We start from the raw sequence: 72,089 nt of genomic DNA, 5'->3' as shown, positions 1-72,089 counted from the left end.
GCCACGCAACGGGGACCAACAGACCTACATTTGTTTATTTCCTCCCTGATCCTTTCCCCACTATTACGTGCGGCGCCCATTAGATTTGCAAACCTCGCGTGTTTCCTTGTGTGGCACCGAGCTGAATTTCAAGCACTAAATAGTACAGGCTTAAAACAAAACAACAATAATGCAGCACAGGCAGGAGAGCAGATGCCAGGGGGAGCGGGGACCGGCGGCTTTCACGCAGGAGGAAGCAGAAGAATAAGGAAGGGGGGGTGCAGCTGGGCACAGCCATGGGGGGGGGGGATAAAGGCGGCCAATGCGGAGAGGGGCTATGACTGGGGGGGGGGGGAAACCTAGAGATGCGAGGGGAATCGGGGTGGGGGGGGGAAGAGGATGGAATCCCCATGAAAGGGGGCGGGGCAGGCGCCAGAAGGGGGCGGGGCTTGCCTGTGCGGCTCCGTCTACCCGCCCCCATTTCAAACCCCAACCCACCGGCCACCCCTTATTCCCCGTTACCTGCTTCAGGTGGGGCCCTCCCCTTTTTCCGGGCCCGGCAAGGTGTGCGTGTGTGTCTCTATCGATGTGGGAGGCCGAGCCTTTTCCGTGCCTGCCCACAGGGCCGGAGGCCGCCTCCGCCACGGGCCCCCCCCTATCTCGGGCCGCGTCTGGGCCCCCGCTGGGCCATGGCGGCCGCCGTCGCCACCACAGCCGTCGCCTCTTCTGGGCGAAAGAGAGAGAGGGGGGGGGTAAAGGAGGAGAGAAGGTGGCAGAGGCCCGCGCGCCCGTACGCAGGCGCTCTGAGGAGGAGGAGGAGGAGGGGGGGGAGGAAGGGAGGCGGTGCGGGGCCACTCACGCGCTGACTGGCTGGCTGGCTGGCGCGCGGGGCCCAAGCTGCCCGCTCCCCCCCTCCCCTCTGTCACTCCAGCCAGCCTAGCCTAGCCGGGCGCTTTGTTTGTGTCCCACAATGCAACGCGGCGTCGGCTGGGAACGGAGGGAGGGAGTGGGAATGAAGTGGGCGGGGCCGCGCTCTGGGCAGGTGGGCGGGCACAAAGCGGAGGGGGGGGAGGGGGGCGAGTGAACGGGCCGTTGGCGCGCGTGCGCGTTGGCCGAGGCGCGCGGGCGGGGGGGGGGAAACGTCGATCCTGAGGTGAACGTTGAGTCGGTTGGATGACAGCCTTCGCGGGGTTCCCCCCCCCTCCCTGACAGGCGCATGCGCACACCTCTGACTCATCTCCCACAACGTCCCATCCCCAGTTGGAGCGCTTCACCTCGATGCAAAAAAATTAAATAACAATAGCCATCTTCCTTGTGGTATTGTCGTGAGAAAATGAGGATTAACAAATAGGGTTGCCAGCTCGTGGTTGGGAAATACCTGGAGATTTTTGGGGGCGGAGGCTGAGGAGGGCGGGGTTTGGGGAGGGGAGGGGCTTCAGTGCCATAGAATCCAATGCCCAGTGTGGCCTTTTTCTCCAGGTGAGCCGATCTCCAACTGCTGGAGGTAGAGTTGCCAGGTCCCTCTTCACCACCGGCAGGGCATTTTTGAAGGGTTGCCAACCTCCAGGGTTGCCAACACAATTGACTCAATCCAACCTTATGTTTGCTCTTCAGCAATGTTGGGTCTTATGAATAAGATTGACAGTATCCCCCCCACTACTTTTACAATCTGGATATCCCTATCCTCCGTAGAGCATCCTCTCTTGCTAGGGTCAATGCCTTTCCGTCAAGGATGCTGTATGGAAGGTGCCACCAAATCCCAATACAGGAACGGATTTGTCCCTGTGGTTCCAACTCCCTGGATACAATTGAGCACATACTGTTGGACTGTTCTCTATACAAAACATCCCGTGGGAAATGGTTAAAAACTTGTTTATATTCAAAACATCATCTGTCTAATATTCAAAACATCACCTGTCTAATATTCAAAACATCACCTGTCTAATAAAGTAAAATGTCAATTTTTATTGAATGATTCAGTACCGGAGATTACTGAGGGTGTTGCCAGTTTTCTAGTGGATGTGATGAAAGTGCAAAAACTTGCAAGCTCTGATATTTGATTATATTGTTCTTTGTTTTATTTCACTGATTTTATGTTTTATGATCCCTTTTTGTAACGATTGTAATAATTTTTATGCCATTAAAGGTTTATGATTATGACAATTGACTCAGAGAACTTTAGGTTCCCTCCAACATCTGCACATGTTATGGAGCTGTCGATGTTGTCCCCTGAGGAAGACGTCGAAACAGGGCTATATCCGGATCCCCTGCAGTGCACTGGATGAGCTCAGGATGCCGCACTTCTGCTGGCTCCTATGAAGAGCTGGGGATGCTGAATTTTCACTGAAGATATTAGGCACAACCTTTTGCACTTTAAGAGGACATTGTCTTCATTGTTGCTCCAGAAGACCATCGGTTTGATTGGAACTCTATGACCATTGAACTATTGGAATGTTTGTTTATGTAATTATTACATGTATAGTGGTTGTGTATGTTGACATTTTCTGTCTTCTTGTATTGTTAGATATTGTCCTGGTATGTTACATGTGAGTACACTGCAAGTTTAAGATATTGATTTGGCATGTTTTTGACTGCTGTTTATTGTGTTGAGCTTACAATACAGCAGGCTAACCTTATTATTTGTAACCTCCAGGTACTAGCTGGAGATCTCCTGCTGTTACAACTGATCTCCAGCCGATAGAAAATGGCTGCTTTGGCAATTGGACTCTGTGGCATTGAAGTTCCTCCTCTCCCCAAACCCCGCCCTCCTCAGGCTTCTCCCCCAAAATCTCCAGGTATTTCCTAACCATGAACTGGCAACCCTATTTATTATCCTCATCTTCTAATCCCTGTTTAAAACCGTCTAAGCCAGCAGCTACGATAGTATTTTAGAACAGTGAATTCAATAATTTAATAATGTGATTGTGGCAATCTCTTGAGTAAATGAAGTAAGAGATGTATAGCAATTTGTATGCTGAAAAGGTCAATAAGAACACTTACCAAAGTGTTCTACAAACATATAATGTACCATGACAAATAAATAAAAAGGACTAAACCAAAGTAGACTTGTAGAGGAAGGCCTAGATTTAGCAACATAAACCTGTGCTTTTTATATTCTTCTGACATCAATAATGATGATTAGATCCTGGCAAGCCAAAAGCTACATCTTTCTTGATTCTCCTTCAAAGAAAACATTCATAGCTCTGTTTGCATCAATACAATTCTTTTTTTTTCTTTCCAGCTTCAAATTTACTGATGAACAACCTTGGTGATATATCTGTTTGTTCTTACGTCCAAGATGTATCAATTCCAAATGTAGTTTCCTTTATGGACGATGGGACTTGCAGTTCTAAAACATATTTATATGGAAGAAAACTCAGCTAAAATTATTGAGACAAATGAGGTCTGCATGTTTCCTTTTAGGTAGAAAATAAATTCCTGTGTTAACCTAGTTTCACTTAGGAACCATTGCAAGGAACTGAGGAGCAGTTATTAAAGGACCGGTCCTGTACAAAAACAACCCCTGAAGCCATTTCAGTTAAATAAAAAATAATACTAACAAATTAGGACTAAGAATGTGGAGATTTAATTTAATTTATTTAAAACATTTCTCTATCCTCATTCTGATTAAAATAATGGTTGTGGCGGCTTACATTAAGTAAGATAATAAAACCAACAATAAAGCACATTAAAACACAGCAGCAAAAATTCTAAAAGCTTGTTAAAACACTCAAAAGCCAGCAAATCCCAAGACTGGTGCTTGAGAAGAACGGGATGCAACCATCCACCCATAGACTTTGTTCAGTGGGACTTCCCTGCTTCTCCCTCATGTTGTTGCCAACTGAGCCACCTAAAATTTTGTTCCTGGAAGTTGGTGTAACCTCAGGGAGAACGTACGGTAGAAAATGGGGGTCTGCAATAGGAAGGGGAAACCGGCAGAAATTGCCACCCCTCCACCCCACTTCTGCAAATGGAAATGCTGTTCTGCCAGAGAAACCGCATGGTTGGCTACACCTGAGCATGTCCCTGGAATGCGAATGCAATGCCAGACAAATAGACTACACTTTTCCTGAAGAATTGGATGGATTTCTATTGATAAACCTCTTCTGAGACATTGTTGCATAACATGGGGGCTACAGCTGTGAAGGCCTCATTCCATACTGCAGATATTTGGACTGCCCATACCAAGGGAACACAGAACACAATCTTGATAGGTAATTGAACAGCAGCTGGATGTGTGTGCGTGTGAACACACATGTAGATAGGTGTTCTCTGGGGCATGCAGGTCCCTGGACACAAAAGGCTGTAGAGATGAAAACCAGCTTTTTGCTTGAATTAACACCACTCTCATATGTGGAGACACTTGTTTTCTCCCCTAGGATTACCAAGAAGCTGATTTCATTGGTGCGTGCACATGTATATGAGCTCAGCAGCTGCCTTAACACGACCAACTGTGTCAGCTACTCGGAGGGGATGCCAAGTCGATTTCACTGGCCTATTGATACAACACAGTTCCGAAGGAGCAGCCAGTTCCCCAAACCACTCCTCCCATTTTCGGCTGCATTTCTCAACCTCCGTTCCCAGCTCATCCATTACTGTTTCGTTTGCTTGGAATTTGGCAGCTGCTTTGGAGTGAAGTCAATAGCTGAATATGCATGTGGATTCCATTCTGCACAGATTCGGCAGAAAGACACAGTCGCGGTTGTGTTGGGACGTGACGGTTGCTGTATGTACTCATTTATATGCCCTGTTCGACAGATGTGCCCAAAGCCCCTGCAGTGAGAGGCGAGAGTCAATTCACAGCCTAGTGACTGAGAATATCTACTTTGCAGGAGGAATCTGCAGCTCTCCGATTGCTTTGACCTGTTCCGTGATTCACTCAGAATAAAATTACCAGGCTCATTGGTTAACAGGGTCAAGTCATCAACCACAACACAACAGAAGGAATATGGTAACCTTAAAAGCATACAGTCAGTGGTGAAAACAGGCATTACATTTAATTAATTTTTTAAAAAAAACCTAGAACACATATAAAATGTTATATAATATTTCACATAACTCTGGCGTTAAGACTTTAATATACAGCCCAATCCATAGTCAAATAAATACATACTTGGGATCTTAAGAGCAGTTACAATATATTCTTCATGCTCTATGGGTTTCTTGTATTTCAAGTATGTGTGTGTGTGTAAAGTGCCCTCAAGTCGCAGTTGACTTATGGCGATCCTTTTTTGGGGTTTTCATGGCAAGAGACTAACAGAGGTGGTTTGCCAGTGCCTTCCTCTGCACAGCAACCCTGGTATTCCTTGATGGTCTCCCATCCAAATACTAACCAGGGCTGACCCTGCTTAGCTTCTGAGATCTGACGAGATCAGGCTAGCCTGGGCCATCCAGGTCAGGTTATACCTTGCAAAAATTAACTATCTGGATTAACTATCGGTTCTGCCTCTCTCAAGCAGGCTGAACATTTTTTTTAAACAATCCATGTATGTTTATTCAATTTCTATGTTTATCCTTCACCTTATCCCCCATTACAAACATGTTAAAGACTCTTAGCAAAGCTATTGTGGGATTGTGCTAACCCCAGAAGGTCAGACCAGAACCAACGGGTTGAAATTAAATCAAAAGAGTTTCTGTCTAGACATTAGGAAGAATTTTCTAACAGAGTGGTTTAGTGAAATAGGCTTCCTCGGGAGGTGGTAAATTTTCCTTCCCTGGAGGTTTTTAAGAAGAGGCTAGATGGCCATCAGTCAGCAAGGCTGATTCTATGACCTTAGGCAGACCATGAGAGGGAGGTCATCTTGGCCATCTTCTGGGTGTGCAGTAGGGGTCACTGGGGTTGTGGGGGGGCAGGAAGTAGTTGTGAATTTCCTGCATTGTGCAGAGGGTTGGACTAGATGACCCTGGTGGTCCCTTCCAACTCTATGATTCTATGGCATATGAGCTAGCCAATTGGCACCTTTCCCCTTATTCAAGCTGGCTATATCAACTTTCCCCTTATTCAAACTGGCCGTACTGAAAACATGGAGAAACAGTGTTTCAGCATTTACCCTGGGAGAAAACACACACATACATTTAAATATTTGGTATATCTGAACATTTCAAACTACCACCTGCTGCTCTATGTATGCCCTCAGCCTTAACCGACAGTGAGTTTAGCTTGGAAAACCACCGTCCCCTTTCCGATTTCTCCTTCTTCGCACTGTTTCATCGTCAGTTTCTCTTTATTTCTCGTGCAGAGGATGCTCTGAAATATGTGGAGCTCAAAACCATTCCCATCAACTTCAGACTACTTTTTCAAGCATTGTATTAAAAAAACAAAGGCGTTTTTAAAAAAAAGCACTTTTCCAGGTTTAATCTCTTGTTCTTAGCAACACCAAATGGCACACCTGTTCCCCAGATCCTGACCGAAGCCTCCATTTGCCTCATTAGGCTTTTCGCTGACAACAGATCATTTTTGGTTCGGAATGAAGAGTTGGAAGCGGCTAATGAGCCGTACTCCATGGTACCCTTTTCTCTGTGTATTATACATCACTGTAGAGTACTTGAAAGAACTAGTTGTGTAAGCCTTGCCCAGTAATTGCAAGTAAACACCGCAGCTGCACTGCATATGTTCCAGCTGAGCTTGTCATCTTTGTGTCCAAGAACTTTTAATTGTGAGAGGCCTCGTTTTGCTCTTAAACAGCCAACATCCCTCCCCTCCCCACAGCAACAGAAGGTGGCATCTAGAATTAATTTACCCTGAATCCTTCGATTCCTTAGCATCTGGCACAAACTGACATAACAATTGATAGAACTTGGAGCTGTGCCTCTTTATGCCAGCTGGGAGTTTCATTTCCTGTTTCCTTAGATACAGGGTCATCTTTTCTCATTTCAGTCAAGCCCCGTTCTACAAACCATGGGAACTCTTCAGCCAGAGCTAAGCATTTCTGAGTTCCATTGATTTAAATGGCAAAATTAAACAGCACTTAAATATCTCTCAAGGTAAAAAATTAGAAGAAGAAGAGTTGGTTTTTATATGCCGACTTTCTCTACCACTTAAGGAAGAATCAAATCGGCTTACAATCACCTTGTCTTCCCCTCCACACAACAGACACCCTGTAAGGTAGGTGAGGCTGAGAGAGCTGTGACTAGCCCAAGGTTACCCAGCTGGCTTCATGTGTAGGAGAGGAGAAACAAATCTCGTTCACCAGATTAGCCTCCACCACTCGTGGAGGAGTAGGGAATCAAACCTGGTTCTCCAGATCAGAGTCCACCGCTCCAAACCACTGTTCTTAACCACTACGCCACGCTGGCTCTATAAGTCGGCATATGGTCTGAAGGTACAGCATGCAGTAGGTATTTGTCTGCTCAGCTGTTGGTAGGGTTACCAACTTCCAGGTACTAGCTGGAGATCTCCTGCTATTACAACTGATCTCCAGCTGATTGGCAATTGGACTCTATGGCATTGAAGCCCCTCCCCAAACCCCACCCTCATCAGGCTCCACCCCCAAAACCTCCTGCCAGTGGCAAAGAGGGACCTGGCAACCCTAGCTGTTGGATAGGAGGCTTCTTGAGAACCCTGGGCACGCTGCATTGAATTCCACAGAATAAAGTCAGGAATCACATTAAATAAATAAAGTTGGCTTTTGATGGATCCCAGTTGATTCCTCGAAACTCCTAATCCTCTCTCTCTCTGTGTAAAGTGCCTTCAAGTCGCAGCCAACTTATGGCGACCCCTTTTTGGGTTTTCATGGCAAGAGACTAACAGAGGTGGTTTGCCAGTGCCTTCCTCTGCACAGCAACCCTGGTATTCCTTGGTGGTCTCCCATCCAAATACTAACCAAGGCTGACCCTGCTTAGCTTCTGAGATCTGACGAGATCAGGCTAGCCTGGCCCATCCAGGTCAGGGCCCTAATCCTCTGCACATCACTAAATGCCCCCTGTGCATGGGATCTGAAGGTCCGGGTTTAGTCAGATGTAAATGGTAAATGTGTGCATTTATCTGGTTGCTTTTCAGATTCATATATGTTGTTTGGATATAATTTCAGAGGGTAGCTGTGTTGGTCTGCAGTAGAACAGCTAGATTTGAGTCTGGTAGCACCTTAGAGACCAACAAGATTTTGGGGGTATGAGCTTTCAAGGGTCATCCTTTCCAGTTGCTACTGGACTCAAATCAAATTGTTCTACTGCAGTAACATCTGTGTTGCCTATGAAAATGCTGCTGAACAAGATATTTTAGCTTTCCCCTTTATAGCTGGGACAGGCATGAGTTGCCCTTTATCTTTCTCCCTCTCTTGGAGTCTTTATCCGGAGTTGTCACATCAGTTGTGAGAACACTTGTTGGGTTTTTTTTGGAAGCCATTTCCCGACTCTGCCATTGCTTATCGGAACTGTTTTGTATCACTCTTCACAGCTTGTAGCACTTTACTACGGCTTCCTGTGAAATGCATCGAGCTTTGGCTCACGAGGAACACTTTGTACCCCAGCTCCGAGAAATTCCCTGGAGCATTTAATTAGATGTATATATCTCAATGGGAATTATTCCATCCACAGTTCCCGCCAAAGCAATTCACCAGACTTGAACAAAGGGAAATCTGGATGCAAAAATTTCTCGTTTCCTGTCTGTGCAAGACGGACGCCCAGTTCTATCTCTTGGCTTCACGATTGCTGTCATGTGCAATTGCCCTTCTGATATCGTAGTTTGGAGGAGATGACTAGTTTTCTCATGATGAATGCTGACGAGCCAGATCTGTGATTGATTGATCCCATGCATTCTTACCATTCCGCTCTCCACCCAGGCTGCTTCCTTTCATGGCGGATTTTGCTCTTCCTGCCATGGAGGCTTCTAAGACAGGGATTTATTTTTTACTTTGGGCATGTGGAGTCTTCAGGCGCCATGAGGACAATGGCAGGAATCATCCCTTGCCAGAAAATCATTTTTCTTATCTTTGCTCTTGTTGTGTCTTCCATCTTTATAACCCCCCCCTTTTTGCAAATTCTTCAGCTTCATGGAATTTTTTCCACATTGACTTGTCTGCTGAGGAACCCCTACGTGTCTGCAATGAGTCCCCTGTGCATTGAAGAAGATTCTGGAAACCATCCAAAAGAGTATACATTGAGGGAAAAACTATACAAGACACTGGGAGTTTTATGTTTTGGAGCTCCCAAGCATCTTTCTTGGAAAACAGCAGCTATACAGAGACTTGATTTGGAAAATGTATGGCCACTCTGGATATTCCTGGATCTTTTTCCTGATGGGGGAAAAAAAAAATCAGGAAAATGGCACAGGGGGAAAGTTTTAACTTCTCTCCACCCCAACCACAATCTGCATCTGAATTGGGTCACTGAACAGCTGTCATTTATGATATAAAAATACCCAGAAGCGCCAAAAAGTGGAACTCCCAGGACCTAGCCAAATTTGACCTGTAGCTGAGATGGGTCCCTGGCTGTGCCTGCAGAGCCTCCCTGTTACCTGCATGGACTAAGAACATGCCCTGGAGCAGGGGTGTTAAACATACGGCCTGTGGGCCGGATCTGGCCCTTTGAAAGCTCTTATCCGACCCCGCGAGCCAGCCATCCCCCTAGTTCTGAACTGGGCTGCTGAGCCTACTGCAGGCCCACCAGCTGAGGCAACTCCCAAACTGGGCTGGTGAGAGATGACCTGGCAGTAGGGTTGCCAGGTCCCTCTATGCTACAAGCGGGAAGTTTGGGGGGCAGAGCCTGAGGAGGGTGGGGTTTGTGGAGGGGAGGGACTTCAATGTCATAGAGTCCAATTGCCAAAGTGGCCATTTTCTCCAGGTGAACTGATTTCTATCGGCTGGAGATCAGTTGTAATAGCAGGAGATCTCCAGCTAGTACCTGGAGGTTGGCAACCCTATAAGTAGTGGTTAAGGTGTCTTTCATGGAACCTCATCTGCCATTACTGGCTGTGAGGGGAATTGTGTACAGGCTTACAGTACAGCCAGGGACTTGGTCTTCTGTGTTATGGTTTATTTGCAGAATGACAGTCATGTTGTGATGAAAAACTGATGGCTTGTTCCTTCTCTCTGCCCCCTGGGACCTTACTATAATACAAAGGCTGCTTTCACACATGCTGGATAATGCACTTTCAAAGCAATTTAGCAATCGTTTGCCACTTGCAAAGGATTGTTAAAGTGCGTTGGACAGGCACTATTGTACATGTGTGAAAGCAATTTTACCCTTGTTTATTGTCATCATCAATAAAAATATCTTTATCCTTTACCTCTCCCAGTCATCATCTCTCTGTGTGGTCTCCTCCATCCCATGTGCTTACTAAGGGCCTTATACTCGGAAAGTGTCATATAAATCCTAAATTATAAACAAAAGCGAAAAAGAAGAGTTGGTTTTTATATGCCGACTTGCTTTATCACTTAAGGGAGACTCAAACCGGCTTACAATCACCTTCCCTTCCCCTCCCCGTAACAGACACCCTGTGAGGTAGGTGGGGCTGAGAGAGCTCTAAGAGAGCTGTGACTAGCCCAAGGTCACCCAGCCAGCTTCATGTCTAGGAGTGGGGAAACCAATCCAGTTCACCAGATTACCGTCCGCCACTCATGTGGAGGAGTGGGGAATCCAACCCGGTTCTCCAGATCAGAGTCCACCGCTCCAAACCACTGCTCTTAACCACTACACTACACTGGCTCTCCACCACTACACCACGTTGTGCTTCTGGTACCAGGACTGCATGTATTGTATGGATTGTCAGCCAAGACAGCAACCGGTGACTTTTTTTTTCATACTGTACAAAAGTATTCGTGCTCTCCCTGCACATCTTTCCTGTTCCTGAGATCATCCAGGAACACTGCAGTATTGGAACAGGCCATTCCCTCTCTGATACCAGAGCATCTGCCACACTTTACTCTCTTTAAAACCATGGTGTTATGAATCGGATCTAACAGTTGTTAATGTCAAAGGCTTCTAAATTGAGGGATGAAGTTCTATTCCAATTTGAGTTCAGAGTCTCTTAGACCGTACATCACCCTTTAGCAAAAAAATAAATCCTGCTTCTTCCTAGGTGCAGTCTCAGCTTTTCCCAGTGCCCTCTCCATCATAACGAACAGCCTCCCTCGCTGGAGACTTCTGCAAGGATTACTGCTTTTTACTGCTCCCTTTAAGGAATGTTTCGCTGCTCCTGTGATTTATTCTGGAAGCTTTAGAGTCACCACACAACCATGCCCTAGATCACATTCTTGAAGGAAGATGAACTAACTTCAGACCAACTTTTCTGGTCTGGTTGGCACATGCATCTTCACTGATGGATGCCTTAGCGACATCGAGAAATACCTTGCATATGTGAGCACGCCATCATAGCACTTCATGCCAGAGGTGGGACTTTCATACCAGCCTCAACCACAATGTTTTTCAATGGCAACAGTTCATACACTTGTAGGTTCAATCCCTGGCATCTCCAGCAGAAAAGACCAGGTAGGAGGTGATGTGAAAGACCTCTGCCTGAGACCCTGGAGAGCCGCAGCTGGTCTGAGTAGACAATATTGACTTTGATGGACCAGGAGTCTGATTCAGTATAAGGCAGCTTCATGTTTTCATGTATTTAATGAGTTATCACACTATGTGTGTCTATGTGCCATATGATTACATTCTCTCTCTCTCTCTGCACCGTAATCCATCTTGAGGCTATAAATACGTTACATAAATAAATATCCTTAAATGAACAGTGTTTTTAAATCATCAGCATAGTCTGTAGTACTCACAGCCAAATCTCATCTCTGCTATGAGCTCAACGAATGGCCTCTGGTATGCAGCTCTTTCTCCATGTTAGCCTCCTGTCTGCAGTATGGGTTCATAAAACTGTTCTACCTTACAGGGCTGTTGTCAAAGATTACTGAGATACTGTGAAGCATCGTGAACACCTAGGAAAAGCATTACTAAGGTTCAAAACACAGCCAATTAAAATATAAGTAAATCTCAAGTGGATGTGGATTGGGACTATGCAGAGAAGGAAAAGGCCATTTAATCCTTCCCTGCATGGTTTTTACCAGCTAAGTTCTCCCCACATTCCCCAGCCTTGAAGCTAATAAGAACGTTGGGGGTGATGGTGGTTTCAATAGGCAAAACCACACAGGGTATGGGAGGATTGCAGGGCCCCAATCCAAATGGTGGCCATGTATACCTCAAATTTACTTTTAAAGTAATGCTGGGAAGATCTGAGCTCAGATCTCTCAGAATCTTATCTTTTTAGATTCTAGGGCTGCAATCCTATATACATTTATTTTGAACTCTGTGGGACTTGCTTCTGAGTAAATACACCTGGGCTGCCCTGAATTATTATTAATGATACTATATCTATAGAGAAGAGTTTACTGGCTGTGTGTCAGAGACCTCGTGTGGGTCAGTTCACCTTTGGAAAGAGAATATCCTGTTCATGTTCTCTTTTAATTGTCCAGCTCTGTGGCTCTCGATTAGTTCTCTGAAGAAGATGCAGCCTTGAAGAGAGACAGGTTTTCAGGAAGAAATGCGTTTCCATGTATTGTATATGCTAGTTATGTTTTTATGTTGCTCCAACGGAATGCCAGAAATCTCTCTGGCTCAGGATCAGGGTATAAATAGTATAAAATAGATTGGCAATCATGTAATGGTCCGAAAATAAAATGTAGCCACTGGATGACCTGAATAAGTGTGGGGCAATTGTGGAGACAGCTGTATTACAGAAGCAGAGCTCATGTGATCTGAAACGCCAACGCTGATATGTCCAGCGAGCCAATTCTGGCAAAGGATAACTCTGCGTAAAGGTTGAAAGTATAGGCTGGAATACACTAATATGTGTGCAAGAGTTAACAGCCACAATTTTTGCCAAGTCGAGGTTTGTCAGCATTATCCACTCATGTGCTTTCCGCATGCGTGGCTCTTCCTAGCTGGTTAATAATTTGTGAATTGCAATAGATGGTGCTAAAGCATCAGTTCCTTTTGCTCTTTTCCTGCTCTTATGTGTGTGTGTAAAATGCCATCAAGTTGCAACCGACTTATGGCAACACCAGCAAGGGGCTTTCAAGGAAAGTGAGAAGCAGAGGTGGTTTGCCATTGCCTTCCTCTGCAGACTCTTCCTTTGTGGTCTCCCTCCCAAGTATCTGTTACTCCTTAACAGTTTAGGGGAGGGGCTGTGGCTCACTGGTAGAGCATCTGCTTGAGGGCTGTTGAAAAAAACAATTCGGTAAAATTCGGATTCGGCAAAATTTGGCCCGTTTTTATTCAGGAAATGCCAAAGTCCGAACTCCCCCGCTTCGGGTCCGTGCAATTCGGCATGAGATCCGGAGTTCAGGGAAAAATTCGGCCGAATAAAGCCATTAAAAACACAATCGCCCCTTTCCGCAGCTCCGGGGGGGCATTTTTGTGGGTAGAGGTCCCAAACTTTCAGCGTAGCTTGAGGGGACCCTTCTTGCAAGAACCCCCAAGTTTTGTGAAGATTGGGTCAGGGGGGCCTGAGATATGGGCCCCGAAAGGGGTCCCCCCTCCTTAATGTGCATCTCTGACAATGGGGGTTTGCAATTAGCAGAGCTTGCCACCCACTCCTGAAGCTCCCAGCCCCTACAAACAGCTGAGCTGGGGGAGCAAGGGCCAGGCAGGTGCGAAGAAGTTTGCAAACCATGCAAAGCAACACATTTGCAACCATGCAAATCATGCAAACAATGCAAAGCAACACATTTGCAACCATGCAAAGCAACACCTGACGCCTGGGAGTTTGCAAACCTTGGAAAGGGACAGAGGCAGGCTAGCTATGCATAAGGAGCAGGAGGGGTGGAATTTCCCCTTTTGCATCGGACTCGGGACCAGGAAAATGCATTCTTTAAGTCACCATTTGAAAACCAGTTTTGAGCAAGCATCAAAATAGACCTAACCGATCTTATGAATGAGGGAAAACCTGAGGACACACTGGAGGGGGCACACCCAAAGCCCCCTTTGGCTTCCCCCCCACCCACAGAAACTGCTCCCTCCCCACACACACACACTGCTTCCCCCCCACACACACAGGAGAAAAATTATAGAGAAAAACCCCAAAATGGGTCTTACTGTGGATATCTTCTGTTCCATCTTCTTCGCACCTCCCCGGCCCTTGCTCCCCGCAGCTCAGCTGTTTGTTGGGCTGGGAGCTTTGGGCGTGGGAGGCAAGCTCTGCTAATTGCAAACCCCCATTGTCAGAGATGCACATTAAGGGTGGGGGGACCCCTTCCCGGCCCCATATTTCGCCCCCCATCCAATTTTTACAAAACTTGGGGGTTCTTGCAAGAAGGGTCCTCTGAAGCTGTGCTGAAAGTTTGGGGGCTCTACCCCCAAATATGCACCCCCTGCAGCCACAGAATGGTGCGAATGTGTGCTGTAAATGGAATAAAAATGCATATTAAGGGCGACCCCTTCTGGGGCCCATATTTCGCCCCCCGATCCAATCTTTACAAAACTTGGGGGTTCTTGCAAGAAGGGTCCTCTGAAGCTATGCATAAAGTTTGGGGGCTCTACCCCAAAAAATGTGCCCCCTGCAGCCATGGAATGGCTTGAATGTGCACACGCACCCCCTCCCCCCAAGGGGGATCTCTCTCACACAGGCGCGCAGCAGCTGGGCTCATGCACTCAATCAAGACTGATTGGCCAGAAGAAAACCCAGCTTGGCCACTGATTGGCCACGGGAGAATGCTGCTTACTAAATGCTTACTAGCTGACGGTTATGCTGCTGCGCCGAACCCCGAATTTGCCGAATTTATTTGCCGAACACCCCATACTTGCTGAATTCGGCTCCCCATTTTCCCACCTTTTTTGAGTTTGGTTCCATCCAAACTAAAAACCGCTGAATCAGGGGAAATTCGGCTATTTTTCGGTTCAGGACGATCTGAATCGACAGCCCTATCCCCAGCATCTCCAGTTAAAGGGACTAGCCAAGAAGGTGATGTGAAAGACCTCTGCCTGAGATCCTGAAGACCGGCTGCTGGTCTGAGTAGACAATACTGACTTTGATGGACCGAGGATCTGATTCAGTATAAGGCAGCTTCATGTGTGTACCAATCCTGCTTAGCTTCCTAGATATGATGATATCGGGCTATACCATGCTGCCTTCCCTCCTCTTTTGTCTCATAGATGTTCATCTCATCCATGCTTTGCACATAGAAAGTCTGCTGGTTCCAACTTTGGCATCTGCTCACCCAGGAAGCGCCTGAGGACAGTGTAACATGTAGTTTGGCCCTCTGTTAGCATTGCTGGGAAAGATTTCTGCCTGGTGCATCTTGAACAACCACTGCTGATCAGAGCAGACAGCACTGGGCTAGATGAACCAGCAATTGGTTTCATCTCAAATTTCTACAAAGTGTTTGGGGGAAAGGCAAGTGGAGATGGATGGCTTGCAGAGAGGAAGTGACAGGTGGGGGAAGGATTAAGAGGGCCGCTTTGTCACCCTGGCAACTTGCATTCGGTCAGTGGCAACCAGGTTTCTAAGGCTGGAGTCGAACACTGTACATCTAGCTTTGCCCTAAACAAGTAAGGTACCGACAATCGGATGTGGTGGGAGACAGTGTGTTATGTGCCATACAGTTGCTTTTGACTTATGGTGACCCTATGAATCAATGACCTCCAAAACATCCTAGCATTGATAGCCTTGCTCTGTGGCTTCCTTAACTAAGTCAATCCAACTCATGTTGGGTCTTCCTCTTTTTCTGCCGCCTTCAACTTTTCCTAGCATTATTGTCTTTTCCAGTGAGTCTGGTGTTCCCATGATGCAACCAATGTTCGACATCCCCCAAATATGCTTCTCCCCCCCTCCACAAAAAGGAAACAAAGTGCTCTTAACTGAGGAAGTCTTTATTCACAGCTAAAGGCTAGCGTTACAATTGTTTCTAAAGATTAAAGGAAAAAAAGATAAAAGTTTTTATTGAAAAATAAAATTTAGAACATTTATTTTTTGGTCAGCAAAAGCTGGACTGGAAATCGCTTTCCGGTTGCCATGCCAGACTGTACTGATATACTGGCTGTACAATTAAGCAATGTGGAAAAAGGCATGAGATTTCCCTACCCACACGCAGGAAAGCATTTGAGAAGGTGGGCGGGGCAGCAGCATTGCCTAATGCAAGTACCCCCTCCCCCCCGCCAAAGACAGTTATTGTACACAAAATAAATATCTTTTACAAGAGGCTCAGTACGGCGCTACAATCCTTCATTGAAGGGAAACGTATATACATATAAAATCCCGTATATAACTTATTTTACGTACATTGCCATAAACGCTACATGTTTTTGAAACCAGGGCTAAGTCCGGATTCACACGTGCTGCTTGAAAGCACTGATCAGCTCCTTTTCCTGCTGTCTGTGTGCACGTGTGAAAAATGGGAAGGCACTTGGACATGGGCTTAGCTGGGGAATTCCAAAAGCAACTTGCAGTTACAGCAGGGCCGGCATCAGCATAAGAACATAAGAAAGGCCCTGCTGGATCAGACCAAGGCCCATCAAGTCCAGCAGTCTGTCCACACAGTGGCCAACCAGGTGCCTCTAGGAAGCCCACAGACAAGACAACTGAAGCAGCATTATCCTGCCTGTGTTCCACAGCACTTAATATAATAGGCTCCTCTGATCCTGGAGAGAATAGGGATGCATCATGACTAGTATTCATTTTGACTAGTTGCCATGACTAGCCCTCTCCTCCATGAACATGTCCCCTCCCCTCTTAAAGCGTTCCAAATTGGTGGCCATCACCACGTCCTGGGGCAGGGAGTTCCACAGTTTAACTATGCGTTGTGTGTTGAAATACCTTCTTTAATCTGTTTTGAATCTCTCACCCTCCAGGATAGGCTGAGGTGGGGCAGCCACCGGGGGCCAGGGCTTCTGGGCTGACCCGCCACCCATGCACCTCCCCTGTGACCTGTCCATGTGACGTTCCCTACCCATTCACCTGCAAGCATTCCACCACCTGTGCTTGCGGGTGGTTCACAACAGCGGCACTCCCAAGGGCCACCACAGCCACATTACCACCCTTACGCACCGGTCAGTGCCGTCTAGTAAAGGACATGAATGTAGCGCAGGCCATGGGAGGATTTGTGGCACGGAAGGATGCACAGTCAGGAGGGGGGGGGCGTGCGTGGATGGATGGAAGGAAAGGGAGGTATGAAGGCAGCATAGCAGTGGGCAGAAGGGGGTCCCTGTGCCCATACAAGTACAGAACATGCTCAACCCTGCTTAACTTCCAAGAGTTGATGGGCTTTGGTGAAGTGTCGGACTCGGACCTGGGAAACCCAGGTTCAAATCCCCACTTAGGCCGTGGAAGCTTGCTTTATGTTGTCGTAAAGCATGGGCCAAAATCAAAATCACGGTCCAGTCACAAGCTCTCAGCCCTCACCCTGGCTAGTATTTGGATGGGAGTCCTCCAAGGAATACCAGGGGCGTGACGCAAAGGCAGGCAATGGCCAACCACCTCTGAATGTCTTTTGCCTTGAAAACCCTACGGGGTCGCCATAAGCCATAAGAAAACAAAGGGGTTGTCTTGCTAGTCAGCATCACCGTGGTTTAAGGAATGAGTGGGCACATGCCCATGGATAGAGGAAAGATGGCAGTTTCTTTACTCAGCCCATGCATATGTTGGAACGGTAGGGTTGCCAGGCTCCAGGTACTAGTTGGAGACCGCCTGCTATTACAGCTGATCTCCAGCCGATAGAGATCAGTTCACCATGGTGAAGAGAGACCTGGCAACCCTATGGAACCGGGAGGCGCTTGGGTCTCCTTTAGCAACAACCCTCAGTTCTCCAAGGGGTGCTTTTCTCACACTGTGAGATCCTCGCTCTTGTTTTAGTAGGGGGATAAATTGCTCATGTCTTTTATCTGCTTCTGCAAAGCATGAGCACAATTAAAGTCCTGATTTGGGCATTAGAAGATGCGGCTGGTGATTTTTATTATTTTGTAAAATCCAAAGAGTGGGCTGCACCAGAGACATTGGTGGATGAGGTGTTGTTCTCCATGATATTGGTTTTGGCCCATGATTGTACGACAACAACTCTATCTCTAACACAGCTTCAGGGAAATGTCAGGCCAAAATGCTTGGCATATTCCAATGAGGTGTTAGTTACAACGCAGGAGCAAAGACGTACATGGTGACCTTTGAGTTTGGAAACACATTGCTAGAGAGAAGAATGAATCAAGGAAATGACAATGATGGTATCCAGCATCCCCTAAGGGGGTGACTGAAATTTCATTCGCTGTAGATAAGTCAGCTTCATAGGTAGGGTGAAGACAGGAGTAACATCTTCAGCATGACAGAAATGGTTGAAATACACTGCCTTGAAAGACACAGTTTATTCTATACTGGAGAGAGCTCTGGAAACAAAATTAATGGTTCTGAAATTTTTCCAGCAGGTCTGGGAAATGCCGGGTGTGCTTGATGCCTACTGGCAAGTGCCAGTGACGTCATTAATATACCTCTCTTCACCTGCCTGCCAATCGTTTACAATTGTTTCCACAACTTTTCGAGATTTTGTTTCTTGCTTTCCTAAAATGAAGGAGGGACCTATAAATGAAAAACAGGCCGACTGCCGCTTTGAGAAAGAAAACAGGTAAGCAGCATGCCCAAAGCTCATTGGAAAGTGAAAAGGCTTGATCCAACTTTTAATTTGCAAGATCTGTACACGCGCAATGAAAAATGCAAAGCTAGATTCACTCCCAGAGAGGAAGACTCCACAGTAACTGCTATTTAGAATGTTATGTTTGTCTTCACCCTTAAATGTATCAGGATCTCGATTATTAGAACCTCTGTTGTACAAACCCTCTAACTTAGTTATAACTAGCACTCTTTTCCCAGCCCAATGTTTGTGCCAATATAAAAACATAAGAAATAAGACAGGCCATGCTGGATCAGACCAAGGTCTATCAAGTCCAGCAGTCTGTTCATACAGTGGCCATCCAGGTGCCTCTAGGAAGCCCAAAAACAAGACAACTGCAGCTGCATTATCCCGCCTGTGTTCCAAAGCACCTAATATAACAGGCATGCTCCTCTGATCCTGGAGAGAATAGGTATGCATCATGACTAGTATCCATTTTTACTAAAAGCCATGAATACCCCCTCTCCTCCATGAACATGTCCCCTCCCCTCTTAAAGCCTTCCAAGTTGGCAGCCATCACCACATCCTGGGGCAGGGAGTTCCACAATTTAACAATGTTTCTGAGATTCCCTCTGCAGATAAATGAAACCTTGCTACAGTTATTAGATATAGTCTGAATTGCCTTGAGGAAGGGAAGGGAAAACCAGATCCACTCCAAATATTTCATCTGGCCTTGAGTTTCTTAAAAAGGGTAAACCTGAAAAAGTCTGGATTAGAAATCCCCCTAGTTCATCTGTCTCATATTCCCAAAAAGATGCTGTGTGGTTTGGGCTCATCCTTTGTTTAATTGAAAACGTTTTACCCCCGATAAATGATACAGACTAAGAAATACTACAGTTGTACTGGGAAATGTTCTTCATTCACAATCGAAGGGACGATAGTTGAAGACAAGGTCACTGTTTCTTGCAAGCCAACTAGAACATCCAAGGATTCTCCAGGATATCTGAAAGAATGCAAACCGCAAGTCCAGCGGTTTGGCGCTGCAAACTAACCCTAGGTCATGTGGAACTCTATCTCTTCTGCAGGCCTCTTCATAGGATAAGGAATTCCCTTGGCTTTGGAGGAGTTATCCATATCCTGCTAAGAGGAGACTGGGACTTTTGTGGCTGAATCTCTTGGGCCCACAAAATTAAGATAGCTGTCTAGTAAGGATAAGTTTTCTGGCCACGATCCACGCCATTTCCTGTTTCTGGTCAGGACTGTCAAGCCGTCTTCTGCCATGGTATTTTAGAATTTATGCTCCAGGTTCCATTTAGAACCTCGAAATGCAGCAGGAGCAGCCAAAATTTTATGTCTAGGCACAGTTCAATTTTGGGGCAAAGATTTAGGTCAGCCTCCTCCTCCTTCATTACCCAAGCTGAAAACCTTCTGTGTGCAGCATGGGTTTACAGAAGCTGCCCACTCAACGTTTTTTAAAGGGTTCAGAAATGCCTCTGACGGGGAGCGGCTGTAGCTCTGTGGAAGATCATATGTTTTTGCAAACGGAAGGTCCCAAGTTCAGTCCTCCAGCATCTCCCGCTGAAAGGATCTCAAGTCTCAGGGTTAGGGAAAAAAACCCCATCCGAGACCACAAAGAACTGCTGTCAATCAGAGAATATAGTGCAGGGCTAGATGGTCTCTTGCCCCTATCTCACCACTCCATGGAGCAAAGTTTATTATTTATGTATTTTTAAAAAATATTCAAACCCCACCTTTCCTTTCAGCTCATGTATGAAGCCTTCCTCCAATCTAAGGAGCTGCCATCTGACTTAAATCACTCTTCCATTGGAGGAAAGAAGAAGACAAAGACGATGATGAAGAAGAATTTTTATGTGCTGACTTTCTTTACCACTTAAGGGAGACTCAAACCGGCTTACAATCACCTTCCCTTCCCCTCTCTACAACAGACACCCTGTGAGGTAGGTGGGGCTGAGAGACCTCTAAGAGAACTGTGACTAGCCCAAGGTCACCCAGCTGGCTTCATGTGTAGGTGTGGGGAAACCAACCCAGTTCACCAGATTTGCGTCCACCGCTCATGTGGAGCAGCGGAGAAGTACATTGAAAGTAGATTGAAAGTGCATTATTTGGCATGTGTGAACAGCACTTTGGTTGGAGTCAGGAAAGGTGTCAGTGGGCACCACAATACCTTTAGGCACCAAGTTGGAGACCCCTGCTGTAGGTGCTACTCCACAATATTACCAATTCACACCTTACATGTGCTTGCTGCAGGAGCCCTGGAGTTTGCAGCATCAACCGCTAATAATGTGTGAACACATCTCAAACCAGGAACATGTGCCAGGGGCTAATTATAGAACCTAATGCTTGCGGTCACTACATGCCTCCTCCACATGCTTTGGTGATGTGCAGCCCTGTCATTGACACTTGAGGGTGTTTGGCAACATGTGTTGCTCATACTTGCTGTACGGAGTCTTAATTGGCTCTCAGTGATGTTCCAGCTGCCTTCTGTTCTAGAGGACAAATTCACCAGGAAAGTAGTGAATACATGAACATATGAAGCTGCCTTGTACTGAATCAGACCTTTGGTCCATCAAAGTCAGTATTGTCTACTCAGACCGGCAGCGGCTCTCCAGGGTCTCAGGCAGAGGTCTTTCACATCACTGACTTGCCTAGTCCCTTTAACTGGAGATGCCGGGGATTGAACCTGGGACCTTCTGCATGCCAAGCAGAGTCTCTACCACTGAGCCATGGGCCCTCCCTAACAGCGTGAGAAGAAATCTTTCTACCTAAACAGAACATATCCAGACCCTCTCTGAAATGATACTATTACTCCATATCAGCATATTGGAAAGATGGCTTAGGATCAGGGAGACCCAGGTTCCAATCCCAACATTGCCATGAAGCTCATTGGGTGACTTTGGTCTAGATGTTCTTGCTCGGCCTAACCTACCTCACAGGGTTGTTGAGATGGCAGAGCGGGGAAAAGAGAACAACATATGCACCCCTGAGCATCTCGGATAAAAGTCCATGCAAGTGGACTTAAACGACACTCTTCATGTTAAGCTGAAGTGGAGAAGACCGTCTTAAACTGGGTTGCCAATAGGGTTGCCAACCTCCAGGTAGTAGCTAGAGATCTCCCACTTTTACAACTGATCTCCAGCTGATAGAGATCAGTTCCCCTGGAGAAAACAGCTGCTTTGGCAATTAGACTCTATGGCCTTGAAGTCCCTCTATGGCCTTGAAGTCCCTCCAAACCCTGCCCTCCTCAGGCTCTGCCCCCCAAACCTCCCACCAGTGGCAAAGAGGGACCTGGCAACCTTAGTTGCCAACCTCCAGGTGAGGACTGGATATCTCCAAGAATTACAACTGATCTCCATGAAATCACTTATTGTTTATTAATTTAAAACATTTATTCCCCTTTTCCTGGAGAAAACGGCTGCTTTGGAAGGTGGACTTCATGGCATTATACCCTACCAAGCTCCTTCCCCTCCCTAAATCCCACTCTTCCATGCTCCACTCTCAAATCTCCAAGTATTTCCAAACTAGGGTTGCCAGGTCCCCCCTAGTCGCTGGTGGAGGATGAGGGGTAGGGTTGCCAGTTCCAGGTCTAGGAACTCCTGGAGATTTTGGGGGTGGAGCCTGGGGAGGACAGGGACCCCCATGGGGTACAATGCCATAGAGTCCATCCTCCAAAGCATCCATTTTCTCCAGGGGAACGGATCTCTGTAGTCTGGAGATGAGCTGTAATTCTTGGGCATCCCCGGGTCCCACCTGGAGGCCGGCATCCCTATTCCAAACCCGGAGTTGGCAGCCCTGTTCTTAAAACACACATACGCAGGGAGTGTGCAGAACAGCCAGGTTTGCAAGGTTGCCGTCTGCAGGAAACAGGGTTGTCCCCGCCTCCGTCCCACCCGGCTTCTGGCCGCCAGAGCACATTTGCAAGCGTTACAGCCCCGGAGAGGGAGCAGCCTGGCAGAACAGGGTGGAATTCCATTGCTATTTCCTAAGAAAGTACCGAGTCTCACAAAGCCCCGGCTAGCCAGACATGGAATGACCTTCAGCGCTGGGGCCCATTAATTCTACATGAGCTCCAGAGACATTGCTCATGAGTCTCGGTTCCAAAGAGAGAAAATAGGCCGGGGGTTCCAGTTCCATTCCAAAAATGACTGTTTGCCATTGGACAAACTGCAGTGTTATGCCTAGCTGCCAACCTCCAGGTGGGGCCTGCAGTTCTCTTGCAGAAACTGCAAGGGCCTGCAGAAACTGATCTTGTTTCTTGTATAGACCACTTCTATAGAAACCTCTTGGCCCGTAGCAAGCTAGCACACCAGGGAGGAAACTATTTAGCCTAGTTCTCTATGAGAACTTTCAAAATGGTGGAGTAATCGTTCACTGTTTCTGTTCTCCTGCCATTTGACGTGGTACCATCTTAGGGTTGCCAGGTCCCTCCTCTCCACCGGCGGGAGGTTTGGGGGTGGAGCCTTAGAAGGGCGGAGGTTGGGGAGGGGAGGGACTTCAATGCCATGGAGTCCAATTGCCAAAGCAGCCATTTTCTCCAGGTGAACTGATCTCTATCAGCTGGAGATCAGTTGTAACAGCAGGAGATCTCCAGCTACTACCTGGAGGTTGGCAACCCTAACTCCAACCTATTGTTGAAAAGGGGATGCTTTCTTTTACCCATTGTTCCATCTAGATCAGTGATGCCTCCTCTGACTGACAGCAGCTCTCTGGGAGTCACAGACAGAGAAAGACCCTTGAATTGGAAATGCCCTTAGGGTTGCCAACCTGCAGGTAGGGCCCGGAGATCCCCTGGAATTACAACGCTATCTCCAGAAGTCAGAGATCAGTTACCCTGGCAGCTTTGGAGGGTGGATTCTAGGGCATTATACACTGCTGAGGTCCCTCCCCTTCAGAAACCCCGCCCTCCCTAGGCTCCACCCCCAAAATCTCCAGGTATTTCCCAACCCAGAGCTGGCCACCCTACGTTGGTCTGCTCCTGCGCCACAGCCTTTCCCTTTGCTGTTGGCACCATCCCTTCCTTATCAGTGTATCGACTCATGCAGAAGCACTGCAGCAGAAGAACATAAGAAAAGCCCTGCTGGATCAGACCAAGGCCCATCAAGTCCAGCAGTCTGTTCACACAGAGGCCAACCAGGTGCCTCTAGGAAGCCACTAACAAGACGAGTGCAGCAGCAGCATCCTGCCTGTGTTCCACAGCACCCAACATATTCAGCATGCTCCTCTGATCCTAGAGAGAATAGCACATCCCTTGATAGGATAGACCAGCTCAAGTACTTATAATAATAAGTCGATCTCTTTTTACAGGTAGGTAGTCCCGTTTCCGGCCGCAGGGGTGAGGGATCAGGTTGACCTGTTTGTCTCTTTGCTATCGATGCCACAGCTAGCTGTTGAGAATGCAGACCGAGGTGCTATCTCTCCATGTGGCTCTCATTTAAAAATCTAATTAAAACAATGCCAGCAAGAGGCATGCAGAGAATCAGCAAAACAGCAGTAATGTAGAGCCTGCTGGCTTTCCTTCAAAAAGCAAAATGCACAAACACCGAAAGGAGAAGATCAACATGTACGAAGGGAGAAAGCGTCAAATTGGAGTTCTGGATTATTCCCTGCTCCTTGATCCCCAAACCGGTTATTCCTCAGGATCCTTGCCAACTCTGGGTTGAGAAATTCCTGGAGATTCAGGAGTGGAGACTGAGAAGCGTGGGATTTGGGGAAGGACCTCAGCAGGGTATAATGCCATAGAGCTGACCTTCCAAAGCAGCCATTTTCTCCGGGGGAACTGATCTCTGTTGTCCAGGGATCAGTTGTCATTTGTGGAGATCTCCAGTCCTTGCCTGGAGGTTGGCAACCCTGGTTTTCTAAGCTGTCTCAGGGCCCATGGGTCTTGGGACAAGTTCTGTCCAAGACAGCTTTGCTGGAAAAGGTGAAAGTTCACTTACTGATTGGGTGTCTGCTCTCGGGCCAGACAGTCTGGGCCGGAGGGAGATATTTTGGCAGTTCTCCTTGGCTTTGGCAGGGATCCTTTGTTGGGAAGGAAGAGCTCCCGCCCTGGGGAGACCAGCCGCTTGCTCGGCAATGGAGAGCCAAATGGGAGGTGGAGGATGGGATGTCAGCCCTGCTGAACATGAATAAGGAACGAGGCCGGGTGAAAGGCAGAAATAGGATCCTTCTTAAAGACAGGGCTCAAACCTCCATGGAGCTTGAACACACATGAACACATGAAGCTGCCTTATACTGAATCAGACCCTTGGTCCATCAAAGTCAGCATTGTCAACGGCTCTCCAGGGTCTCAGGTGGAGGTCTTTCACATCACCTACTTGCCTAGTCACTTTAACTGGAGATGCTGGGGATTGAACCTGGGACCTTCTGCATGCCAAGCAGGTGCTCTACCACTGAGCCACAGCCCCTCCCCAAAGCTTAGATCAAACATGTCCTGCTTTTCTTAATGTTGACCCAGCTGTTCAAGAGAATCCAAAATCAGAATTTGTACATATTTTATTTTTAGTAAAACCAGCGTATCATGGGGTGTTTTACTGTGATATCTGGGGGTGGAGCTTTATTCTGGGGGACACTGTATTCCTTTGCATCCCCGAAACAAAAGGTATCATTTGATTGTGCCGATAGCTCTAAAGGCACACAAGCTCAATCCTAAGAACACGCTTTCCTGGGAGTAAGCAGCCATTGAACAAAGTGGGACTTACTTCTGAGTAGACGTGCTGAGGATCAGCACTTGCAGATGGAGACTTTCCTGCTCATGCATACGGTTGCCAAAAGGCTTGGAGAAAAAAGTCTTAGTTGTAAACCTAAGCCCAGAAAGCTGCTGTTAGATAAGAGAGGAGTGGTAAAGAAAGAGCTTAACTGGGTTACTAAAATTATTCCTGGCCCATCCGAAAATCCACATGCACACATGAACACATGAAGCTGCTTTATACTGAATCAGACCCTTGGTCCATCAAAGTCAGTACTGTCTACTCAGACCGGCAGTGGCTCTCCAGGGTCTCACGTAGAGGTCTTTCTCATCACCTGCTTACCTAGTCCCTTTAACTGGAGACACCAGGGATTGAACCTGGGGCCGTCTGCATGCTAAGCAGATGCTCTGTTACTGAGCCACAGCCCCTCCCCACGCGGTAGACAGCAACAGACCTATGCACAGTGGCTGCTAAGGATGCCAGCCTCCAGACGGGACCTGGGGATCGCCTGGAATTACAGCTCATCTCCAGACTACAGAGATCAGATCCCCTGGGGAAAATGGATGCTTCAGAGGGTGGACTCTATGGCATTGTACCATAGATGTCCCTGACCTCTCCAGGTCCCATCCCCAAATCTCCAGGATTTTCTCAACCTGGATCTGGCAACACTAACCCCACCCTTTGCCAGTGTCTACGGGGGCCTGGTATTCCTAGCTGCTGCATCCCTGAGTGCTTGCCTTAACTCAGAAATGAAGTCTACCTGGAGTAGGCAACCCAACATCCCTACCACCACATCAGTGGTATGAGGCACATATGGAGCAGAGAACTCCACCTTCGCTGTTCCACTACATGTGGAGCGTTGGTGATTTCCAGAAATTAATGCGTCTAAATTAAATTAATGCATTTTTAAATTCCCAAGTGGTCTGGCCTCTAGCTTTTACCACGAGAATTACTCCCCTACTGCTGCCAGAGATACAGGGAGGGCTGCAGGATCCAGTCTGACTTGCAGATGTCCCAGGGGAGCTGGCATTCAGTGGGGCAGTGCAGATACTTCCTGGAATTCAGCATAACTATTTCTGTCCTCCCAAACAGAAACAGATGATGACAAGAATCCTCTTTAGAAGTGCTGCATCCTCCACACGCCCTTAATCACGACATGGAGCAGACTTCCCCAGTATGGAAAGGGAAGAGCCGGCGCAAACAAAAACGACTGGTAAAGGGAGCAGCTACAGAGCAGGGACAAAACAGAAGCAAAGGCGTTACGGCAAGAATAGAACCAGGAGTGGCCTTGGCTCAGTGGCAAAGCATTTGCTTTGCATGCGGGTCCCAGGTTCAGTTCCTGGTACCGTCAGTTAAAAGGATCAAGTAGCAGGTGATGTGAAAGACCTGAAACGCCAGACAGCCAATGCCTGTCAGTCAGAGTAAACAATTACACACAGAAGCTGCCTTATACTGAATCAGACCATTTGTCCATCAAGGTCAGTATTGTCTACTAGCGTTGCCAGCTCCAGCTTGGGGAATACCCGGAGATTTTGAGGGTGGAGCCTGAGGATGATGGGATTTGGGAAGGGGAGGGACTTCAATGGGATATAATGCCATAGAGTTCGCCTTCCAAAGCAGCCATTTTTTCCAGGTGAATGGATCTCTGTCACCTGGAGGTCAATTGTAAAGCGGGAGATCTCCAGGCACCACCTGAAGGTTGGCAACCCTAACTGTCTACTCAGGCTGGCAACAGCTCTCCAGGGTCGCAGGCAGAGGTCTTTCCTATCATCTCCTACCAGACCTTTTAATTCTGGAGATGCTGGGGATTGAATCTGGGATTTTCTACATGCCAAGCAGATGTTCTACCATGGAGATGGACCCTTGAGAAGCCAATGGTCTAAGGCAGCTTTCTTAGGTTCAGGAGTAGTCGTACCAAGCAGGGGGAAATCAGTATGCCTAAGATCTTAGAACCCAAAATACGCCAGGATGTCCATAATGTTTTGGTACAAGAACATAACCATTGTTTTTTTAAACCCAATAGGATCCTGCCTTCTATCATAAGGACTCAAATACACTGCTGTTTAGCCAATCTTGAACCAAAAAAAGTTTGCAAAATAATTCTGAAATTTGCGCCAGCTTTCTGCAAATTTGTGGCCCCCCTGTTTGTCTCCAAGCCACACTAACGAGCCATCCTAAATAGATCTGTCGGCTTCATCAAAAACACATCCCCTTTTACTGAAACGGAGGAGAGTTTGCAAGCCGCATTCTGTATTTGTCACTCCTGATTAAGCTAACTGCAAAGTCCTGATTGTCAGAAGCTTTTATTTCTGGTAGTAAAAGAACTCAGCTTAGTTTCCAATGTTGAGGCCTGGCTTGCTTTCCAGCTCTCAGATTTGGAACTGCACCATGGAAGAAAGAGATGAAATGAAATCTTGCCTTATTAACTAACTTCTTTGATCACTGGGATTAGCGACTGACTGATTGGAGAGCGTACAACGCTTCTTTTATACTATGCGTGCTCACTATTAATGATGGGTGAGCTCCCTTGGACTCGACTCGGAAAGGGCCCTCTTCAAATGAGTTAATTTTGGTTCAGTCAGAATTGGGCTCAGATTAACTCTTTTATACCTGGACCCAATGAGAATCGGGGAAGGGGAGGCCTTCCTTTCCAAAATGTATAATGGCAGGACACTTCTAAGAGGATTCCTCTCTACCTGGAAGGTAGGGTTGCCAGGTCCCCCCTCTCCACTGGCAGGAGGTTTTTGGGGTGGAGCCTGAGGAGGGCAGGGTTTGGGGAGGGGAGGGACTTCAATGCCCTAGAGTCCAATTGCCAAAGCGGCCATTTTCTCCAGGTGAAATAATCTCTATTGGTTGGAGATCTGTTATAATAGTGGGAGATCTCCAGCTACTACCTGGAGGTTGGCAACCCTACTGGAAGGATAAATTTCGGAAAGGAGATGGGGAGCTGGAAGCAGTGGAAAGGAAAACCCCAAGTCGAGCTAATTGGTGATTATTTCTGACACTCAAGGGGGCGGGCTCTGATCTCCCCTCAATTGCATGGTTAGATGCTTTCATTGGACAAAATCTTGCAATAGTGGGAGCTGCTATTATTCCATATGAAGCAAACTCAGTTTGCAGCACACGTACAATTTAGAACAGACGATCTGGTTCTATTAGATGCTTTTATTGGACAAAATCTTGCAATAATGGGAGCTGCTATTATTCCATTAACCCCAAATATGGAGCAAACTCAGTTTGCAGCACACGTGCATTTTAGAGCAGAGGATATCAGGAACCCCATGGATGTCTATACATTTATCATAGTAATTTGTTTTTAAGGACAGATAAATGAGTATTAAGAATATAGGATGTGTAAAGTGAAATATTGTACATATATCATTTTGATTTACTTCCAAGGAATATGGTTAGGATTAGGATACAATTTTCAGGAGTAATCTAGCAATTTTTTAAGAGGTAGAAATATGTTCCAAATAACATTTAGGTTATGTAAATATTCTCTTTTCGCTGATCCTATTTAGCACCATTATTTCTCCTGAAAGCTGAAATTTCAGGTCCATTTTTTAAAACCCTGGTTACACCATCACAGCGCTACACAACCAATCAGATCTGGATACATGATGAGGCCACTAAGGGCAATGGGCGTTGAGGATAGCAAGTGAGGGCAATGTAAGTGAATAAGGGAACATTTTTTATAAGGAACACTGAAAGGGGAAGATACTTCAGAAAGGAAAATGGCCTTTGAAAAAAGATGGGTAGTTTTGTCTAGTAAAAACTAGCACACATAAAACTGTTGATATCTTTCCATAATATATAGATTAGATTTATTAATAGGAGGGTTGTCAGAATCATTTTTGAGCCGGGATGCTGTAGTGGCTATGTAGTTATTGTAACATTTGTTTGGTACAATTGCAGTAATAACATACTGTATTACCAGTTCTCTGTTTCATAGGTCTGCGCCTTGATCAGGTGAGAAAGCAGAGTGAAGACATGAAGCATTTAGCAAATTTGCAAGTAAAATAAGTCAATGAATCCTGGAGCTATCTGTATAAATACTGACATATCCATATGCACTGCTGAAACTAGACAAGCTACTCACAGGTAACAAAGGACTTGGTAGATAGGGGTCTAATTTCCTTTTTGTGTGTGAATAATCTGCTTATCTCAACATATAGCTGACTAAATACACAGTGGTTTGGAAGCAACAGCTGGAGGTTGTATAGATAAGGAAATGCTCACCTGCAGCTTAGCTGGAGCCAGATGACACAAAGTGGCCCGCAATTCCTTTCTTTGTGTGTGTGTGCATTACACAACAGACTCAAGGCACCTCTGTGTCCTGGATCAACAAGCCTCTGTCATTTGTGTCTTGTGGACAGATTAGAGGAATTATTTGCTAACTTCACTTCCTGATCCACAAAAGCCCAACCCCAAACCAACGACGGTTTCACTTGTAGACTACAGGGGGACATTTCTTGATGGTGCAATCACCTGGGGACCACTTTAAAGCACCAAAAGCTACACACAGTTAGGTAGAGATGTGATTGGGTCCCAAAAGATGGGCAGAGAAGGCAAAAGGAAGTCAAGCATACCACCCTACCCCCTAAAATTGGGGAGGGCAAGTTGGTCTTCCATATAGCCTAAAAAGTGTCTTCATCTCCCAGGGCCTGCATTTTATATCGCTACCTACTAAACAAGGGCAGAACAGCACAGTATATGCTGTTTAACAGTTGTTTCTTTTAGGTCATTCTTGGTTTTTGCAAAACACCAAGCTGGTGGAGATTCGGGTTGCCAGATGCCTGTTAATCCTCCAATTAACAAGTCTACCTGGCACCTCTCAGCTGGCTGAAGGGGGAAACAGTCCAGCGAAAGGGGGGACTCTTCAAAGGCACGCGCTTTGGCGCGTGAAACAATAATGTCCCTTCTAGGGTAAACCTGGAAGCAACAGGGATGCTCTAGCACGTCCCTCAAAAAAAAAAAAAAAACTCTATGGGAACCACGGAGGTTTGGGAGGAATAGGCTAGAGCATCCCCAACACTTCCAGGTTTGATGGGACACGCTAGCACATTTCTCCAAACAACTCTAGATTTCTGTAGAGTTTTTTAAGGGTTCGCTTCTGGGTTTACCCCGGAAGGGACTTATTATTGCACATGCACACTGCACTCTCACAAATCACCCCCTCCACCAAAGCTCGTGCCGGTGGCAAGGGGGGACCTGGCAACCCTAGTGGAGATGCACGTTGAAGGGGAAGACCAACGCACAGAGGAAGGGGCTTCTTAACTGTTTCCCCTTATGCCGTTGTCCCGCCGAAAATTTCCACACTGAGTTGTATTTTTACCACTACTGTGCAAAATGTATGATGCATAAAAGCAGTATGGTGGAGGTGGTATATTCAGCATGATAGTAGCCAAAGGGGAAAAGGTCAAAAAAGGCCCCCAGCTCTCACATACTGGTCTCCCCCTTCAGTTCCAGCAGAGACAGCTTGTTAAAAACACACACAAACTCTCCCATATACATACACCTTTAAAAAACAAAAAACAAAGAATATTCTACACTTCCCAAAATGGCAGCTGTTACAAAGCAACAAACAGAAGGATAGATCACACCTGCCATTTTGGATCTCCCGAAGTCTGGGGGACTGAACAGGAAAGTATGAAGATACCACTTCCCAGGACACACCGCTTTAACAAAGAAGAAAAGTGCCTGATCAATCAGCTTCAAAACTTTGATCAAAGTCTCTCGGAGCACCAGCCAACTGCGGCTCACAGTTTAATGAACCCCCTCGCAAGAGAGACGTTCTCGCATTTACCTTTGAAGCATTGTCTAAGCCTTCCTCTAATCCTCACAAAAGCTTGCAGAACAGGTTTGCATCGGGAGCCTTGTTTGGCCGCAGCAGCACAGTTGGCAAAATCAGTTATTTGGAAGGAATCCTACTGACTGGGAGGCACATGAAGTATCGTGGCCAGACTATGGTTAAACGACTCGCACCAAGTCATCTAGAAAGGTTACTGTCCAAGTCAAAGTCTGGCTTATAGGCCCATGGTGGGTCACTGCTTATCTGGCAACTGGAGACGCAAAATGGTAACATTGAGACAGGATATCTTTGTAGCTGAAGAGTAATGGGTTTTCTTAGATGACGTCCCTCTAAAAAGACCCATAAAAAAGGCTTCCTGTAGGTGATCTTTGGGACTAGCCTAGAACACATCTCTATTTCTGCTTATATGTTAAATATAAGCATGCAAAAAAATTTTTTTTTAATAATGTCCAGAATCCCATGCTTTCCCCCCCGCCCCGCACTGAGGTAGATGTCTATTTGGAGGAAGACAAAGCAGAAAACAAGCAGTTGTTATGTGATGCCTGCTACCCTTTCAAACAGGTCTACCCAACGGGGTCCTGTTCAGGTCTATTAGTGCACTTTTGCCTTTGACCTACATCCTTGCTCGGCAACGCCAAGATCGGTTCGGGTTCGGTTAGTAGTTAGCCTATGTTACACGCGCCTCGGATCATGCCTTAGCCCGTGCCGCGTTTCAGCACGCTTGCTGCAGCATGCAAACAGTCGTTGCCGATGGCGGTCGCGGGGACCCGCATTTCTCCGAGGCCGTGATTTTCCCCACGTAGTCAATGCACAAGGCGCTCCGGGTCCGCATGCCCTCTCCACACGTTCGGGAACAGGGGGACCAAGAACCCAGTTGCCAGATGGGGCACGGGAGATCGCTGCAGGGCTTGATATCCTCAGGCTTGAGGGCCTTGTCGCAGGTTGACGAAGCCTGCCCTTCCACATCCATGCATTCCACTGTTCGTCTCTGCCAGCCGGAGCCACAGGATTTGGAACACTCGGACCAGTCGCCCAGAACCCACTGCGAGGTCAACATGGGTTTGATGACATTGGACGTGCTCTTCTCCTTGTTCTTCTGCTTGCTATAGTGGACATCCTTAGGGATAAAGAAGGTGTACTTCACTTTGGGAGGAAACACCTTGGGAGGGAACATCTCACTGGAAACTGTCAACAGCTGTATGACGAGGGGTTCCGGGAGCTGCCGGAAACTCTGGAGGCGTTCCACGGTGGTCAGGGAGCCACTGTACTTGAGAATGACCCCCTTCACCAAAATGTCTTGCTCCATGGCTGAAATGGCATAGTCTCCATTCAGGAGGTATTTGCCATCCAGGGTCTTCAAAGCCAAATAGTTGCCGTCATGTCTCACCCCACGGTGGCTTCGCTGCTTGATATCAATATTGGTTGCTCCAGCGGGGATTGTGACTATGTCATTATACCCAAACCTGTGGACACCAAAGGGATGATTAAGGTCCTCTGTGTAATCAACCATCAAACAAACTTGTGTTGCTCAGAAGAATTTTCTAACAGAGCAGTTCCTCAGTGGAACAGGATTCCTCGGGATGTGGTAAGCTCTCCTTCCCTGGAGGTTTTTTAGAAGAGGTTAGATGGCCATCTGTCAGCAATGCTGATTCTATTACCTTAGGCAGATCATGAGAGGGAGGGTATCTTGGCCATCTTCTGGGCATGGAGTAGGAGTCACTGGGTGTGTGTGAGGTAGGTGGGACTGAAAGAGTTCAGAGAGAACTGTGACTTGCCCAAGGTCACCCAGCAGGCTTCATGTGGAGGAGTGGGGAATCAAACCCGGTTCTTCGGATTAGAGTCCACCGCTCCTAACCACTACAGCATGCTGGCTTTCAACCAAGGAACACCAGGGTCACTATGCAGAGGAAGGCAACTGCAAACCACCTCTGTTAGTCTGTTCCCTTGAACACTCTACTGGGTTGCCATAAGTCGGCTGCGACTTGATGGCACTTTACATACACACAATACTCTTGAAATACAGCAGATGCTAGAAACTGGGATAAAGCAGGGAGATGGACAGATATGGAAACAGAACAAATACTGTAGTTTTTAATGTCTTTATGTACTGCGCATCTCTAAATCAAACACTTTACAAGATGTAGAAGGAATATTGTTATCTGTTTTGGGAAGCTGCACTATGATGAACTTCATTTGAGGACGGCCCATAAAAATAGCCATCACTGTGCAACTTTGGGCATGTGGTACACGCATGTGGTGTACCCATTTAGGATCCCTATGTGCTTTGTCGCAGAGCCAATGTTCAAGTGGTCTATGGGCTTGCACAAAAAGATCCTCAGAACTAGTTCCAACAGCTTCCTAAATAAGGAATCGGGTCAGTCATTGACACCCCCCAGTGCATTCTATGCCCCCAACGTCCTCTGAATACCAGGACCAGACTGAGCTGTCCCAGCAAGTCTCTTACTTGGATTTGTTGAGTGAGCCAGATATTTTCCTGCAAGTTGAGCTGTCGCCGCCACAAACCCCACACTTGTCTAACTTCTTGGGCGACCCGATGATGTGGTCGCAGCCAGCTTTGATGCACTGGCCGTGTACGCAAACAGAGAGGGTCTCAGGTCCGCAGAGTGTCCCGTCTATCACCTGTTACAAAAACGGAGTAGTAGTAGGATCAGAAGTCTGATCACATTCGGTTTTTAACATACAATGACAGCTTAAAATAATCTAACGCAAATCTACATCAGCTGGAACGAATATTCGGTCTTACCCTTTGTGTCCATCCATCTCGGGTGTTGTCTGGATAATTTTCTCAGCTGCTTTTCTGTGCACCGTTTCTACACAACTGGGAGAATATTTAAATGGCCCAGCTTTGTGGGACAGGGCCAACTGCAAGGGTTTATTCTACAGAACTGGCACCCCTAGGGGCAGATGAGCGTCTTCTGTGTTGAGAGGAACAGGCATGCACACAGACAGCAGATGACTCCCAAAGGTGCTTTTAGGTACGGGCGTGTGAAACATTTCGTCAAGGCTGCTCCCAGAGGGAGACCCCCAGCAGCAGCTACTAAATCAGAGCTCTTACTTTTGTCTCAAACACTTTGAATTCGTTCCCCCGTTTAGCCCGGCAGAACAGTTTGCAGCGATCACGAGGCGACACCCCCGAGTACATGGGGACCCACTCCTGCCCGTTCCCATTCAGCTCCGTGTGGTTGCTGTTGTACTTCTCACACTGCTCCTCTCGAAAACTCTTGTCTGCAAAGAAAGCAAACGAACGTCACAAGTAATGTTGCTTAGTTCTGTGCTTTTGTATGTAAAGTTCGCCGCAGTACAATGGAAAAAATGTTACATGAATTTAAATCTCAATTTTTATATTCATATTTTTACTGTATTTTATTTTTATTTTAGCTTTTATAGTTATTTATAGACTCCATTGTCATTGGAATTATTCAACTGGTAAAACGGTCTTACTATTATCATGAATTAGTCCTCTGGTGTTGCCCTATCGAAAATTGTTTTCTTCTTCACTTGAATGTTTTATATATGTGAATATGTATTTTACTGGTCAAAGACCGTAACAATAATAAAACTAAAGAATTCCTGAAAGGTCTGGATGAAAAGAAGCATCACTCGAGTTTTCTACGACGAGAAATCCTCTAAAGTCACTGGCTTGAAACTTTGGAAATTGCCTCTTGATGGGTCACTGTTTATAACTCTAGGTATCTTGCATCCCTAATGGTGTGTGTGTAGCCAGAGATGCATCCACGTAGGTGCTCTACAGGGGAGTGAGCATGCGTCTCCCAATGTACCCAATCTCCACTATGCACATGGGTAGAATGATTCAACCCCCAGCTGGGCAACTCAGCGCACCACACAGCAGTGTAGCACAGCCCTGCTTTCCTGCAGCAAACTAAGGATTAATAGAGGCTCAAAAGCCCCATCTTTCTTCAAGACCCTTTGTGTACCCCAAGCTGCATTCTGCAACACCAAACTGATTGCATGGAAAGCAGCAATCTGGATCGAAGCCTTAGCCAAAGCTTAAGGATGCATGATTTCCCTGCTTTCTCACAGCTGCTACACAGAAGAGGAATCCAAGTTGCTTTTGATACCTTTCCATGGCACAGGAAGCACTCCTGATCTTGCCGATACTAAACACTGGGGGCCTATCTGCTAGCCCACAGGCTTACAGTGGCTTAGCAGTTAGTTGCTCTTCTCAAAGAACCCAGGGAACTGCTGTCTGATTATTTGTTTTAGAGACTTAGGTGCTACCACCCATCGACCAGCAAGTTTTTCAGGGTGGCAAACCGCAAATTTAAAATCCAATGTGATTCAAAACTGTTTCAAAACATAAGCAGGGCATGGAACCGACAGCCATAAACCCAGCAAAATCAGGATTAAAACGTATAAAACCAGGACCTGGAGGGGAAAGAGGGGGAGGTAAAAACCCCCAGAAATAATAATAATAATAATAATAATAATAATAATAATAATAATACAACCAATACAATTGATCAAATACTCAAGCAAAATAAGGATTTGACTGGTGCCTGAAACTGAGAAGACCAGGTGCCAGGCAGACAGCCAAGAGGAGAGTGCTCCATAAATGAGGGGCAACTATAGAAAAGTCCCTGTCTCTGATAGCTGTCCACCTTGCTTCCAAAGGTCGGGGGGGGGGGGTTGGCAAATGACCAGAGGTGCTTGGCAGTCACACACAGGAGAAAGCTGTCCATTAGGGCTGTAGAGGTGGAGAGCGCTTCAGTATCTCCAATTTAAAGTTCTCACCCAACTACAATTCCCAAGATTCTTTGTGTGGGTAGGGGGGAGAAGCGACAGTTGAATTGTTATGAAACTGACATAAGTTTGTAGAGCAGATATGCCCTTACAGTGCCAGAACAGATGTCTGACAGCCAGATGTTTGGCTCCTGCTTGCAATGACTTCCTTCAGGCCTGAAAGCTTTCCTGGGGAAAACTCTGGCCTTTCCTTCTGGAGCCAACAGGAAGCAAGCGTTCCTAGAAAAGAATTGATTACCATTAGGTGGGCATTCCTCTGTGCGGCATGACTGATATTTGATCCTTTGGCCCTCGCAGTATTTCCCTCCATTTCTAGGCATGGGGTCATCACAGTCTCTGTAGGAGAAATGCACTCCTCCATCACATGTTCTGGAACATGGCCCCCATGGGCTCCAGGAACCCCAGTTTCCATCCACCGCAGGCTGCAAGACACAAATCTGTGGGTTACCAAATCCTACTACCAATGCACACAGATGTATATAATTTAGTTAAGTCTGCTGCGGGTGTGCATTTGTTGCCATTATGACACAGATATCAGCTTCTTCCTAGGATTGCACCCAGGGGGAACCTTTGTGTTCCCCGATGGAGGAGAAGCCATGGATTTGTACAGCCCCAACTGGTCAATTCACCAAGCCAACTCCCTCCCTTCTCAGAGCGGGGCTATACCAGTGATTTGCCTGGCCCCTATATCTGTTGCAAAGCCAAAATCCCACTCTGCATATGTTATTAAAGCGATAACAGGAACTGCAGACCCTGTAAAAAAACCTTTCAAAAAATAAAGGAAGTGCCGAACAGATATCTAATTGGTTAAACATGTGGGCGCTACGGCTTGAAGGGGGAAAAAAGGGAACCCAAAAGGAACAGATTGCCTGAAGCATGGAGGAAAGGGGTGGAAAAGAAGGCACATCAACATTCAAACTGAATCCTATTGGTGTTTGTTCAGGAGCAAAGGTGGCGAGAAGCAGAAGTTGCTCCACAGCAAAAATCAAATCAATTCATCTTCTGTCTCCAGGTGCACCTGTCATGCAACCCAACCACCTTTTCCTTACAGGCAAAGTATGCCATTGATTTAGCACTATGAGAATTTGTCTCTGTCTTTGATCCCGCCTGAAACACACGCAAAGGCAACAAGACGCAGTCATTTTGCATATTATGCAATGGCAGAATTGTAGGCAGGCAATGGTGAACCACCTCTGTTTAAACTATCGTCCCTCATACTTTATGCTTTTTTGCAGGCCGCTGTAACTCTAGTCTTATTACATTGCTTATTAGATGTCTCATTCTGTTAACTACATTGACTTACACTGTGTGATCAGCCTTGAGTCTCGGCGAGAAAGGCGGGCTATAAATAAAGTAAATGAATAAATGAAAGGCAACTGTGGAGACTGGGATGAAGAGAGGAAACAGCCTCTATTTCCTGACTTAGTGTCTTTGAAATTTGTCTTGGTAAAAACAGCATGGCCTCGCTATGGCTGACTCTTCTGAAACAGGGAATAGAGTATTATGGGGTATGTGTATGGGGTGCATAACCCTCTCTCTTCCTGTCATTTAAGTACTCAAACTCACTCACTGGCCACCACTTGTTTCATTTCCTTCTGTGGGGGTGGTGTTGATGGGGAAAGATGACACCCCTGTACGTTTTCCTTTGTGCAGGGAAAGTAGGCTGTGGGGAGGGGGAATGCTGTCGAGTGAACCAAGAAGGGAAAAGGTTAAGTATCCCCTTCCTCCACACCCAATTTCAGCCTCCCCAAGCTGCTTTTCATTTAAAAACCTTGGAACTACCATCACATGCTGTTTGGTCCTTAGCTTGAGAAGAGATGTCTGCTTCTTCCGGTGAGGTTACCTGGCGCGTCACTGTGTCTTGTGCCATGCAGCGCCCGTCCAAACACATCTTGCCTGCTCCGCAGGGCGTCCCGTCTGCCCAGGGCAAGCTGCCACTTTTGGTCTGGCAAAGGCGCTCCCCAGCCTCCAGCGTGCACCAGAGCTGGGAGCAGATGTCCTCGCGAGTGGTGTTCGGGCAGTGCTGGAACTCCTTGCCGAAGATCTGCTGGCACTGATGATCCAGGTTGTACAAGGGCATTTGGCCAGGAAGGTCTGTGGGGAAGGCGATGGGTTTGGCGGGTTCGTCGAGCAGACAGTCACCTGGAAAGGAAGGGAGATAACGAAAAAGGGCACAGGAAAGGCACATTAGCCTGATGAGTTTTTTACGCAGCCCGGCCAATGCCCGTGGAGCTTATCGAGAGCTTCACAGAATGAAAAGAGAAGATTCTCAGTCAAGCAGAACTTGTAACTAAATGGAAACAGCAGGGCAGGCAATGTAGGTAGGCAATTACGAGAAAGGCCATTTGTACAAGACAGCTTCAGAGTATTTTTTGTGCAACTGCACAGAGCGCAAACAACAAACCCCCTCATTTAGTGTTTATTAAAGTTGTTTGGCATAATTATTCTGATTGCAGCGATATCAAATATATTTGATAGATGGGATAAGGCAATCATTTTTTGATCATATTATATGATTAGCAACACACACACACACATATATATATTTACTACTTGGGTAATTAGTTGATAGTATTATGGTGCTGAATAGCATGGTAATGCAATCTGTTTGACTTATTCTATATCTTTGTCCTTCTAATTGTACTGTGGATACCCCTATTTCCCCCCTATTTTCCTTTTGTATCCCTCCTGTTACAAAATATTTTTTTAAAGAATAATATTCAGTACATAATATACATAATTATATTCAGCATAATATTCAGTACATCTGACCCTTGGTTGGCTCAGATGTTTATGGGAGAGACATGCAAATATCCAGGACATTCAGATGTGGAATGCACTGAACGACAGGTTATGGAGGGGCTGTGGCTCACTGGTAGAGCTTCTGCTTCTCATGCAGAAGGTCCCAGGTTTGGTCCCCAGCATCTCTAATTCAAAGGATCAGGTGACGTAAAAGACTTCCACCTGCAATCTTGGAGAGCCACAGCTAGTTAGGGTAGATAATCCTGACCATGACAAACCCATGGTCATCATATAAAAGTCATCATATAAAAACCAAGTCTTCTTCTTCTCCAGATTAGAGTCTGCAGCTCTTAACCACTACACCATGCTTCTGTTATATCTTTTATATGTCATAAGCTGCTTTGGGTCCCATTAAGGAGACACAGCCAATTAATATCCTAAGTAACATTGCTTTAAGCGTTTTACTCTAAGCTCAGCTCAGATGCAAGAAGTGGAATCTAGGGCACACCAAGAAGGATGAGGTTGCAGGGCTTAGCTCTTCTATGGGTTCTGTTAACCCCAACCTCATGTGAGCAGAAGGACACATGGATCCTCTTTTCATGACTACTTTGTCCATGGGTGATGGACAGCCCTGGGACTGCTGCAGAAGATTTTAGAAAGAATTTTCCAACAGTTAGAGCTTTTCCTCAGTGTAACAGGTTTCTTCGGAAGGTGGTAAGCTCTCCTTCCCTGAAGGTTTTTAAGAAGAGGCTAGATGGCCATCTGTCAGCAATGCTGATTCTATGATCTTAGGCAGATGAGGAAAGGGAGGGCACCTTGGCCATGTTCTGGGCATGGAGTAGGGGGTCACTGGGGGTGTGGGGGGAGGGTAGTTGTGAATTTCCTGCATTGTGCAGGGGATTGGACTAGATGGCCCTGATGGTCCCTTCCAACTCTATGATTCTATGACATGCAATGCCTACCATGCCCTCCGTCCAGAAATTCCGTGATGTACATGGCACTGCAAGGGGACCAAGGCAGAGTCTTGTTTAAATGGATAAAGAGTGGCGCCATCATGTGATGCTTCCCTAAGTGGCCAAAGAGCCTCTCACAGGTCTTCGAGTCATCGTGGGGCATGCTGAGGACATGCCCTGAAACAGAAGAAGAGGGAGAACGGGTGGTTAGCAGATTCTTCTTCTCTTTCTGAACCCACATTCGCTCGATGAGGGCCCTTTTAAACATCTCTCCCAACATAAAGCTAAAATGCCCTACAAAGTTTCTTCCAAGGCCATACATCCTTCCACTGAAAATTCTGCACCAGGGTAACACAAACCCTGCAGCAAGAAGAGCTGTCTTCTTGCTTGTGAGCTGGCCTGGCAACAAAACTCTGCCTGTCAGATTTTTTAAACTAGACACTACTGAGCATGCTCATAACACATGCTCAGTGGCAGAAACTGAAGAGCTTTGTCCTTCTGTCGCCTGCCGCTGTTGCCAGGTTTAGCCCCGCTACTGAAAACATGGTCAAAATAAATCTAAATTAGGGGAAAGAGGCGGAGAGGTAATATATTGAGTTGTGTAACATGCTATCTTAAGGAGGGAAGGTGGCATGGAATAACCTGATCTCATCAGATCTCAGAAGCTAAGCAGGGTCGGTACTTGGATGGGGGACCACCAAGGAAGACTCTGCAGAGAAAGGCAATGGCAAACCACCTCTGCTTCTCACTTTCCTTGAAAACCCTTTGCTGGGGTCGCCATAAGTTAGTTGTGGCTTGATGGCACTTACGTACATAACATGCTATTTTACAGCCAAACAAGGAAAACATCTGAAGATGCAGAAGGGCACACTATCGCTTATTACGGAGAATCTGCAGTGCTGCAAAAGAGCTCCAGAGCTGGGAATAACAGAGCATTCTCTGTCTCCCCCATTGTAGCTGCTGGCCTTCCATGCCCATAACGGCTACCAAAAAGGGCAGCCTTCTTCCCCAAACCATGCATAGGAAGAAAGTTACCCTAACCCAATGACAAAATGTTGGTGGTTGTGGCTGTTTTTGTTGCTGCACCACCATGTGATACCTAGAACCAACAGTCCTCCAATTCTGACCAGGGATTCCCACACGGTGAGATGCTATCAGCCCTGTATCTATACAGGAATTGGAGTTACCTAGTTCATGGGATAAGGTGTAGGCGGCCTGGAGTCCCTCATCTTCAATCACAGAACAGCTTTTGTTTCGATCACACATGGTGCCGGTCTCAGCCACTCCAAGGGTACTGCAGCTCTGGTGTCCACAAAAGTCCTGTAAGTAAGGAAAGCAACGAGGAGGAGGAGGAGGAAGAAGAAGAAGAGGAAGAAGATGAAGAGGAGGAAGAAGAAGAAGAGGAGGAGGAGGAAGAAGAGGAAGAGGAAGGAGAGGAAGAGGAAGAAGAGTTTGTTTTTATATGCTGCCGACTTTCTCTATCCTCAAGGAAGAATCAAATTAGCTTACAATCACCTTCTCTTCCCCTCCCCACAACAGGCATCTTGTGAGTTAGGTGGGGCTGGGAGAGCTCTAAGAGAGCTGTGACTAGCCCAAGGTCATCCAGCAGGCTTCATGCGTAGGAGCAGGGAAACCAACCCGGCTCTCCAGATTAGAGTCCGTTGCTCACGTGGAGGAGTGGGGAATCCAACCTGGTTCTCCAGATCAGAGTCCACACCGCTCCAAACCACTGCTCTTAACCACTACACCAAGCTGAAGAAAGCTGCAAGAAGAATCAGAATTCATTTGCAAATTAATGTTGGGCAAATGAGGGTTTGTAGTACTCAGGACTGGCCCATCTCAGGCAGCATATCTAAGATATCATTTAAATGGCAGCAAATTTGTTAATTTCTTTAGTTTATTATTTCATTCTAACCATTTGAATGTGCAGCTTCAAGTGCCCAAATGTCTTAGGCTGCCTTTGGTGGGCATATATTGTGCCTGTATTCATTAGCTCACATACATCAATATGAAAACAGAATCTCTCTTTCCCATTTCGTACATCTTTTAGACTTGCAAACAGTCACTAGCCTGATCACCTGCAGAAAGTTAAGTTCACCTCCAGGTGAACAAGCAAACTTGATATGATACACGGAAGAACAAGACACCAGGGTAGAAGTTATTAGACTGGTGTATCAATACATTCCTATTTTTTTTCTCCAGTTCAGCCCACAGGATGGCTTTGAAAGCATCTAGAAGAAGAAGAGTCAGTTTTTCTATGCCAACTTTCTCTACCACTTAAGGGAGAATCAAACCAGCTTACCGTCACCTTCCCTTCCCCTCCCCACAACAGACACCATGTGAGGTCGGTGGGGCTGAGAGAGCTCTAAAAGAACTGTGACTAGCCCAAGGTCATCCAGCTGGCTTCATGTGTAGGAGTGGGGAAAACAAATCCAGTTCATTAGATTAGCCTCCACTGCTCATGTGGAAGAGTGGGGAATCAAACCCAGTTCTCTAGATTAGAGTCCACTGCTCCAAACCACCACTCTTAACCACTACACCACGCTGGCGCTAGTGTTGACGCACCTGTCTGGTCAGAAGTATTGCCGTGTCGTAATGTTCTGGGTGACGGTCACTCAAAGGGTTGAATTGCTGTTGCCAGTTGCAGAAGTTCCGAAGCATGAGCCCTCCGTTGTCAGACACTTCCGGCCCAGCCTTCTTGTCTTCCACCACCAACACCTTCACCACTACCAAATTGATGGAGTTCTTAAGGCTGGGATGCTTGTAGATCTGAGCAGCCACCGACATCAGGGTGAGTATATGATTCTGAAGAACGAGGAGAGGCAAAGGATGAAAGAAGTCATGCTTCCTGCCCAGAAGGTCCAGCAGATAGACCGCAATTCATAAAAAGCTATCATTTTCATAGCTGGGGCCTGGAGGAGTCTTGATTTCGTGCAGCGTTACAAATATGCATTGCAAATATGCATTTCAAAAATATCAAATATGCATTGCACAAAAAAAGAGAGAAATAACTTTTAAAAATAACCTTTGCACCCCTGTAAAGTACACTAGACAAGTCTGTTTTTGATAATGTTAGGTCTTGACGGCGGAGTGAACAGTTATTTCTGGTTCCAAGTTATTTTTATAAGGTTTAGTCTACACTGTAGTCAATGAGGAATTTACAGTTCCAATGCATTCATATATATATGGAGGAGAGAGAGAGAGAGAGAGAGAGAGAGAGAGAGAGAGAGAGAGAGAGAGAGAGAGAGAGAGAGAGAGAGAGATATACACACACACATTGAAGTGTAATATATATATATATGCTAGAGTTGAAAAAGAACACCCCTAGAAGGGGATGCCAGAGCCAATCAGAGGGGGTGGCCAAAAAGTCCACTTGGCCCAGGGTTCATGCTGAACGGGGCCCTCAGATTTAGACATTGCTTAATGTTTTGGCACTTGATAGTTTTCCCAGCTTGCTCTTCTGCTCATCCCTTGCAGATGAAAAGGTGACAGGCCCTCTCAGTTTACAGCTGCAAATTTAATCATTTTGTCATTTTTTAATTTTTGTTATTGTACCTAGGAGCCTCCAAATAGGGCTGCCATCTCTGGGTTGGGAAATTCCTGGAGATTTGAAGGTGGAGCATGAGGACAGCAGAGTTTGGGGAGGAGAGGGACCTCCATGGGGTACAACGCCATAAAGTCCCCTTCCAAAACAGCCATTTCCTCCAGGGGAACTGATTTCTGTAGGCTGGAGATCAGTCGCAATTCCAGGAGATCTCCAGGCCTCACCTGGAGGTTGGCAACCCTCTCTCAAAAGCAGAAAGTGGGCAGTGAATCTGTGACAGCCTGGTAGCTAGGGTTGCCAACTCCAGGTTGGGAAATTCCTGGATATTTGGGGTGGAGCCTTAGGAGGACAGGATTTGGGGAAGGGAGGGACCTCAACGGGGTATAATGCTCCACAGTCCCCCCTCCATAGCAGCCATTTTATCCAGGGGAACTGTAGTCTGGAGATCAGTTTTAATTCTGGGGGAACTCCAGGCCCCACCTGGAGGGGGGAGGAGAGAGAGAGAGAGAGAGAGAGAGAGAGAGAGAGAGAGAGAGAGAGAGAGAGAGAGAGAGAGAGAGAGACTTAGTATTTGCTACCAGAGACATGCTTCCTCCCTCAATCCAATGCTAGCGTATATAAAAAGTTAATACAGCCCTAGAAAATGGAAGGGACCAGAAGATTATTCAGTTCCCTTCCCTACCATCTGCCAGTCCTCCATGTATTGGCTTACACAATCCAGACCTCAAAGTTCCACAAATAGAAAGCAGGTGCATTTGCCTTTGAGCTCCCACCCCATGTTAACTTTTGAACGGTGGTGAAAAGTGCTGTCAAGTCACAGATGCCTTCTGACAGCCCCTTATTGTGTAAGCCAATACATGAACAGAGGTGGTTTGCCGTTGGCTGCCTCTGTGCAGCGACCCTGGACTTCCCTGGTGGTCTCCCATTCAAGTACTAACCAGGGCCAACGCTGCTTAGCTTCTGAGATCTGATGTTTTCAGGGCTTTCCAGGTCCTGGCAAACTTCTAATCAGCATTTTTTTTATCACAGAAGAGAGGTATTTCTCATGGGAACAAGCATCCTTGCCAATGTCAGCGTTCAGTTCCGCATTCAAAATGTCTGAAGCAAGACCTGATTTAAGTCCTGGCTTGTGGAGGAGAGGGAAAAAAACCCCTCTGAGGGGCTGCTGATAGTCCTTTTAAGAGATGCAGCCACCAACACTGTGACAGCATGTTGCATTCAGGGGAATGAGCAGGGGATAAACACCGGTGACGTATTTGTGAATGGGACGTGTCCCTTTAGCGCATTTACGCACTCTCGCCAGTGTTTACCCCACCGCACCTTCTGCTTGGATTAAGGAGACAGAGTGGAGATGACCTCATATGTCAGACGTTCCAGCAATGCTTAAGGGCTGATGTTAACATCTTATCAGCGAGTCAAAATTCCAGCTCCGTTTGGCACCAGCTCACGGAATCATGTTATGAGACAAAAATGCAGCGGTTACACAATGACAAGCGATTGAGAAATGGACACTTTGCTCCCTAGGCCCGCTGCACTCTGTAGCCTTTTCGCCTCCGTTGACCTTACTATCGAGGTTTAATGAAGACCCGAGTCCTGCCTTTCTTCCGGCTACCTGCTGAAAGACCGTGTCTGCTGAAGTCAACCACCGGAAGAACAGAATCTAGGCCAAGTCACGCGACGGTCTTTGCCTCGCTCTGGAAGGAATTGTACCCAGTGCTATCAAATGAATCACAAAGGTAAAGGTAGAGAGGAAGCAGCCTGCAGGTGACCAGCAAGAAGGTAGGATTTATTCACTGAAGTTAAAAGCTGATACTGCCTTAGCACTCAGCAAAGCAGACTCAGAGCTGTTTCCAAATTGATCCAGATAGCTAGACAGTGTAGGGCTGCCAGCTCCGGGTTGGGAAATACCTGGAGATTTTGGGGTGGGGGGTAGGGGAGTGGATCCTGAGGAGGGAGTGGTTTGGGAAGGGGAGGAACTTCAGCGGCTGTAATGCCACAGAGTTCATCTTCAAAACAGCCATTTTCTCCAGGTGAACTGATCTCTGTCGCCTGGAGATCAGCTGTAATAGCGGGAGATCTCCTGCCACTACCTGGAGGTTGGTAACCCTAAGACAGTGTGAGTCTCCTTCCAGCAGCAAACAGCATGGCAGCAAGCAAGAACAATAGCCACACCCCCTTTCTTGTGCCCATTCTCTGCCCCTTCTACTCCCCACCTCTGGTTGTACTTAAAATCACAGGCACGGCTGCAATTTCTAGGGTTGGGAAATTCCCGGAGATTTGAGGGTGGAGCCTGGAGAGGGCAGAGTTAGGGGAGGGGAGGGACCTCAGCAGGCTATGTCATAAAGGTTAACCTCCAAAGCAACCATTTTTGTCCAGGAGAACTGATTTCTGTAGTCTCCAGGACCCACCTGGAGGATAGCAACCCTTAGAATTTTTGCCTTAACCCCAAACTCCCTGCTCTTTCCCTAGCATGCTGCACAGTACCACAACCATGAGGACTGCCAATCTCTAGATGTGGCCTAAAATTTCCCCAAAATTACAACTGATCTGAGCATAAAAACCAGGAATTTCCCAAGCTGGAGTTGGCAACCCTAATTACAATACCGCTTGGCAGGGAAAGGGGGGGGGAAAGCCATCATGGCCTAAAGCTAAGGTTGCCAATTCCAGGTTGGTGAATCAAACCTGATTCTCCAGATTAGAGTCCACCGCTCATGTGGAGGAGTGGTGAATCAAACCCGGTTCTCCAGATTAAAGCGCAACACTCTTAACCACTCCACCACGCTGGCTCTCAGTGCTCTAAGAGATGATCCTCTTCCTGAACCCGCCAATAAATTAAACACTGGACAGCAAAGACATAAACCAAATGGAGCAAGCAGCTATTTAGTAGAAATTCAGCAGTGATGTTCACTTGTTCCGCCAGCTGGTGTCTATTTAAACCCTCTTTCCCCATCGATTTCTCTTTCAGAACACAAGATAGAAGGTTGAGCTGACCCCATAATAAGAACCTGGCTATGCTGGGATGGAAAACAGCCAACCGGGTCAAGAAGTCCGTTTGGCCGGCATCGGCACATACATTTCACTGCATTGGAATCTCGAGGGCTCAGGAGATTGCTCAGCCATGTTTTCTCAGCTGAGTTGGCCAGTCTTTGGACTTGTGGTGGGTCAGTCAGAGCCATACAAGGCAATAATTGGGGGACCTGGATAGTTTTATCTATCTCATTTTTATCCCCACTCTTCCCCACAAGGAGCTCAGGGCGGTATACATAGTTCTCTCCTCCTCCATTTTATCTTCTCAGCAAACTTTGTAGGTGTTATGTCAGCGTGGGCGATACACGAGATCGGAGAGGGAGTTCCAACAGCAACTGCTTTATTGAGTGAACAGGAACTGCAAAACTGTGCCCAGACCCCTGCTTAAATGCCCCGCTCGGCCACCCGCGGCCACACCCACCCACTCCATGATTGGGTGGTTGTTGCCCGGGGTTCAATCGAGGACATGCAAGTCAGGAGCCTGGCGAGAACTCAAGCTCAACACAAACCTGGTTCCCCTCTGCATACATAACAGTAGGGTAGTCAGGTCTCCCCTAACAACCAGCGGGGGGTGGACGGGACTTACTGGTGGCAAGGGAAATCGCCTTGGTCTGTAAGGTGCTACTGGACTCCAATCTTGCTCTTCTACTGCAGACCAACGTGGCTGCCCACCTAGGTACAACCTCTAGGTACTAGCTAGAGATCTCCTGCTATTACAACTGATCTCCAGCTGATAGAGATCAGTTCACCTGGAGAAAATGGCTGCTTTGGCAATTGGACTCCATGGCATTTTTAAAAAGTTTTTATTATATAAGATATAACAGAGGTACAAAAGGAAAATGGAGAAGGGGAAAAATATAAGCATCTAACATATGATTAAAAAAACCTGTGTTGCAGACTTGAGCATAGCTGGGCGCTGCTCTACCTTTTCACTCAGGGACAGCCTTCCAAAGCATCAAGACCGGCATGCCTAGGGTTGCCAACCTCCAGGTAATAGCTGGAGATCTCCCGCTATTATAGCTGATCTACAGCTGATAGAGATCAGTTCACCTGGAGAAAACGGCAGCTTTGGCCATTTGACTCTATGGCACTGAAGTCCCTCTCCTCCCCAAATCCTGCCCTCCTCAGGCTCCACCCCAAAAACCTCCCGCCGGTGGCGAAGACGGACCTGGCAACCCTATACTTACCTGAAACTAGTCCCATGTTTGCCGAGACTTCCTTCCAGTTAACCGTCAATTGCAACAATAATGCATAGCCTTTAAGTGACTCAGTTCCACCTGATTAACAGTCTGCAGCATGTGCATTTCTGCACAAAGCATGACTCACTGGACGGGCCTCGCCTCCTTGGCACCCTCTTGGACCCCCACTTTCTCTTTCTACAAAAGCTAATGGAATTAATTCACTCGGCACGTCTGTGAACTGCGGCCCAAGCCTGCTGATGACCAACGGCTGAAATATTCACAGCAAATGAGCCTATTATTTTTAGCTCAGTGGTGGTGCAGATGTTTGGCATCCAACATCTGCAAGATTTAATCCTTGGTATCTCCCGTTTCCGTGGACTGAGGAAGATCTCTGCTGGTGGGTCCAAACTTGTATACCTGAACACCTGAACACATGAAGCTGCCTTCTACTGAATCAGACCCTTGGTCCATCAAAGTCAGTATTGTCTACTCAGACCGCAACAGCTCTCCAGGGTCTCGGACAGAGGTCTTTCCCATCACCTACTTGCCTGGTCCCAGGGATTGAACCTGGGACCTTCTGCATGCCAAGCAGAGGCTCTGCCAGTGAGCCATAGCCCCTCCCTGTAGGCTAGTCATCCTGGAAGGATAACTTTTGAGAAAAAACTGGTTCTAATAGCTTTACCAGAAACCAGCTGTGCACTGTATTGGTTGGCTCCCCCATCCCCCCCACCCCGTTGGGGGGGGCATTAGCAGTGGCTAGGTTTGCCAACCTCCAGGTGGTGGCTGGAGATCTCTTGCTATTACAACTGATCTCCAGGTGACAAAGATCAGTTCCCCTGGAGAAAATGGCTCCTTTGGAAGGTGGACTCCATGGCATTATACCCCACTGAAGTCCCTCCCCTCCCCAAACCCCACCTTCCTCAGGCTCCACCTCCAGTATCTCCAGGTATTTCCCAATCTGGAGCTGGCAACCCTAGCAGTACCACAAGTATGCATCAGAAACCCAACAACACAATTGCAGACCAAAAAACAGCAGCAGCAGATGGCACCACAAAACCCCAACCAAACTGTACTCAGAAACCTGAACCATGGTTTCCCCGCCATGGTCAAAAGCATGCTGAAACAGTGGTTACTTGATTTGATATCTAAAGGCAAATCGGGAGGAAATCAACTGAAACACAAAGCCACCTCTCCCCACCAACCCTAAGAGCAGGTTTGCAAAATGGATTTACCAAAATTAAGGTGCTGCTGATTGAACTTTTAGTCAGAGGACCTTGCAACAAGGTGTTTGGAAAAATGAATCATAAAAGGCAAGCAGTAGGTACGGAAGATGGAGGCAGGAACGAGTGTCATTTAGGAAACAAAGGGAGGGGAAAACAAGGCTCATTTCTCAGGGGAACCAAAAAACAAAACTTCACTGCCTCCCCATTTGAACATCTGTTTGTATGCACCTTGGCTGAGGCTCTGGTGAGCCACCACCAGCCAGGATGGACCATACTGGGCTAGCGAAGACACAGACTAAGTATAATTTGGTCCTTAATTGAGACAGAATTAACGGCTCTCGCTGAGGTGAGGGACGCCGTAAACACACGGCCTTCCTGTTAGGAAATCCAGCTGGACTAAGCTGCAGCAAATCAAAATCAGGCAAAAATTCAACGTTGGAGCGGGACTGCTAACAAAACAATCGTGTGCGGGCCAGGAGAGGGTAGAGTTTTGCAATCAAGTGAAAAACACGCACACACATTTGAAAGGCAACATTTCACTTTGTTACAGGGTAGGAGTCTTGTACCTTTCTCTGAAATAGCTATAAATCCAATTATCCTGCTGGTGGGCTATATGGGTAGACCAGGGCTGGAGACTTGTAGGGTTGCCAGGTAACTGGAGGGAGGCGGGAGAGGCAAGGACTTATAACTGGAGAGGGGATTGGTGTCCACAGCTCAATTATGTCACTTACGGCATGATCTGGAAGTGATGGTGATGCTCTATCATTAGGGCTGCCAACCTCCAGGTACTAGCTGGAGATCTCCTGCTATTACAACTGATCTCCGGCCGACAGAGATCAGTTCACCTGGAGAAAATGGCCGCTTTGGCAATTGGACTCTATGGCATTGAAGTCCCTCCCCTCCACAAATCTCACCCCCTCAGGCTGCGCCTCAAAAATCTCCAGGTATTTCCCAACCCAGAGCTGGCAACTCTATCTAGCATTCACCCAAAACTCTACGGTTCAACCGTAGCCTTTGGGGGCAAACGCTAGAGCATCACCTGACAGGATGATGTCACTTCTGGGTTGCCAGATACGCTGATCAGGCCCCGTCCATTCTGCCAGGGAATGTCCTCCTACCGCCTAGCTGAACGGCAGAGGACAACGGCAGCGGGGGCTGGAAGGTCTCCCACTATACCAGGAAACCTGGAAATCATACGGGAAGACCTGGGCTGAAATTTCCCCTGACTTTGGGGCACCATGTTTGGGACGCCTGGTGCAAGGGCTCTGCCATACATCACTGACATGACACTGAGGCTATAAGGTTAGGGTTGCCAGGTCCCTCTTTACCACTAGCGGGAGGTTTTAGGGGTGGAGCCGGGGAGGGTGGGGTTTGGGGAGGGGAGGGACTTCAATGCCACAGACTCCAATTGCCAAAGGGGCCCAATTTCTCCAGGCGAACTGATCTCTATCTGCTGGAGATAACTTGTACGAGCAAGAGATCTCCAGCTACTACCTGGAGGCAACCCTATATAAGGTGCAAAACCAAATCCGGTGCCTTTCCTAGTCACGAGTGTGCCCGAGAGAAAGCTGGGCTACTGCTGACCACACAACACTGACCACTGCACCCTAGTAAGGATACAGCCAATAAAATTCTGCTTGTTTGGAATCACTGCCTTGGGGAAGGGTAGTGAAGCAGCCAACCAACACTGTTTACAAGACCATCTCCCAAAGTGCTGAGGTTTGCTTCTTCCCCCCCTTTTTTGCAGATGTCTTGGCTCCCGCCTCAAATATCGCACCTCCTTCAACAGTTTGAAGTGCGAGCCAGGAATCTCCTAACACAAATCCAGGTGGCAGCTCGAGGACGCTGCAGGCAGTAGTTGGGCAAGAGACAGCTGGAAAGGTTGAGGACTCCCTCTCTGGCGCTGGATGCTGCTTTCCTGATCAGAATTCTGCCCACTGATACCCTCCAACGTTTCACAGATGGAGATGAAGAAACGCAAGCAGCACCTTTCTTCTCACACCAAGGATGTGCGCCCAAGCTTCCCACGATTGCAAATCGCCAAAGGCTCTGCTCCATCTGGGGCAGCCGGCCTTCCTTCAGTCAGGAACGGGACTGTTTTCAAAGCCAACAGGACTTTTAAATTAAAGAGATGGGGGGGGGGGAGCATTCTCCTACAAGAGTTCAAAACAATCCTTTTTTTTAAAAAAAAATATTTATTTGCTAATTTACATCCTCCCAATTCAGTTTCAAAAGCCCTCTAAGTGGCTCACAGTTTAAAACTGCAGAATACACAACAGCCTGTTACCTAGGATTGCTAACCTCCAGGTACTAGCTGGAGATCTTCTGCTATTACATCTGATCTCCAGCTGATAGAGATCAGTTCACCTGGAGAAAACGGCCGCTTTGGCAATTGGACTCTATGGCACTGAAGTCCCTCCCCTCCCTAAACCCCACCCTCCTCAGGCTCCACCCCAAAAACCTCCCAGCGGTAGTGAAGAGGGACCTTGCAACCCTACTGTTACCTAAATAGAATAAAAATAAGCATCATATTAAGGCACAGCTGAAGTTCAAATAGCAGACTGAGAAAATAGTACCCCATCATTTGACAGAATGAAAACTTTTTGCAGCATTCATAAATGCTCTGATGGAACAAGATCCTTGATGGAATGTGAAAATAGCAGCCTGTGCACCACACGGCGTTAATCTTAGGCTAGAGATTTAATGGCTTTGTGGGACCCACCTCATTGAGATGGTAATTTATATTTCAAATACAGCCTACTTTTGGCGCCCCTATTGAGCCCTTGAGCTGGGCCCTGGACTTCTGCCTCAAAGTCTTGCCCTGTCGGCTAGGGTAGCCAAACTCCAGGTGGAGCCTGGAGATCTCCCAGAACTCTAATTGATCTCCAGACAACAGAGATTTATTTGGTTGTTTATTATTTCCACTCACTGCCCTGCTCTCTCCAGCCAAGAACCGGGCTCACGGTGGCTTACAACCTCTAGGTACTAACTGAAGATCTCCTGCTATTACAACAGATCTCCAGCCGAAGCTGCCGAAAGAGGTCAGTTTGCCTGGGGGAAATGGCCGCTTTGGCAATTGGACTCTATGGCATTGAAGTCCCTCCCCTCTGCAAACCCAACCCTCTTCAGGCTCCACCCCCCAAATCTCCAGGTATTTCCCAACCCTGAGCTGACAACCCTAGAGCTTGATATGGAGAGATGCTTCCGGGAAGCTGGATTAGTACACTTCTTGAGGGCTGCCAGTCCCCTGGTGGTGGCGGGGAATTCTCTGCCCCACTTCTCATTTCCACAAAAAAATGGCCATCATACCACCAATGGCATGCCATCACTTCTGGCAAACCTGGAATTGCCTTCAGCCCTCTCTAGGAATTGCTGGAAAGTCTGTGGGTGGGTAAACCTTTCCCATCTCAGCATCAGCTATGAGTAGAGCATTCAATCACTCCTGGTACAGAGCGGAATTAGGAAGCAATCCTAAGCAGGTCTGCTCCAGAGTAAGTCCTTCTGTATTCGATATGGCATACGTCTTAGGACTGCAGGCCTAGCCACCTACAGAAGACACTGAATGTTGTGTCTCTGGATGAGTCATGGTTCAGGGCATGTCTCCTTCCAATCAAGAGGCTTGCCCAGAACAGTGACTCATGTAGAGAGGTGGGCTTTCTCTAAGCGTGGGCCCTTCTTACTCCGTCCAACAGTACATTTATTTTGGGTACAGAAGCAAAAACGTTCCACAGCTACTCCGGGAAATGCTGTTGTAGTAAACATTTTGCCTTGAACGTGAAGCAAAGTCACCTGTTTGTTTTAAATGTGAGACGTGAGCAATTGTTTGACAACCCGATAATATCATTCAAGGGCCCGCCTGCCGCTCTCTTCAGTGCTTGGAAATTTCACACAGGTCCCCGGCCTTCGCTTTGAGCATAACAATGTTCACTTGTGTGGTGCGCTTTTCATACCAGAGTGCTTTATAATCAGCGGCTGCTTCTGCCAGCAACCACTCCAGAGGCGTATTGAGGCAGCTGTTTAACATTACATAAAACTTTGGGGAGGAAGTCGAGAAGAATCCTGCATCCACTGGAGGGGGGGACATTGGACAGAACCTGACCGTAACCACTTTAATTGCAAATATGCCTTTTAATCTGCATATTAATTCTGGGCCTCCTCAAGATGAGCGGCCCTAGCAGATGCAAAAACAAGGTTTAAGCTGCCAGGATCAATCTACTCCTATAGGCAAGGAAGCATCAGTCTATCCAAGTTAGAGCTGCCAACCTCCAGGTGCTAGCTGGAGATCCCCCGCTATTTCAACTGATCTCCAGCTGATAGAGGTAAGTTCACCTGGAGAAATTGGCAATTGGACTCTATGGCATTGAAGTCCCTCCCCCCCCCCAAACCCCACTCTCCTCAGGCTCGGCCCCCAAAATTTCCTGCTGGTGGAGAAGAGGGACCTCGCAACCCTAGTAGTCTAGGCAGAGTCTAGCTTCATCCATAACTGCTCTATAGCTTCCTGATGCTGTCCGACCCTGACTCAGAAAGCCAAAAGAAAAGCATGACGGGAAATGGATGGATACTGACTGGAATTGGGTGCAGTTGAACATATGAAGCTGAAAGTCAAACTATGGGCTCAGCTAGTATTGTCTCCTCTGATTGGAATCTCAGTAGAAACACATTTTTGGAATTTGAGATCCTTTTCATAGAGATGCCAAGGGCTAGGGTTGCCAGCCTCCAGGTGGTGGCTGTAGATCTCCTGGGATTACAGCTGATTTCCAGGCGATATAGATCAGTTCACCTGGAGAAATTGGCTGCTTTGGAAGGTAGACTCTATGGCATTATACCCCACTGAAGTCCCTCCCCTCCCTCAAACCCCATCCTCCTCAGGCTCCACCCCCCCCAAATCTCCAGGTATTTCTCAACCCAGATCTAGCAACCCTACCAAGGATTGACCTTCTGCAAAGCAAGCCCCTCCACAAAGAGAGAGCCTCAAAATAGATCCTTATTAAAAATTATGAGAAACTTGATTGATGGAAATTCCCTGCACTATTATGTAGCTATTCATACAACACTTTTCTTCCCTATGAAGACCCAAAGTGGCTTGCAAAGTACCTAATTCTTCCTCCATTTTATTCCGATACCAACCCTGTGAGGTAGGTGGAGAGAGAGTAACCAGTTCAAGGCCAACCAATGAAATTCCACGGCAGAGTGTCTGGGGCATCCATTTCCTGGGAGGATATTTCCAGTCCGTTCACCAGGCAAACAGGTCATGTGACCTGCCACCTCTGGCAAGATTAGGGTTGCCAACCTCCAGGTACTGGGGGAGAAACAGGCACCTCTATACTAATACCAAAGGTTAGGAAAACAGTATAGGAGCGAAGAACATTTACAAACAAGGTGCAATTTATATAAGCTACTAAGATACTTATATACATACAATGTACAAACACAAGTAACCACACTATAACCAACACACAGTATGTACAAAATATACAATCAAAGGACAAAAAGTCTTTCAAAGGTCTCAGCAGGGTACCAAGTAAGTAATGAGTTCAAGTTCAATATTCAAGATGAATGAGAAGCCCTTTGATTGTATATTTTGTACATACTGTGTTTGTACATTGTATGTATATAGGTATCTCAGTAGTTTATATAAATTGCACCTTGTTTGTAAATGTTCTTCACTCCTATACTATTTTCCTAACCTCCAGGTACTAGCTGGAAATCTCCCGCTATTGCAAGTGATAGAGATCAGTTCTCCTGGAGAAAAGGGCCGCTTTGGCCACAGGAGTCCCTCCCCTCTCCCAACCCTGCCCTCCTCAGGCTCCACCCCCAAAATCTCCAGGTATTTCCCAACCCAGAGCTGGCAACCCTAGGGAAAATAAGCAGCGACATCGTGCAAAAAGGTCCTAAAACAAGATTGAAGGGAATGTCGCCTTGTGGTTATACCACCACATCAAACCACGGTTATGCGAACTGAGGAAACAGAGCCGGCTCTTCCTCAAACAGCCTTGTTTCTCCCGTGCCATCTTTTTCGTGTGTGGGCCTCCGTCCTCCGTTCCACTTAAAGTTAGCAAATAACTCACAAACAAGGCTCCTGACCTTTTAATGTTTAGTAATTAAAATGTGACCATAAAGAGAGAGAAAAGAACTGTATAAACATGGGTGCTTCTGACTCAACGTTTCTGTGACATGTGTAGCCAGACCAGACGGGCATGGACATATTTTCCCTCCATCTCACCCAGCAGCACCAGTACATCTGTGGGTGGGCTACTGGGATTCTGCTTTTTTTTTAAATTTCTTCCCTAATTTAGTGCAAGGTATTGTTGCCAATGCTTGCCCCAGGAAATGTTAGTTAAAACATAGATCTGTTTATGCTAGAGGCCAGGTTTCCATCAAGAGATGACTAGAACGTGACATTTGAAATGTCGGCGTTCTGATTCCTAGGCCTCGTTTCTGTTCTTTGCTGTGTCAGAGCTAGGGGTGCTAGAGAAACTGTGGATGTATATGAGGATGGCCAAATTAACAGAATTCCTACACGGAAAAGATATGGAAGAATTCAAAAAGACATGGATGAAGGCCATCACCTATTGGGATAAACTGGCAAAAATGGATATCACTAATTTAGCTAGTGAATTATAGAAATTAGTTTTACTTTTTTATATATATTTTATTGTTAATAGAGTAATCTTTATACTGTTTAGACACTTCTCCGGAAGTCTGGTGATGGGTCACTTTTTATGGTGGGTGGAGGGTCAAAAGGGTATTTTGAAATCTATAATTTTGTAATGCAGATCATGTTAAGTAGATTATATAATTGATACTCTTTTGTATTTTTTTGTTATTTTTCTTTTTATTATTGTAATTGTTTGATTTGTTTTTTGTTGAGCTATGTTACAAAAAATAAATAAATAGAAAGAGCTAGGGGTGCCAACTCTGGGTTGGGAAATTCTGGAAGATTTAGGGGTGGAGCGGGGCTTGGAAAGGGAAGGGACTTCGGCAGGGTACAATGCCACAGAGCCCGCCTTCCAAAGCAGCTGTTTTGTCCAGGGGAACTGATCTCCAGATCAGTTGTAATTCTGGGAGATCTCCAGGCCCCAATTGGACGCTGGCAACCCTAGGACTCAGAGCATATGAAGGAACAGATGTAATCACTCACACATTGGGCGAAAACGCACGGTCGCTTTATCCTCCTTTAATCCCTGTTTCAGCCAGGATTTAGCCTGGATCGAACGCATGCGTTCGATCCAGGCTGAATCCTGGCTGAAACAGGGATTAAAGGAGGATAAAGCGACCGTGCGTTTTCGCCCAATGTGTGAGTGATTACACTGACTCAGTAGTCAACTATGTGTGGATCCTTCCTCTTTACTCCCGTAACAACTGGCCTGGGAGATACAGTATCTCTATCTCTGGTTTCCAGGAACAGACAACAACTTTTGTTAAAGCCATTTACTTTTACTACTACTTTGTTGCCAGGTCCCTCTTTGCCACCAGTGGGAGGTTTTGGGAGCGGAGCCTGAGGAGGGCGGGGTTTGGGGAGGGGAGGGACTACAATCAATGCCATAGGGTCCAATTGCCAAAGCAGCCCTTTTCTCTAGGCGAACTGATCTCTATCGGCTGGAGATCAGTTGTAATAGCAGGAGATCTCCTGCTAGTACCTGTAAGTTGGCAACCCTAACTACTACTACTACTGTTTTATTTGTATTCCACCCTCCCCCTGTCAAAACAGGGCTCAGGGCAGTTTACAACAAAATAAAACAAATCTTCAATAACAACGGAGAATGGAATATAAAACACAAGTAAAATACAACTCTAAAAATACACTCTAAAAGAATGGTGCTTCAATATAACAATAATAAATAAGCAACCTGGTAATCTCTAGTTAACTGCCTAGCTTGCTTGGCAGTGCAGGAAAGGCACCTTGCATATATTCAGTGTGTGTGTATAAAGTGCTGTCAAGTCACAGCTAACTTATTGTGACCCCTCATGGGTTTTTCAAGGACGGAGATAAACAGAGGTGGTTTTGCCACCACCTGCTCTACATAGCAACCCTGGTCCTCCTTGGTGGTCTCCCATCCAGGTACTAACCAAGGCTGACCCTGCTTAGCTTCTGAGATCTGATAGGATCGGGCTAGCCTGGGCCATCCAGGTGAGGGCAGTGCTACTTGGAATTTCCTCTTATTGTCTGTTCCCAGGGCAGAGCTTTGTTGCAGAAAAGAGAGCGTAGGATTCAACTCTACCAGCAGTAGGGTGGCCAGCTCCAGGTTAGGAAATACCTGGAGGTTTTGGGGGCGGAGCCTAGGAGGGTGGGGTTTGAGGAGGGGAGGGGCTTCAATGTCATAGAGTCCAGTTGCCAAAACAGCCATTTTCTCCAGGTGAACTGGTCTCTACCGGCTGGAGATCAGTTGTAACTGCAGGAGATCTCCAGCCACCACCTGGAGGTTGGCAACCCTAGCCAGGAGCCCTGACCCCAGTTCCCTAGTGCTCATCTGTCCATTTTTTTCATCCAAGGGGAACGTTATGGTCCATGGACGTAAAGCAGGAGAAGACCCCCAATAGACAAGCCCGACCCTTTTGAGTTCCCTGCATCACTCAGTTGAGAAGCAACAGCTGTTCCCTGGGGCAGCCTGGGGCCGAACGCCCACCCACACTGTGACTTGCCACAATGATAATGAAACAGGTTGGGTCAAACCACACAGATGAATCATAACCTATACAGTTTTAAAATTTCATATTCCCCCCTCCCCCTGCTCTGTATACTTAGAATCCTGTCGATGGAGGAGTAAGTAAAGGTAGAGGTCCCCTGTGCAAGCACCGGGTCATTCCTGACCCATGGGGTGACGTCACATCCCAACGTTTCCAAGGCAGACTTTGTTTCCGGGGTGGTTTGCCAGTGCCTTCCGCAGTCATCTTCCCTTTACCCCCAGCAAGCTGGGTACTCATTTCACTGACCTCGGAAGGATGGAAGGCTGAGTCAACCTTGAGCCGCCTACCTGAAACCGACTTCCGTCAGGATTGAACTCAGGTCATGAACAGAGCTTTTGACTGCAGTACTGCAGTTTAACACTCTGCGGCAAGTGTTTAATTGCTTAAAAAAAAAAGAAAGTCTGGGGCTGAGGTCTGGCATGTGCCCTGGAGTGAAGCCCCACTCCTTAATTTTAAATGCTTTAAGTCAGCATTGTGGCGGAACAATTTGTCATTGGTAGGGTTGCCAGGTCCCTCTTTGCCATCAGTGGGAGGTTTTTGGGGCAGAGCCTGAGGAGGGTGGGGTTTGGAGAGGGGAGGGTCTTCATAGAGTCCAATGTCCAAAGTGGCCACTTTCTCCAGGGGAACTGATCTCTATTGGCTGGAGATCAGTTGTAGTAGCAGGAGATCTCCAGCCAGCCAGTACCTGGAGGTTGGCAATTCTAGTCATCGGAGAGGAGGTTATCGAAGGCTATACTAGCTGTTCGACACTGCAGGGGGTGTCTGTTGGGAAAAAGAGCCTGGAGGAGATATGTGCCACTCACTGAATACACCTTTTGCAAATCTCTAATTATGGCCTGCCCTAAACCTGGGTAGCCCAGGCTAGCCTGATCTCGTCAGATCTCTCGGAAGCTAAGCAAGGTTGACCCTGGTTAGTATTTGGATGGGAAACCACCAAGGAATACAAGGGTTGCCAACCTCCAGTTGGGGCCTGGAGATCTCCCAGGATTACAACTGATCTCCAACCTACAGAAATCAGTTCCCCTGGAGAAAATGGCTGCTTTGGAGTGTGGGCTCTGTGGCATTATACCCCACCATTGTGGTCCTTCCCCTCCTCAAACCCCACCCTCCTCAGGATCCACCCCCCACACCAAAATCTCCTGGAATTTCCCAACCCACAGTGGGCAAACCTAGCATTGTGTCACAAACTGGTGGGAACATCCCCAGATCCAATAGGGTTGCCAGGTCCCTCTTCACCACCGGTGGGAGATTTTTGGGGCGGAGCCTGGGGAGGACGGGGTTTGAGGTGGGGAGGAACTTCAATACCATAGAGTCCAATTGCCAAAGCAGCCATTTTCTCCAGGTGAACTGATCTCTATCGGCTGGAGGTCAGTTGTAATAGCAGGAGATCCCCAGCTATTACCTGGACAGATTGGCAACCCTAAGATCCACATACTGTTCCCCCTTTGTTGAACTGAAATCTCAGTCAGGCTGGTGTAGCCAAAATGCTAAAAAGAACACCCACCTAGTATTGCAGAAACAGAGGTGTTTGTGTGTGTGTGTGTGTGTGTGGGGGGAGACAAACCCTGAATACCTGCTTGTGTGTGTGTATGGCGGGGTGTGTGTGACAAACCCTGAAAACCACAGAGGCTTCTTCCCAATGCATGTGCATACTTGATTGCACTTAGCCTTTCTTTACAGATGCATTTTGAGTACCTGTGTGATAACCACTCTAACAAAATCTGAAGATGATCAAACACTTCACAGTTTGATTGCTCTCTGGGCAAATCCTAGAGTGAGTGCATAATAAATAAGAAAAGAAAAACCTTTCAAGTCAGAACTTTTCAAACCTAGGCACTTTTATGCTAGTATTCTTATTTTTGGAAATGTTCTGTTCTTCTCTTCCAGTGTTTGTGATTTGTATTTTGACCTGTGGACATCACACTGCTGTAGACAAGATTCCAAGATTCCATTTGGATACAAGAGTGTTATTATAGAGTTTTGGCTCTAATGGGACCCTATAGGTTGAGCCAGAGTTCAGCCTAGTGAGTTGCCTATCAACAGTTTCCATTCTTACAGCTTCATCCAATATATTGTATTTACCCAATAGGAAAATGACCCTGGCTGTAAGATGATCCCCATAAAAAAGATCATACACAAAAGGCTTTTCATGAATGTATATAATAGTAACTTGCATGCAAATTTAAGAACCCCCCCCCCTTTTTCTTGATGGCATATTGAGGGGGAAAACCCCACTCTTCCTTTCAGGTAAATAGGTAGATGACATTTTACAGGATGGTATAAGAAAGAAGTACCTATCTTGGATGCGAAGGATACAGCAGATGGAAGGAAGCAAAGGCAGAAAAGTGAGACGTGACGGTAGTAGGATGAATATGTGCAAATGGAGTTAGGTATACTTAGACTTTTTTTTCAGTTGGAGATAAAGACTAGGGAGTTAAGCCAAAGGCTTGAAGCAAATCCATTCTATAGTGAATTTACTGACAAAATAGGTTTTGTATTCCACTTCTGACACCATGTAATATGCCCCCTCCTTGGATAAATACAAGATAATGAGGAATGGCTTAAAACAGCTTTTAATGGGAAGAGCAATGGGGGGAGTGATTCTAAGAAAGTCTACTGAGAAGTAAGTTCCATAGTGAGGCTTACTCCCAGGAAAGTGCTAGTGGGATTGCAGCCTAAAACATCTTGTCCAGCCCCATTTAAACCTTGTTCTAGAACTAAGGCTGTGTGACCTTAGGGCAATCCACAAGTTACCAATTCTGTAACAGTGTAAAGTATAAGGGAATGTCTCTAAAAAAAGGTTAAGGTGGTCCCCTGTGCAAGCACTGGGTCATTCCTGACCCATGGGGTGAAGTCACATCCCAACGTTTCCTAGCAGACTTTGTTTTACGGGGTGGTTTGCCAGTGCCTTCCCCAGTCATCTTCCCTTTACCCCCAGCAAGCTGGGTACTCCTTTCACCGACCTCGGAAGGATGGAAGGCTGAGTCAACCTTGAGCCGGCTACCTGAAACCAACTTCTGTTGGGATTGAACTCAGGTTGTGAGCAGAGCTTGGACTGCAGTTACCACTCTGCACCACGGGGCTCTTAATAATGTCTCTAAACTGTAAATTAAATCACTACCATGTGTAGTCTAGGAATACTCTAGGGCTGAATATTTTAAACAGAGTACAATTGTTTTAAAAAGAGATCACATTTTGTGGTGCTACTCATTCTATTTTCAGTTCTGGTAAAAAAGGTTTGATGGATGTGTGTATTGAAGAATTGTGTGTGTATGTGGGTATGAGAGAGACAGACAGGCTTTTCAACTCTGAATCTTAAACTATTGTAATTCTCCAGCCTTAGATTTCCCTTCCTAGATCAGCAATTCTGTTTACATTTCCATCTATATGAATAAAATATAAGGGAGACCATACAATATACTGTTTCTGCAACCCCACCCACTCCATATATGCAGAAAAGTTACCCCCCACGCACCCACACACCAGTCTTATTTGTACCCATCTGCTTTTTGGTATGAAGTACTCAGACAAAATAATTCCCATCCTAAAAACATAGCAATAGATGATTAGCAATAAACCACGGACACCCATGCTCTCAGTGGAAACCACTGGAATGAACAGCTCACATCTGTTTCCCTCTCCCTTTTAATATGATGTCCTTAATACAATTGCATCTTAATTTTTCCTATGAGAAAGTATATTCAAGTTTGCAGCCTTCCCTTTTGCAGCTAAAAAGTTTTCCGTTTGGACATTTAAATGCCTCATTTAGAATTGCTCGTATAAATAGCTTATGGAATCTACAGATTTCCAGGTTCTTTTCTTCCATGAAGGAAAGGGGCATACTAACTGAGATCTCCCCTTCATAGAACCGAGATCCAGCTCAAAAACCTGCCCTCTGGGGAGAGATTATGTTAATCAAAGACTGCCAGATTCTGCCACCCTTCCCAGTTCTGCTAAACAAAGTTTTTTCTCCCTTCCAAGGGCTCTGCAATGACATCATACACTACAGAGTGTATATATAAGAGGCAGAGTCTTGAATAAGATAAGTAGATAAGCTTACATCTGACATAGTAGTATTTGTTTTATGGTTACCACATCATGGGCTTGGTTTCAGAAAAAAGTTGCTGCACCAGTCTCCGCCAGAAAGAAAAATGGAAAATAGGTAAGCCAAATGTATCAGTTTACAGGACCAAAATCCTGCTAATCTGCCAGCTTCCAACTTCTATAGAATGCTTTAGGAGCCCCAAGGAAAGGAAAAAATTAGGTCAATGCAAAGATCTTTATAGATTACGTTGCAAATGTTTTATGCCTTCGAGATGGCTGCCCGTTCCCAAAAGCTACATGTTTTCGGATAGGGTGGAACTGCACACACATTACCAGACGCTTGTGGCTGTTGCAAAAAAATAATAATAATGGCATTCCCGTGTCAAATTCTTCCCTCATGAACATGTAGGGGCATTGAACACAGGGCTTCTTCACATCACATCATGTACTCCCTAGGCCCCACAAGCAATGACGAATGATGAAAGCAGAGACGGGCACAGATATGCGTGGTGTGATGATGTCACATTGTGCAGCGTTACTATACATCATAGGGGATTGGGGGGAGAATTGAATGCAGGGATGCCGCTTTCAGAGGCAGCCCTGTGTCTGATGACGTATAGCCCCGCCCTTAAATAATGCACAATCTCAGAGAGGTTATCCCACAAAGATTTTGCCCCGTTACAGCCTTTTGCCCACCTCTTCTCTTAGCCGCTGCTGACATTCTTCTTAATGACAATACTTATACGGTGCCTTACAGTGCTTACATGCGTGATCTCAGTCGTCATTACAACAGCCCTGCAATGTGGAACAGTATGATTTTTGTCCCCGTGTTAGAGGTGGAGGGATGAGGATTAGAGGCGGCAGCTTATCTGAGGCTCCTTAGGCCGTTTCCACATGGGTGTTTTGCCCCCTCTTCCTTACCACAGTGCTATTTTGGGGACCATTCAGATGACATCGACCCCTAATTTTCCATTTTCTGCATTCTCCCTGGCCTTGCTGAAATCTTTCCTGAATCTGGTTGTGTGTGATCTTTTTGGGAAAGTATCACAATCAAAACACCTTTGCACGCCATGTGGAAAGGAAGGTGCAGATTTTGATGCTCCTGCCCACATCAGCACCATTTTTCTTGCCTCTGTCCCCAGTGACTGCCATCCCCTCTTACACTATTAAGAAGGTAAAGGTCCCCTGTGCAAGCACCGGGTCATTCCTGACCCATGGGGTGACATCACATCAAAAAAACCAATATAGCAATATGCCAATTATTGATTTTTTTAAAGCCAGAAAAAGCCCTCTGGTGATACAGGGGGTGGGGTAGGGTGGCAAGAAGGCCAGGGAAACAACTGCACAGACACTGTGTTGCTGCAGCAGCTATGGAAGGCACATGTAAGTCCACCACTGTGTGGAAGCAGCATTAGTGAATTCAAGACAGCTGCAGGATTTTCTGGTTCCCAGTTCACACTACACTGGCCACTGTGCTGAACACATGAAGCTGCCTTATACTGAATCAGACCCCTGGTCCATCAAAGTCAGTATTGTCTACTCAGACCGGCGGCGGCTCTCCAGGGTCTCAGGCAGAGGTCTTTCGCATCACCTACTCGCCTAGTCCCTTGAACTGGAGATGCCGGGGATTGAACCTGGGACCTTCTGCATGCCAAGCAGAGGCTCGCCCACTGAGCCACGGCCCCTCCCCAGCTCCAGATACCAGCTTCATTGCGACACCAAGACCTGCTGGGTCTCCCACCTCTCCGGACAAGCCACATGCACCTGCTTCGAGCCTCTAAGGAGAATACACGAAAGAGCACCCTACCTTGAGCTCGTCCCCATAGAAGCGGACCATGGATGCGTCGGCTACCAGCAGGGTCTCCACATAGCGAGCCTCAGAGGTGAACCTCTTGGCCCTGCTTCCAGCAGTGTGGGGTCCCCCCTGGGCCTCTCCTTTCGGGACGTCCTGCGCTCCCTCTTTTACCCATCCCTGCTTCTGGAGCTGGTGGGCTTGCCGCAGGGGGTCTCCGCCGCGGTTCCCTCGGGGCTGGATCAGGTATTTGTCGCCGTCGGCCAAGAAGGAGCCGTGGATGCCCTGGCACAGGCTGAGGGCCACCAGGGAGTCCGGCTGCCCGTTCACGGTCCCGGAGTAAAAGCACCTCCGCACCGTGCCGGCATCCTCCTCTGCGAGGGCACCCTCGGGCTCTCCCCTGCCGACGTGCTGGATCTTCAGGCGAGGCGCCAAGAAGCTGGCATCGGGCACCAGCTGCAGCGCAAACGCCTTCCCGAAGGCAGCCACGGAGAAGGCGAGGTGCCCTTCGCCCTCCGGAGGCGATGCGGTCCAGATTGGCACCACCTCCTGGAAGCCGCTGCTCTGGACGGGCAGTGCCCAGGCATGGGGAAGGAGCGTCAAGAGCCACAGCCAGGGGACGGAGGTGCCAGCAGGTGCCAGCCTGCCGGACAAGGGCTGCTGATGAAGAGGAAGGGGCATCGATGCCAGCGGTTGGGAAGAAGCAAATGGTCTTAGTTTAGAGAGGGAGAGGGAGAGAGGGAAGTAGAGGCAGTGGGAGATGCAAACCTCCCCGCTGCTTTAGGAGAAATTTGCAAAAACGCAGGCTTTGGGGGACGGGGGGGGGGGAAACAAAGATGCAACCGCTCTACAAAGGGGAAATTCAGTTTGGCAGGGAAGAGAACAAAGCGAGAGAGATGAGCTTTATTTCGCCAAGTTTAGCAGCAGTTTGCCTAGTGGGCAGAGAGAGAGCGGGGGGGAAATCCTTCCACCGAGAGGCTTTCTTCTGGTACCCGATCTCCACTTTTCCAAGGAAGATGTCAGGATAGTTTGAAACTGCAGCAGCGCCAGCAAAAAATGAAAAATAAAGGCGAGTTGTCTGCTTGGGAAAGAGCATTGAGCTGAAAGGCGCTGGGGGGGGGATGCTGAGTTTTCTCCCTTCCTCTCCTTGCCCTTCTCCTCTCTGAGAGTTCCTCCCTAGGAAGCTCTCTCTCTCCCCCTCTTTCTCTCCCTGGGTAACTCCTTCCAAAGACTTTGAAGCACCAAAGCGGCCAGCAGAGACCTCTGTATTTATACTTTCTTCCCCCGGCTTTGACATAAGAGGTTTATTTTTGATCTCTCTCACTATTCCACATTCCCCTCCCCTGGGACTCAGAGAGGAGGAGGAGATGGAAATGGGGGGGGGGAGGTTTTGGATGGGAGTTGAAGCCAATCAGAAGCCAGGAAGACCCGCCTCTCTTGTTTAAGTGTCAACCCAAAACACCCCCTCCCCTCTTATTCTCTGGGCGTTAACTCTTTCGGGGCCTCTGATCAGCTCGTGCAGCAATCAAGAGCTGTGTTCATTTTTTTAAAATGCACATATCTTCCAAGAATGACTTTTCATCTGTAGTAGTAGAAAAGGGCAAGAGTCCAGCAGCACCTTAAAGACTAACAAAAATATTTTCTGGTAGGGTATGAGCTTTCCTGAGCCACAGCTCACGAAAAGGGCAAGAGTCCAGTAGAAAAGGGCAAGAGTCCAGCAGCACCTTAACAAAAATATTTTCTGGTAGGGTATGAGCTTTCAGGAAAGCTCATACCCTACCAGAAAATATTTTTGTTAGTCTTTAAGGTGCTACTGGACTCTTGCCCTTTTCTACTACTGCAGACAGACTACCACGGCTACCCACTGTGAATTGTTTTCATCTGTAGTCATTCTGCACCATCTTGAGTTTAGGCTGTTACCTTCTCCTGCCTTTTTTTCCAGGGCTTCCCGGCAGTAGTAAGGGGTGGGGGAGAGAAGCTTAGTAAATCCAAATTTCCCAGTCTTAAAATGCATGAAATACGTTTTATCAGCTGCCGGTTACCTTTGGTGCCCCTGCCCCCCCCCCCCACACACACAATGAAATGTTCATAGCCCCTGAAAGAACAGACACAAAATAAAGCCAGGAATTCTGTCTTATCAAACCAGCTGAGTAGCCAGGATTCATGAACAGTTTCATCTCAAAATTTCCTTGGTGTTATTATTTGGAAATAAGCAGAGAATGGAGGTAGGTATATTATGGGGTTCTCTGTGTGCTTATCTACCTATCTAATTACCAATTGCATTGACTAGTTCTTTCACCCATTTCTTTTTTAACAGATGGTATTCTATCATTCCTCTTGACATTTTTAAAAAGGAAAACATTAGCTAGCACTGACTTCTATCCTCAGTACATGCTAATATCAGAACGACCAAAAGACAAAAAATCCAGAAATTTCCCGGCTGCAAAAAAATGAATGTTGTACATAATAAGTTTGATAAACCCTCCTTAAAACAAAATCCCCTCTTTTTTCGGAACTCTTCAGCTGGATTCTCTTGTAGTGTGTCTTTGACGGCTCACTTACTGCCCATTGTGAAATATACTGATTTTTAAAATTCCTATTTAGTGTTGATGGAGTTGCCACATATGTCTTAATTTAAGAACACGATGACCATCCCTTAATTAATTTGTTTTCTTGGATTAAAGTGAAGCTCTGCGCATTCCACATGGTCTGGCCAGTGTCCGCAGAATAAGATTAAAGATTGAAATAGCTCCCCTTAGTTGTGCGATCTGAAATCTCTGCTTCGCTGCAGACAAAATATGATGGATACCTGCACCCTACCCTGCTTCCATTTCTAGATACAGGAAATTCTCTTGTGCCGATCCATAGAGAAGCAAGTTGATTGAAAGACTGAGGAAATCCTTTTGCATAAGGGACAGACCCCGCTGAAAGGGAGGGAGAAATCACCTTCAAAAAGGCCAATATGCCATGCACTTGATTGCCTTTTTAGTTCAAGAGCTCTTTCCGTCCTGATTTGATGTCTATAGAGCCTCATTATTGTGCTTTTCCCTTCGGCATAACTTTTGCATAGTGATGGGAGTGAATGGTCCCTCATTACTTCCTACTGGTCATTAGGATCAGGCCTTAATTTCCTCCACTCTGCAGTCAGTGGGGGTTGGGGGGTGGTCTACAGATCAGCCCTCCCCCCTGCTTTTCACAATGTGCTGTTTGAATGCCTTAATCCTGAAAATATTTGAAAGGATAATATCAGCACTGTTTTGAGGTTCCAGAGACCTGTTTTTCTGGAACCGGGGAAATTAGCCTTATGACAGAGGCTTGCGGACATGGGTCAATATTTAAATACTGTTTACGCTGGATAAATATCCATGTGTGTGTTTGTGTGTGTGTGTGTGTGGGGGGGGATATTTACATCTGTTCATCTCTGTTGAAAAGCCACCTCCGTTATACTCAGACACACATCAGCCGTGTCTCTAAATAGCAGCATGTTATCCAGGGCGCAACGTTTCTAATTATTGAATTTCTTTTTATAAAGCGCATTTCTTTTGGCTGACAGAAACACCACAAGCATCCATTGATATCCTTCTCAACCATGCCACATGAAAGAAATAGTCAGGGATGGTGCACTAAGTTGTGTCAGAGTTTGTTCCTGCAAGCACTGACATTGGTGGCATAATGCAATTTGTCCTTGATACCTGTCCTTGAGGCGAATTTGGGCAGACCTGGCAAGATGGAGAATCTCTACACTGTAGCCATAGGTGGGGTTTTCAGATTAAGGAAGGAGGGAAAGGGACCTGGGCAGCAGGTTGTGCTGAAGAAGAAGGAAGACCAAAAGAAGAGGAGAAGTGTAAGGTGAACAGTTGTGGCCAATTATGTTGATCTAGGGCAGAGGTTCCCAAACTGTGCTCCAAGGAGCACTTGGTGCTAAGCAAAACATCTCCTGCTGCTCCATGAAGAGATTGGAAAGAAAAATACTACTGTCATTTGGTTTAGTATATAGGTGCTAGGTGAAAATTAGTGCTCCGTGATGAATTTCTCTCCTGGAAAGTGCTCCATGACTAAAAGTTTGGGAAACTCTGATCTAGGAGAATTACTGTGGTCAACCAGTATTGGAGCTGAAGATATAGAGGACCAATGCCAGGGAAAGAGGCCCTCTGCTGGTGTGATTACCACAGCTGGGGAGCTCCCAGGAACAGATAAGGTCCAAGGGTCATCAGTCAGTCCAGAAGATGTCTGACTTGCCGATTAAATTCTATGTGTTGTATTTGCAGCTTCCCCCCAAAGGTGTGTGAGCAAGCTGTGAGCCATTCAGAAAAGAAGCATTTGCTGGGGCGGCGGCTTTAAAGCACTGTCAATGAAAGCACTTTTAGAGCAACTGAAAAAATTAATCAAGTAATGTCAAGATTGCAGCAGGAGCAAACCATGCTTTGGTGTGTGGGAGAGGGAGTAGGGGTGTGCATGGAAGTGCAGTGATCCTGCACACTGGCCCTTATGTGTTCAGACTGGTAGAACAGAAGGCTTGGTTGTAATGGGGAAGAACCAAAAGAAGAAGAGCTGGTTTTTATACCCTGCTTTTCTCTACCATTAAGGAGTCTCAAAGCGGCTTACAATTATCTTACCTTCCCCTCCCCACTACAGACATCTTGTGAGTTAGGTGGGGCTGAGAGAGTTCAGAGAGAACAGTGACTAGCCCGAGGTACCCACCAGTGGGGACTCAAACCCGGTTCACCAGATTAGAGTCCGCCACTCATGTGGAGGAGTGGGGAATCCAACCTGGTTCTCCAGATTAGAGTCCGCTGCTCTTAACCACTACACCGTGCTGGGATGTTAAACCCAGCAAGACCAAAGGCAAGGTCTGCTCTCTCTCTCACAATGCAATATCAAATGAAGATAATATTAATGCCAACCCCACAGTCAAAGCGATGACACTTATAAAGAGCAGCAGTACAAAAAAAAAAAAGCAGCAGTAAGCGAAATAAAAACTGGTAATGGGAGCAGATATGATAGAAGAAGAAGAAGGAGGCTTTACAGAAGGCCTTTACTGTCTTACCAACACCCAAATATAGGAATCTCTACAAGCCTTGTTCCCTGATACCACCACCCGGCCTCCAAAGCGATAGGTATTCTGAACAGGTTTCCACGATGATCCAGGTGAGCAGGCAGTTCCTATAGCAAATGACTGGAACAGGATTTCTACATTCAAGGTGAAAGAGTGCCATGTGCAAACAGCAGGTGCCAGTGTAGCAGGTATCTACTCCAAATAATTCAAGCAAGCGAGCCAAGCTGCTTGTTAAAAGGGAGGCCCCCTCCCAGTATCCCCAAGGGCTTTAGCCAGCTTGGCTGTGATGGCCATCTCCTTCTAGTCTCCAAGCAGAGGAAGTTTTAGGGGGATGGGGTAGCTGTATTAGTTGTAGGGATGCCAGCCTCCAGGTGGGACCTGGGTATCCCCTGGAATAACAGCTCACCTCCAGAGATCAGTTCATCTGGAGAAAAGGGCCGCTTTGGAAGGTGGAGTCTATGGCATTGTACCCCATTGAAGTCCCTCCACTTCCCAAAACCCACCCTCCTCAGGATCCACCCCTAAGTTCTCCAGGTATTTCCCACCCGGAGCTGAAACCCTAGCAGGAGAGGAAGGGCTAGTGATAGCTGCTGCTTATTCTTTGCCCAGGTGAGCAATGGAGAAGCCATGGAAACTAGCAGCTGCAGGTTCTGTCCACTTGCCTACCCTCACTATGTTGGGCTATGCCCCGACAGCATCTTGCCAAGGGCTGCCCCAACCCGGAAGCAACCCTGATCCCACCCCCTCACTGACAAACATCCCCTTTCTTGAAACGTGCCACAGCTGGGCCAGGCAGGCAGGTTGAGATTTGCAAAGGCCGAGGTTTTCCTATACAGGTTCTGTGACTGCTCGCTGAAGTGGAAAGACCAATCCAAACTGTGTGTGTGTGTGTAAAGTGCCGTCAAGTCACAGCTGACTTATAGCAACCCCGGTAGGGTTTTCAAGGCAGGAAACATTCAGAGGTGGTTGGCAAAGATAAATATTTGTCTCCAAAGCTGCCAGTACAAAGTGATGCCTGGAAAGGGGCTGGCAGACAATGCTTTGGAACAGGATGGGTTTCGTTCCCTTTCCCATGCCCTCCCTTTACCTTTGACCTTAGAGGACACTCCTGTAGTTTTGCGTTGAGATAGTCCTGATTTTCATTAGCGTTCTGGTTGCAAACGAGGGCCTGGAATGCCTTGTGGCTTTTGCTAGCCCACTAAGAACTTGTTAAAGTATAGTGGAGGAATATTTTAGTGAAGGACAGCAATTGTGACTTCTACTTTTAGGACCGTCTTTAATTTGAGGAATACAAAACGGCCACACAGTGAGTTTCGAAGGATACGAGGGATTGAATCTAAGTTTTCCTGCAATTGTTTGAGATTATTTATTAGGGAATAATCTTCAGAGCCCTACTTTAGGAAGCTGAGACCAAACTATCAAAAGCTAATTAGGTTCCATATTCTTTTTCATTTAAAAAGAGAATTGCAGGCAGTGTCAGAATGACACGATCCGATGTCAGTTGGCATTTCGAGTGCAAGGTGTTTACTCCTATGGCAGAGTAATTCCAGGCTCAGTCCAATGAAATGAATGGCCTTAGATCGGAGTTACTCTCTTTACAATTGCACTGCATATCTGACTTAGCCTTGGGTTCAGGTTCATGGGAACAGTCACTAGCCTCCCTGATCAAACTAGGGTTGCCAGGTCCCTCTTTGCCACTGGCGGGAGGTTTTTGGGGCAGAGCCTGAGGAGAGTGGAATTTGGGGAGGGAAGGGACTTCAATGCCATAGAGTCCAATTGCCAAAGCAGCCATTTTTTCCAGGTGAACTGATCTCTATCAGCTGGAGATCAGTTGCAATAGCAGATCTCCAGCTAGCACCTGGAGGTTGGCAACCCTAGATCAAATGCTTGAGAAACATTTTGAGCCCTGAAACACTCTCCTGTCAAGTCCTTCCCATTCCATCGGAGGAAGGAATTGTCTTTCAAGTCTTTTCTTTCTCCCTGCCCCTGGGCATTCTCAACAAAGCAGGCTGGAACCGGTGTGAAATGGCTCCTCTGGAATGGTGTGAAATGGCTCCCCAGGAAACTTTTCTTTTGTGCCTGTCCCTTCACATTTTCCCTTTCGGATATGCCCTGAGATGCTCTTGAATCCTGAAAATGCAAGAGAGCGGTTTGTTTCCAGCGCTCCATGTGCAGTGAGATGTAGCAGTGAATGACTACAGCCCTCTCTCTTAGCCAGAGCACAGTACAGCCACTATTATCAGGCTGATCTATTCTACAGAAAGAGTTCCTTTTAGGGCTAGTTTTCACAGGATGTTGGCACCGAATGTTCCACGCACAGCAATTTCCCCCCACATCTGTATTCCCGGGAGCAAGTTAAAAGATGAGCCGGTAGCTCGTAGATGTCAGCTATGACAACTTGTGTGATCTTCCAACTCTAAAAAATATATATCCATGATGCCAGAAATAGTTGCGTCTGACAGCTGCTAGCTGCTAATTTATCAGCTTTCCATTCCTGAGGATGCAGATTCAGGCACTGAACCCATGCATGCAAAATCATGCCCCAACATAACTTAGAATCATAGAACCATAGAGTTGGAAGGGACCACCAGGGCCATCTAGTCCAACCCCCTGCACTATGCAGGAAATTCACAACTACCTCCCCACCCCCACACACCCAGTGACCCCTACTCCATGCCCAGAAGATGGCCAAGATGCTCTCCCTCTCATCATCTGCTTAAGGTTATAGAATCAGCACTGCTGACAGATGGCCATCTAGCCTCTGCTGAAAAACCTTCAGGGAAAGAGAGCTCACCACCTCCCAAGGAAGCCTGTTCCACTGAGGAACCGCTCTAACTGTTAGAAAATTCTTCCTAATGTCTAGACGGGAACTCTTTTGATTTAATTTCAACCCGTGGGCTCTGGTCCGACCTTCTGGGGCAACAGAAAACAACATGGCACCATCCTCTATATGACAGCCCTTCAACTTGCAATCTGGTGGGGGAAAGTGCCGTCAAGTCGCAGCCAACTTATAGCGACTCCAAATACTGAGCGGGGCCGACCCTGTTTAGTTTTCAAGGTCTGACAAGATCCGGCTTGCCTGGTCAGGGCAACTTGCAAATTAGCCACGTTTAACCTTCAAGCTATCAGAAATTTGCAAGGAGACTGTGAGAAATTGTTGCAAAATTACCCGGTTGCCGAATGTCTTGTAATAGCCTAAATAGCAGGTGGATTTCTAAGTTTTGGACTTGACGCATGATGTACACATTCTTGCAAAGGTTTGCAAAAATTAGAAATCTAGAATCCTTGAGACGGGCCATCTGTTACAGTGCTACCCAGTCAATCCAGTCTAAACCCTTTGATTTTAATGGGCTTAGACTGGAGTTACTCCGCATAGGATTTCACTGTTATTTTGCCCAAAGTTGACGATTCTGATGTGAGAATATTCTGAGTTTATGCTTGTTTCTCAGACACGTTCTGACACATTTTAGCCATCTAACCCCAGATAACTGTTAAGTCTGTTTTTTTTAAAAACAGTGCCAATGCAATAAGATGCGGAAGAAGGCAATTTAAAAACTGATTACACATTCTGCCTGATATAATTGTTGAAGTGGCTGGATGATTTCAGACAGTTATATCTTAGAATGAGTACAATTATTGAAATTCCCACACATGAGAAGTCGTAACTATTTCTGCTAACTGGGCAAAAGGAGATAGAAGAAGAGTTGGTTTTTATATGCCGACTTTTCTCTACCACAAGGGAGACTCAAACCGGCTTACAATCACCTTCTCTTCCCCTCCCCACAAGACACCCTGTGAGGTAGGTGGGGCTGAGAGAGTGTGACTTGCTCAAGGTCACCCAGCTGGCTTCATGTGTAGGATTGGGGAAACAAACCCAGTTCACCAGATTAGCCTCCGCCGCTCATGTGTAGGAGTGGGGAATCAAACCCGGTTCTCCAGATCAGACTCCACTGCTCCAAACTACCGCTCTTAACCACTACACCACGCTGGCTCCCAGAAGAGACACTGCTAACAACCTGGTCATCCACCACTCAGTATTTA

At 46.9% G+C, this 72,089-nt stretch overlaps 1 protein-coding gene across 1 annotated transcript; it reads right to left on the bottom strand.

The window, feature by feature from the left end:
• Positions 1-31,728: 31,728 nt before the first annotated feature.
• ADAMTS8 (ADAM metallopeptidase with thrombospondin type 1 motif 8) lies at positions 31,729-63,673 on the bottom strand. The gene is made up of 9 exons (XM_056860869.1): positions 63,008-63,673; positions 42,059-42,298; positions 40,681-40,813; positions 39,503-39,670; positions 37,642-37,940; positions 36,037-36,220; positions 34,093-34,262; positions 33,481-33,656; positions 31,729-32,479 (listed from the first exon to the last, which is right to left on the bottom strand). Exons 1-9 carry the CDS (start codon positions 63,671-63,673, stop codon positions 31,729-31,731), a joined length of 2,787 nt encoding a protein of 928 aa, XP_056716847.1.
• Between the last annotated feature and the right edge of the window lie 8,416 nt (positions 63,674-72,089).

This window comes from Euleptes europaea, chromosome 14, assembly GCF_029931775.1.
Source record: "Euleptes europaea isolate rEulEur1 chromosome 14, rEulEur1.hap1, whole genome shotgun sequence".
Taxonomy (NCBI): Eukaryota; Metazoa; Chordata; class Lepidosauria; order Squamata; family Sphaerodactylidae; genus Euleptes; species Euleptes europaea.
The sequence above is the reverse complement of the archived record's forward strand: the minus strand, read 5'-3'. Positions and strand labels throughout refer to the sequence as shown.

Bases quoted from the DNA above. Each gene is read 5' to 3' on its own strand.
- ADAMTS8 (XM_056860869.1), bottom strand. From the start codon at position 63,673: ATGCCCCTTCCTCTTCATCAGCAGCCCTTGTCCGGCAGGCTGGCACCT. The intron at 33,657-34,092 runs GTAAGAGCTCTG...TTTTTGTAACAG, and splicing joins TCAAAGTGTTTGAGACAAAA to GTGATAGACGGGACACTCTG. The intron at 32,480-33,480 runs GTAAGAGACTTG...TGGTGTCCACAG, and splicing joins GGCTCACTCAACAAATCCAA to GTTTGGGTATAATGACATAG.